Source organism: Nicotiana tomentosiformis, chromosome 1, assembly GCF_000390325.3.
Source record: "Nicotiana tomentosiformis chromosome 1, ASM39032v3, whole genome shotgun sequence".
Lineage (NCBI taxonomy): Eukaryota > Viridiplantae > Streptophyta > Magnoliopsida > Solanales > Solanaceae > Nicotiana > Nicotiana tomentosiformis.
The window spans coordinates 26,677,306-26,745,278 of NC_090812.1; the positions used below are offsets into that span (position 1 = coordinate 26,677,306).

Below are 67,973 nucleotides of genomic sequence, written 5' to 3' on the forward strand. Positions count from 1 at the left end.
GTTGTGATATCAACACGGGCTAGACGTGTAGATCAATTTCAAAAATTAATTTCAGTTGATACAAAAGGAGATTCGTGCTGATTTTTTGATATATTTCAGTCCTATGAGTCTACTTTCGGTAGAAATAAGCAGCTCATAATTTAAAGTCGCCTACAGAAAAATATGAATTCTTTTTCACAAGGGTGCAAAGTTGGCTGACTGGTACTGTAATTTTCTTACCCTGCCAGAGACTCTCGTCTAGAAGTTTTCTTTTGGTGGTCGAGGATCGCACAGGATTCCTTATATAATGGTTTAAGGCGGCTAATACTTGGACTTGTAGAAGGAGCTAATTAAAGAATTAGTGTTGGAAAAGGAGTTGGACTTTTCATACATAGCTGTGAGTAGCTGTTATTTGGCTAACACTACTTTTTGGTATCCTATTCAAATTAGGATATGTGTATTAATGTTTTCCCAAAAGACAATAGCTAACCCCTTGGTGTTTGAATCTTTGGCTAAAGTCATGTGCTTTTAGAAAATATTATAACTTATCCAAGTAGTCAAATTCTTCATACTGTTAAAAAAAATGTGATTCTCTTCACCCGATACTTCAAGCCACGTCGCTAAGGCTCATCAAGTTTACACTTCGACAAGACTTGACGTAGGGGGCCTCTATAGACATATAAAATTTATTAAGTTTAATCTATATAAAATTTGGATTAAATCTTAATTTTATTTGGGTTAAATAATTAATTTGGACTTTACAAAATAAATCAGTCCATTTTATTATTTTTAAGCCCAATGTCCATTAATTTTTTAAGGCCCAGACTCATGCCATGTGTCAAGTGACATGGCATATCTAGTCAAACTGCAAGCCAAAAAGACGACGCCACGTGTTAAATGATGTGGCAATCCAAGTCAAAAAGCAAGAACCAACCACAGGTCGCCAAGTGACTAAAATGACATGGGTCAATCAGAATCAAACAAGAGAGTTTATATGTAACTGGATTGTCCGTCCTCTACAACTATAAATAGAGGGGTTACATAACTCTTAAGACATGGAGAGTTGGAGAAGAACATTTCGCAATTGGTGAAGGCATCCACAAACAGAGAGATCAATCATCAAGTGTTTAGTTCTTCAACAAATGAGTGATCAACGGAGTTCTTCTCGGAGATCAACCCATAACAACAAAGTGTTGCTCGACGGTCTTGGCGATTAAATACATCACAAGGAGGTATGCATCATCCTACATTCGAGAAAGATGTTTCTCAAGCCCTCGAATCACGGAGAATTTTAGAAAGGATAATCAAGGGATACATAGAATTGTACTCACAAATATTTATCAATAAAATCTCTTTTTCTTCATATTATTTTTGTTGCAGTTTATTTTACGGACTACGAAAATTTGTTGTGAACAGTTACATCGCACTAATAATTTTTTTTAAAAAAACTATTTCCAATACACATAAAATTTAAGAATTTCCAAAATTAATAAATTACACCAACACAAGGAGCGAGACTTTTCTTTTCCATGTACGCAATGCTTTCTTGCACTTAATTAATTATAGTTTATTATTAGTTTTACTTTTATTTAAACTCCAACCATCCACCAAAACAAAACGGCATTAAATATTAATAACAATTTAAGAATCGCATTGGTTACTTTGATTGTTTTTCAAATATAATTTAAATAATCTTAACTACAAAAACCAATTTATATCACTTCTATGAATGTTCCAAAATATGTTTGCTTGAATACGCATATTGCATACATACAAATTAAAGTGAAAATACATATAAATGGAAAAAATTTATTATATGCATACATACATTTTGCATTCATTCTTTGATGATAGCAACGAATTGACAGGTCAAGATTTTTCAAATTCGACCGGATGAGATATGTTTGATCAGTTGCTTTTGTGCTAATTGGGCTACTGATTGAGCAAACGGGTCAGTTTTACCCTTTTTCTTCTTATTTTCTTTTTCGACTTCTACAAGCTAGACATGTATAAAAGTTACAATATTCGATAACAATAATAAAAAAAATAGAAATCTTCCCCGTGTGCCCCTAAATTTTCAGTGCACACGTTACTTAAGTAAATATATACTACTTAAATTCTTAGTTCAACTATTTGAAAAGCCTCAATATATAATAAACTATATTAAAAAGAATAATTTCGGGCAAAACCCGTTTGCTGTGCTGAGTATCTACTGCCACAATCGCAGAGGTTCATATTAGCAAATCCTAGGTTTGCCACTGTTCATGGAATCCTCAGATGTTTTGATTCTTTTAGAAAAAGTAGTTTCAAAGTTTCCTATTCACATTTATTGTGCGTCAATAGTTTACTGGTTTCAATTTAGATGAGGTAATTTGACTCACCTCCGTTTCAATTTAGATGGGTAATTTGACTCGACACAGAGTTTAAGAGAGAAGATAGAAACTTTTGAAACTTGTGATTTTAAAAGTTTAAGGGTAATATCATATTTATGTGATTATAAAAGCTTCTCATTAAGGGTAAAATGGGTAAAATAAAAAGTGTAAAGTTGAATTATTTCTAATTATAGAAATGTGTCTTTTTTTTTTTGAACGGACTAATAAGGAAAGTGTGTCATCTAAATTGAAACGGAGGGAATATTGTTTACAACAACAACAACAATAACCACCTAGTAGAATCCCACTAGTGGGGTCGGGTAGAGTGTACGCAGACCTTACCCCTACCCCGAAGAGATGAGATCCCCGGCTCAGAAACAATAGATCTGTAACAACAGAAACCAGAAAAATAGTACCAGCATCGTAAAATACAGCAAATAAATGGAAAGGCCAAAATATGGCAAAAAAAAAAAATGTGAAACACAATAAAAACCGCTAGCAGTCCTAGACAAAACACTATCAGACTAGCCGGCGCAGCGAGGAGAAATGCTTGACTACCCTCTAACCTACAACCCTAATGCTCGACCTCCACACTATCAAGGGTCATGTCCTCGAAAATCTGAAGTCGCGCCATGTCCTGCCTGATCAACTCACTCCAATACTTTTTAGGTCGCCCTCTACATCTTCTCGTACCTGCTAGAGCCAACCGCTTACACCTCCTAATCGGAACATCTAGGCTCCTCCTCCGCACGTGCCCGAACCATCTAAGTCTCGCTTCCCGCATCTTGTCATCCACGAGAGCCATGCCCGCCCTCTCCCGAATATATTATTGTTTAAGTAATATTTTTTCAACATGAAGCGTTTTGTTATTTCACGAGCTACTTGGTTTGTCCTGTATATGACATTATAGTTCCAAGAAACCAAAAAAGACAATCAACTTTTGACTTTTGTTTGACTAAAAAACAAAGGGAAGCACTTCACTGCGCGCGTGAGAAGAATTTAACAAATATTACTAGTAATATATCAACAAGCTTTCTTTATCCAAACTATTTAGGGCGGGTCAATGTTCCAAATAGTCCAAACTGCAGGACCCATAATCACAGGCCAATGAAAATCCAAAAAAGTTTCTTTTTAATCGCAGGAAATTTCAAGAATGCAACAAAAGTATTCTGATTTGCGGATCATGACTTGGGCACTTATGAAGAGTTCACAAATTCATATTGTGCTTGGAATTGTTGAATGAATGAACCAAAAGTATACATCATCTAAGCTTCAGACATAATGCAATCAATTGCCCGTTTGCAAATGCCAGTCATTGTAGCCTCTGGTCCATAAACCTGCAATAGCAAAATCAACACCAATTATACTCATCTCTTACTTCTACGTTCTATCCTATCTGAAAATTTGAAGTAGGCACATACTGCATTTACAATACAGGTAAAGGCACCTTTGCACATTCATAAATTATACGGATCACAGATCCGATACCATTATCACCACTCTACCAATCAGTTAACATTCCTATATTCAAACTGGAAACCTGTTGTAGCCTAGATATCCGACCCCAAACTTCTGAAAAAACGAGTGGTTGGGAAGATGCTACAAGGAAAATAGAATGCCTAGAATCAAATAAAGGAAAATTCAGATTGAAAGCAGAGATGCAGATTTATATCCCTTTCTTTTGTCTCATATGGTTAATGAGCTTTCAAATTTCATTGACACATAAATTTTTTATCGAACATCCATTTTCAGGACCTTCTGATGGGTCGAAATACTGAGAAACAAGCACCAAAGACTTGATTCTTTAGTCATTTAATTTTTATTACAAGCACTAGAATTTATGTTAAACTTCCACCTTAATGGTTGCAGTGTTCCATTGTTAGTTTTCCATTGGATGACAAGTTTTTGTGATGCGCGTTAAAATTTGTTAAAAGGATTATGTGCTATAATCGAAATTCAGGGACTGTTGTAGCAACCCTATAATAAAGGAGGGAAAAAATATTTTGGCCAACAAAGACTGATTTTATACCTCAAGGGGAACTCCAAGTTCCTCTCCTAGGGCACGCATTTTTGCTAGACCAGTCTGATAATTTGGACCACCTCTTCGTACATAGATATGCATTCTAGCTGCCTTTAGCTTGGCTTCCTGTTCAGTTTAAAAGGATAATGTACTTTTACTGCCTTTTATCTATAGGAAAACTAAACAACCTGCAGTCTAAATGGGTAATGCACAGCCAACCTTCTCCCTGAGAGCCCGAATAATCCCATTGAAAGTAGCAGCAACATCGGTGAAGTTAGCAATACCACCTCCAACAATGAGAGCTCTCTTACGGCCATCAGGATTAGCAGTAGCACACTACAAAAGCATCAAAGTGGACACTGGTTAAGTTAAAATAGGATGAACACCACATGGGCATGTTGACCAGGATAGGGAGATCAGTCAAGTTCATACATCTAGAACCACTCGAGCATATTGCAGAACCTCCTCTTCATTTGGAGCCCCACTATACTCGGCATAGTTACCAAGCTCAGAGGCATAGCCTAAATCCCCTACCTGGTTAAACAGAGTATATAAACAGTGAACTACCAGAATTGATATTGTATGCGAGAGGAATAATGACAAGAGAGAAAATGCTTCCTCGCATCAAGGTGTTGCATCATAAGTTCTGAATATACTTACTGTATCAGCATATATAACGCTTGCACCACCTCCAGCCACCATTGTCCAGATACGGCCTTTTGGGTTCAAAACTGTGAATTTTAAGGAGGCACTAGTCTGCAAGATGTCAAGACAAAACATAACCAAGGGAAAGACTGCAGATATTATGCTCCAATTCCATTAGAATAAATATCATTAGAAAGACAGAGAGCTTAAAAATTACCGAAAAGTATGATAGTCAAGTAGTTCAAATACTGTATAACGGAGATCAAACCATCATTAACATCTAATGCTTTTAATAGCTTTTACAGTCAATGTCCACTTATTGACAAATTTACAGGCGGGCAGGGCTGATAGCCTGCCGCCAAGGTTTAAGGATAAGATCATTTCTACCTTCACAAACATTCAAGACAGAAAATTTTAACACATGATCTCATAAAAGATGACTTCTCAAACCCTACCCCTACCCCCCGCAGCACGCAAGTTCATATAGTACCATACCATGCCGTCAGCACAGAATAAACGTTGAATAATGGATTATAATGGAGTCTTTGCTCCAGTAGTTCAATATCCAGAATAGGTTCATGACAGTAAATCCAAGATAAAGTTTATCTCTAACAAAATCATTTGGACAAGAATAAACAAGTCAATCTGATAACTCTGGCCTCAAAAACACCCTTGGATGAAGACAAATAATTGAACTTACTTTCTCATCCAAAGAGTGAATGAAGCTTTCAGTAGGGCTCAAAACTCTTCCAAAGGGCAGAGGAAACTCAATGCTTCCCCACCTGAAAAGTCATAGAGGGATGAAACAATAGCAAACTGTTTTTTAAATCTGGATTTTTCTTCTTCTCGACACCTTCCTAAGAGGGAAAAAAGTAAAACAAGAATAGGCACTTCAACATCCGGAAAGCTAGTGAAAACACATACTTTTTAAAGTTTTTGAAGGCTGCTGTGTCATCCAACTCTCCCCTCATATCCAATGGGTATGGCTCCCCATTTACAAGCGTAAAAGGGTTCATCTCTATGAAACTAAAATCGAGATCTGAGGAATATCAAAGACAAAGCAACAATGTTGCATAATCAATGAGATAAAATTAGAGAATAATGACGTCAAAGCAACCTGTTTCAACATAATGAAAAAACTAGCTATTAAGAACAGGTCTAGTTTAATATAAATTAAAAGGAACTTTAGTTTCCTCTTCATCTGCTTATACCAATAAACAAAATTATATTTTCCTCATAAAGTCACTGGCACTTATCTAAAATATAGCACCAAAAGATAAAAGAAAGAGAAAATTAGAGCACAAATGCATGTAAGAAACATGTAATCATCGTAAAGCATGACATACCTTGAAACACATTAAAAACACCCATTAGGAAATTGCCAATCGTTCCCCGTACCTGAGTCAACCAGAATCTTAGCTCAAGTATCATGAAGGTTGATGAGATGTTAGTAGTGAAATGTTTTAATCTTTGAAATCAAAATACTTATTAGTACAAAACTGATAGTCCAGCAATAAGTAGACCAATATATAAACAATTTCCCTCACGGAATGAATATCAAAAATGATAGATACACAATAATACAACCTATAATAAATATCTTCAAGAATTACCAACAATAAGGCTAGCCCGGCGCACAAAGCATCTCGCATTCACGCCGGGTTCGGAAAACGGCCACACCCAAAGGGTATGATGTAGATAGCTAACCTAACACAAGCATTAGTGGCTGCTTCCACGGCTCGAACCCGTGACCAAGAATTACCAACAATGCACAATATAATAGCACGCTTTCTAAGGGTTGCTATTGACGACCTCGCATTTTAGAAAACCTTTCTCCTTATTACAACCAGACTCATGTTGGCTTAATCGAGACTAGTGACTAATTCTAAAAGGAAATTAGAAGGATAAAACAAAAGTTAACTAAAATTTTAGATCACCTCCAAGGGCAGAGTAGCAATCAGTGGAGCACACGCCTCAAGGGTCATAGGTTTTTCTGTTGGAAGGAATATTGTCTTGACCTGTATATTATAGAAATAAATAAAATCTGGTTATCACATTAAAGAGAAATAACTTAACTTTCAGGTTATTACCTGAATAAATAAGAGTCAACCAAAATAATAAAAAAAACTAACAAATAGTAGTTGTTAGAGGATCAAAAAGAGTAAATTTTCTATACCAACTAACCTTGTCCCAATTCTCTTCAATCTCAATGCCTCCACATTCTGAAAAGCTAATAGTGCACCCCAACCTTTCAGAGACTATGGAAAGGTAATATTCTTGGTCATGGGGAACAAATGGTTCAACAATAAATGTTGTTATAGGTGCCTTGCAGCCACCCATTTCAACCTAGAAACGAATTAACGTGTGAGATGACTATAACACAATAAGAAGCAGTAAAAGATTTCAAAACACTTAAACCTTCTGCTCACCTCCACACCAAGTCGTGCTTTGACAAACTCGGCAACTGCTGCTAGATCCAGATTCAATGCGACCAAGCCACTCTTTCCACGCTTCCCAAACAGCATGTCTGGTTTTACAACCAACTTTGTCGATGAAAGCCATGGTTCTTTGTTTGTTAACTCAGTAAAATCTGTAGATTCTGTCACCTATCAAAAACCAAATAATTCTACATGAGAACTCTGGCTAGAAAAATGATCTGGGAAATGATGTTAAGAATACATAAGAAAAGAAGCGATGCACATCTAGAGCACTCTTACCTTTTTCGCCTATAATTTCTTTTACAATAAGAAAAAGTAGAACGCAAGAGATTCATTACGAATCTAAAATTTTCTGTTGTTGGGAAGATGATTGGTACAAATGAAAATTGCAAAATCGAATTCACTTAGTATATTATCTTCTACAGTAATGAACTTTCAACTTCTGCAGCTGTATTAGATGTACTTTGGAAGATAAAGAGCTATTTCATTATGAAGGAAAATGCTTTGTTGGAGCAAGTCTAATAGAGTAAGAGTTGGGATAGTAGCAAAGGACAATGACCCAGAAGAGAACTTCACAAACACAATGGTTGATCTTAACGACAAGGAAATAATTCAACTTTTAACAGTCGGATTTACACAAAATAGCAAATAAGAAAGTAATGAGGAATACAAAGGAAGCAGAGACAGCAGATTCGAGCTTAACTGATCAAACAACAAGAACCCACAAAAGAAAAAGACGCACGGATCAAACCTCATTTGCAAAAACCAATAAAGAAACTAATTACCGAAATTTACATTACAATTCGGTAGTAAGGAGATCAATAACATAGTATAGGAATAGTAAAAAAGAAAAAGAGAGTTACTTGAGCAGAGCAGATCTGAAGATCGATGCCAGCAAGGCGTTTCAAATGCTCCTTGAGAAGCCTCTTAGAATCATACTCTCTGATCTTCTTCCTTGCCATGTTCTTTTTCTTTACAATTCAAACGAAGGATTACAACAGAGAGCTCTAGAAAAAGATACAAACACTTGGTGGGTATATAATTGAGTAGAAAAGTAAAAGGATCTGAAATAAATTAGCTTAAGAGACAAGAATGAATTGGGTGGTTTCACCAAATTGACAACAACTGGTGAGTGAAGGCTTAAGCAGAGAGAGAGGAGATGAAGGAAATGAGGTGTGGGGACTAATAAGGGACTGCGGGCGGAGGTAGTTGGGCGTGTTTAACAATGAACAATAATGCTGTTGCCCCCCTCAACTTTGTTTATTCGTTCATGTGTCCTTTGCTGAATGGAAAAAGGTTCCTACTTGTTTTCATATATTGTTTATATTTGTTTTTCGTTATACTTTTCGTCCATATCAATACTTATTATTAATAAACTTGTGAGAATTAGGTAAAATTCTGACAAGTTTGTTAAGTACAGGGTTGATCTGATCGAAAAGTATGACAGATAAGAATACAAACATTATACATAGTTGAAGGTGAATTTGGATTTTTTCCCTTATTGAATCGTATCATCATCTCGTTTAAAATTTTAAAATTTTTATTCAAAATAAATTTATTTTCACCAGCCGTAGCATTAAAAGAATATTTATTTTTACAGCTTGTTTGGATGGTTGTTACATGTTGTATCATATCGTATTGTTACTTTAAATACCATGTTTGTTTTGATTGTTCATTAAATTTTATTATATCGTATCGTTAATTCTGTCATTACGTAACAACGAAATGTACCACTTTATGTAATGACCGATTTGGTGTGGTCGCGTCATTACCTTGTCTCTCAATCTCACCCTTAATTATTATTAAATAATTTTATTTTATCATTTATCCTACCTTTTTATATAATATTCTTTTACCATGTATCATAATTTCTCTTTATAATATTGTAATTTTATTATTCATATTCCTGGTGCGTGATATCATAAAACGACGGCAAACGCCACAATCTATCCAAACATTATATTCGTCAAACGATACAATACGATACGATACATTATAAAACGATATGTAACAACCATCCAAACAAGTTGTTAATGAGTATGAGCATGAAAATATTACCTCCTTATGACTTATAGCAAAAAACCTCTTGCCTTTTTTATGTAACTAGTCTTTTGTTATGCGCTTTGCGCGTGTACTTAATCTCCATAAAAAATCATATAACTATTATATTAAAAATTATATTTGAGTTATATATAAATTAAAAGTTAAAGTATAATTCTCGAGAATAATGATTGTTGATCCTATTTAACTAACTCAATAAAGGAAAAGATTATGTTCCATAGAGGTTCTCGATTATCTCAGTAGATACATTCAATTTAAAAGCATTGACATGGATAAAAACTTTTAATAATTTTTAGATACTTCTCCGATTTATATTTAAAAAAAATAGGAGGTTTGATTTATACAACAACAAATTCTTTATACACACATATATATATATATATATATATATATATATATATATATATATATTTGACTTTATCGAGATAGTAGAAGGAGAATTAATATATACAAAGTTGTAAACATAAATCAACAAGGGAACATTAAAAGAGAGAAAAACATACAAACAATATATAGTTTGAAAGTGTTGCATGTTGGTTTTAGTCTCAAATTATTTGGTATAGTAACATGATTTTGAAGTCCTAAGTAATAGGACTTGATTCATATACTATTAAATAAAGAAATATTTAATAATTAAGATTTTAGTTAATTTTAAACTCTTAAATATTAAAAAATAATTAATTAATTATTTTGTCTAATATAAAATTAACTTTAGAGGATGAAAAAGAGTTTTGTACTTTTAATATAGTATAATTAAATGTGTATTTCGACGTCACAACTCACTAGAAAAAAATAATTAAACACACAAGTGATTTTAATACATGCTCCGTCTTCACATAAACAATTATCACTTAACTATAGCTGATTATTATATATTCTTACCTCGATTCTATCACTAATTATGTAAACTAATTTAATTTGGTGTACATATGCAAAAAATGAATAAATTTGTCATATGACATAATGGTTCTTGAAATACATGGACGTCACGGACATTGTTCGAAATCACAATTGTGTGTTTCTGGACATATCTATCTATATCTATCTATAGTTCTATACTATATTAAAATCATAAACTCCCTAACTTAAAGTTAAATTACCTAAATATCTTTCTGAATATTTTAATTATTATTTTTAGTTAAAAGAAAAAAAAAGGAAAAAAATGTCGTGCAAAACACCCCAAAATGAATGGATGTGTCCTTTGATATTTATTAATTGGTTTGATATTAATCTTTTGCCTAAAAATTGCTTGGTTGTAAATAAAACCATTCCCTGTAAAGAAATATTTATGTGAACCTCAAACGTAAAAAGAATTTGAAGAGAAAAAAAAACATTGCACATTACTTGTCTGTCTCATATAGTAAGTTTGCTTTTCATGTTCTCAAATTTCCACCCGATCGTATATTTTAACTGTTTAATTAATTTGGTACTATATATTTGCATTACACTTTCTATGAAACTTTTTAAAAATTAAAATTTCCTTTGACAAATATTATTTTTTGGTATCTTCGTTTACTTTTACTTCATAGCAATTTTTGGTCGTGGGAGTTTTATTTTTTTCGCACTATTTTAGTTATTTTTAATATTTTTTTATTTTAATTTATGTGAAGATGTTTAACTGAGCAATGATTTTAATAAAAAAAGAAACACTTTTGATACTTATGGTCTAATATAAGATATAGGAATTGTTGTGGCTTGTAAATTAATCATCTCACTAACGATAATAGAAAGTTTAAAGTTAAATCGTTACTAAATATAAAAAGATTCATTTCCTGAGATTGACTAAAAAAAAGAGTATCACATAAATTCGAAAAAAATACTTTTTGATTATTTTTCTTTCGTGAACCTCTGAAATATTAGATTTCTTTTAACAACAGTTTTCTTGTTGGAAACTTGACTTCACAATTATTTAATTTGTATAACTTAATAAATCTTTCGTCTTCGATGTACCCTTATTTTACTTTTTTCCATTACGTTTCATGCCTTTTATGGTTGATATAATTTTTATCTCTACCGTTTGTAGTTACTAATAGATTCTATAGATCAGTAAATATTTCTTTTTTGGGTTATTTTGTTACCCTTAATTTTGTTACTTGATGTGTTTTCGAGCTTTTACTTAATATATTTGTCACGAAATGTTGATGTTAGCGTCTTTTTCGGACATATTATATGTAAAAAAGGTTCATCGTGATTTTTACTCTTGTTGCTATCAGTATTTTGAATATTGTGCCACTTGTGATAGTAATACATCAAATCATGAGATAATTTACTCTTCTATGTCCTACAACTATATTAAGGTAGATGGTGTTAATTTCAATATGATGTCGTCTTGCAGAGATGCCATCTCTTTGGATTAAAAAGAACTAATAATTTGTACTTAATTATCTCTAACTAAACCATTTTATGTAATTAATAAAAAGAAACCGAGCAGATAAATATGTTTACATGCTTTTATAACTCAAACAAGAATTTTTAAAATATTCATATAATTAAAATTCAACGCATTACAACATGATTTTTTTAATAATAAAGTAAGATAAACGTGGAACGCATGATTAGTTAATAATTAAATTACTTCTATTATTAAAATCTTTCGAAGTTCAGTGATTCCTAATTACTCAAAGAGAAAATCAAAATATTTTGCACCAACACTAAACGAAACAGAAATGAACCACTATCTCATGTCAAGATTCACACTCAAAATAGATCTCATATATGTTGGTTTGTCTACCGATTCATTTACTTAGAGTTAGAAGGAGAGGTGAATCATACTGAAGGTGATTTTACTTTACGTTTCTGATTAAATTTATCTATTTTTTAATTTGGAGTAAATTAATATTTTTCCACGAATAATTATATCAAAGCATATCAAATAAAAAGCATAACCAACCTAATCCTTGATATAAAGAAATTCATTGAAAATTCAATTGCAAAAGGACAAATTATGACTTGAATTTTCTTTTTTAGTCAGAGGTGATATTATATGACATGGGTGACCACCCAAGCCTTTCACGAGTTTAAGTGTTTTAACAATTATCATAAAGAGCACAATTAATGCTATAATGTGACAAGAATAAGTTTTCATCATACTAATAAGTTGAAATGACTTCCAAAAGAGCGTTGTATACGGTCGAAATAGATTTCGCCCTCAGCACGTCCGATCGAGTTCGAACAATGATCTATCGAAGTAAGATCCCGAAGGTGGAACAAACTAACCTCGAACCCGGGGAAGCCGATCGTGTCGAGTTCGATATCATTATCAAGCTCGAATCAAAATCGAACCATGAGGCAGAGTAGATCTATCATGCTAATAATCCAGAGACCAACCAACATTGACCTCGTATCAATTCGAGGGCTCGAGCCAGGATCGGACTCGAACCAAGATCAAGAGCTCGAGTCGAAATCAAGCTCAAACCAAAATCGAGAGTTCTAAGCAAGATCGAGCTCGCAGACAAAAGTCGTTGCAATCCCACTAGAGAGAATCTTGGCAGAAATTGTGGAAAAGTTGACTTATCGTGGGTCTCCTACTGAATGTTTATTTTATTATGCTTAGAGCCAAATCCCTCCACTATAAAAGGGCTTGGTTACCATTTCTGTAAAACAAGTTTTTCTCAGGGCTTACATTGTAATAAAAACGCTATATTCTTCTATAGTAAAATATCGTTCTTTCAGATTTCTTAGATTGATTCTATTTGTTGAATCCTAAGATTCATTGTTCCTCACAACCTTATCTATTTTGCATTCTCTTCAATCTATATTTACAGTTTTATTTATCCTTATATTTTGTGTTAAGTTACGCTACATATCCTCGGAACTACGTATAAATTCAACTCTGTCCATTTTTCGGGTAAACAGTTTGGCGCCCACCTTGGGGCCGAGGATAACAGTGGTTATTTGATACAAATCTGAAAAAACACGCCATTGTGCTTTGCGCTTATTTTCGAATAACATCTTGAATTTCGGATCAGCTATGAATAACCACCAATCAAATGGCTTCACCGATCGATAACGAAGCCGGCCTTCAAGATGAAACCAACAACTTGGCACCTAGGGTCGGAAGGCCAATTAACGATGACACCGAGGCTCGAATCGAAGTACCCGAAATTTGAGCCGAAATACCATTGGATGTCAATTCACAAATAGCTTTGGAGGCGAATCAGCGTTCTGAACCGGAAAGAAGCATTTAGGGCGGTACTCGATCCGTAGCCCGAGACACCCAAAACGCAGGAGAAATCGGGGCCAGCTTACGTATGATCTTCGAGATGCTACAAGCCCAACAAGTAGTGATAGCTCAGCTACAGAGCCAAACTCGCGCACAAAGCAGGCCGGATTCCAATCCACTTCGAGAAGTCACCCCCAGAATAGAGCCCGTCATAGTGAAATTTTAACGAGCAAGAATCGGGGACTACTCCCGAAATTACTAAATTGCTCGAAAAATTCACAAAACGAGTCGAAGACAACGACAAGAGGATGGAAAAGTACGATTCCAGGGTCGATCAAATCCCGAGGGCTCCACCAATGATAAAGGGGCTTGATTCGAAAAAACTCATACAAAAGCCTTTTACGTCGAGTGCGGCGCCGAAGCCAATCCCCAAAATTTCTGTATGCCCGAAATTCCCAAGTATAACGGTACGATCGATCCTAACGAACATGTCACCTCTTACACATGTGCCATAAAAGGCAACAATTTGGAGGATGATGAGATCGAATCCGTATTTTTGAAAAAGTTCGGGGAGACCCTCTCGAAGGGAACGATGATCTGGTACCACAATTTACCGCTGAATTCTATCGATTCTTTTGCCATGTTAGCAGATTCATTCGTAAAGGCACATGCAGGTGCCATAAAGGTTGGAACAAGGAAATCCGACCTCTTCAAAGTAAAGGAAAGGGAGAACGAAATGCTGAGGGAATTCGTATCCCGATTTCAAATGGAACGCATGGAATTACCCCCAGTCACAGACGATTGGGTCGTACAAGCTTTCACCCAAGGGTTGAACGAGCTAAGTTCGACAGCATCACATCAGCTGAAACAAAATTTGATCGAGTATCCAGCGATAACTTGGGCAGATGTACACAACCGATACCAATCAAAAATTAGGGTCGAGGATGATCAGTTGGGAGCTCCGTACGGACCCGTTCATCAGAACAGGACAGTTATTAAAAACCAAAAGGAGATCGACAGAGAACAAAGGTCGAACAGAGACCGATATCGATCGTACGTCGCAGATCGGATGAACAACGATTTAGCACGTAATGCAGTTCGGAACAATCGAAGAATTGATCGAGGGCATAATTCCCGGGGGCTTATGAGTAAGAGCGACTTCGATAAATATGCCAATCCTATAGAAGCACCTCGATTATCATAATATAACTTCAGCGTTGGTGCGTCCGCTATCGTGTCAGCCATCGGACGCATCAAAGACACTAAATGGCCTCGACCCATGCAGACCGATCCTGCCCGAAGAAATCCCAATCAAACGTGCGAATATCATGGTACCCATAGCCATAGAACGGATGATTGCAAGAAACTAAGAGAGGAAATAGCTCGCATATTTAACACGGTCGGGCTATCGAACACGGGGTCAGAAGTGAATTACGAGTCGGACCAATCTGCGAATCGAGCGAGCTCCCCTTGCATGCAATGATGAAGGGCACCTTCGGGAATTTCTAAGTGATAGGGCGAAGAACCATTTTAAAAATAGGGATTTCAGCAAGCAAAACGAGCAAGAAGAACCGTAGCACGTCATCCACATGATCATCGGCGACATCGATACCCCTCATGGACCAGTGCTTAAACGCACTAAAATATCGATGGTGAGGGAAAAGTGATATCAGACTCAAGATTACGCACCCATGGGGACTTTGTCCTTTGATGATGAAGATACAAAAGGGGTAATCCAACCTCATAACGATGCACTGGTAATATCCGTACTCATGAATAAAACTAAAATTAAGCGTGTGTTAATCGATCCAGGTAGCTCGGCCAACATCATCCGATTGAAGGTAGTAGAGCAGCTCGGCCTACAGGATCAGATCGTACCCGCAACTCTGGTTCTAAACGGGTTCAATATGGCATGTGAAACCACCAAAGGTGAGATAATCCTACCAATAAACGTGGCCGGAACCATCCAAGAAACAAAGCTTCACGTGATCGAAGGCGATATGGGATACAACGCCCTTTTCGGAAGGCCATGGATCCACGGCATGAGAACTGTACCTTCGACCCTACACCAGGCCCTCAAACTCCCGACATCGAGAGGTGTCAAAATGGTGTACGGAGAACAACTAGCCACAAAGGAAATGTTCGTCGTCGATGAAGCTAAACCAATATCCTCACTTTCGCCGATAAAAGGATCGGCCCCGGAAGGAGAACGGGACACCAAATAGCAATCACATACATCGGCTTCAACCCAGCCAGACAACCAGAAAATTGAAGAGGATGATGATCAAAGGGTCCCTCGATCTTTCATGATTCCCGATGACTCTGTCGCCACTAAATCAACAATCGAGGAGCTAGAGCAAGTCACATTAATCGAGCACTGGCTCGAGCGAAAGATATACTTGGGAATGGGGTTGAGCCCCGAACTCAGGAAGAAACTCGTTCAATTTCTTATCGATAACATCGATTGTTTTGCCTGGTCCCATTTGGATATAACAGGGATCCCGCCAGACATAACGACGCATCGGCTAAGTTTGGACCCCAAGTTCAGACCGGTGAAGCAAAAGAGAAGACCCCAGTCTGAGAGAAAGCACGCATTCATAAAGGACGAGGTAACCAAGCTTCTCAAAGTAGGGTCCATTCGGGAGGTAAAATATCCCGAATGGCTAGCCAACGTAGTTGTAGTCCCTAAAAAGGGAACAAGCTTAAAATGTGTGTGGACTATAAGAATTTGAACAAAGCATGCCCCAAAGATTCCTTTCCGTTGTCCAACATCGATCACATGATCGATGCTACGGCCGGCCACGAGATCCTCACTTTTCTCGATGCCTATTCCGGGTATTATCAAATCCAGATGAACCCGGAGGACCAGGAAAATACTTCATTTGTCGCCAAATATGGAACGTATTGTTATAATGTGATGCCCTTCGGGCTAAAAAATGCAGGGGCTACTTACCAACGCCTAGTAAATAAAATATTTGAAGAACAAATATGAAAATCAATGGAAGTTTATATTGATGACATGCTAGTTAAATCCCTGCTCCAGAGGACCATTTGACCCATTTGCAGGAAACGTTCGAAATTTTGAGGAAATACAACATGAAGCTCAATCCCGAAAAATGTGCTTTCGGGGTCGGTTCGGGCAAGTTCCTCTGCTTCATGGTGTCACATCAGGGAATAGAGATTAACCCCGATAAAATCAAGACCATCGAAGACATTGTCGTTGTGGACAGCGTGAAGGCCGTACAAAGGCTAACGGGTCGGATTGCAGCCTTAGGCCGGTTCATTTCAAGATCATCTGACCGAAGTCACAAATTTTTCTCTCTACTCAAAAAGAAGAACGATTTTGCTTAGACCCCGGAGTGCCAACAAGCATTAGAGGAACTAAAGCGATATCTATCAAGCCCACTACTACTTCACACTCCAAAAATAGACAAAAAACTTTGTTTGTACTTGGCAGTATCGGAAGTCGTCGTAAGCGGTGTCCTAGTTCGAGAAGAGCAAGGTACGCAATTCCCCGTTTATTATACGAGTCGAACCTAAGGAGAAGCGGAAACTAGATATCCGTTCTTAGAAAAATTGGTACTTGCACTGATAAGCGCCTCAAGAAAGTTAAGGTCGTACTTTCAATGTCATCCCATATGTGTGTTAACCACTTACCCGCTTCGTAATATTTTGCACAGACCCGAGTTATCAGGTCGACTGGCCAAATAGGCCGTCGAACGTAGTGGGTACGATATCGAATATCAACCCCGTACGGCCATCAAGTTTCAAATTTTAGCGGACTTCGTGGCCGATTTCACGCCAACCCTCGTACCCGAAGTCAAAAAAGAACTCCTGTTGAAATCAGGTACATCATCGGGGGTATGGATCCTTTTTACGGACGGGGCTTTGAATATGAAAGGGTCCGGGCTGGGCATAGTTTTGAAACCACCGACGGTAACACTATTAGGCAATCTATTAAAACTATCAGGTTGACTAACAACGAGATCGAGTATCAAGCCATAATTGCAGGTCTCGAGCTAGCTAGAAACTTAGGAGCAGAAATCATTGAAGCTAATTGCAACTCCTTGATGGTGGTGAGTCAAGTAAACAAAACCTTCGAAGTTCGAGAAGGTAGAATGCAAAGGTATTTAGATAAACTGCTTGTCACTTTGCACCATTTCAAACAATGGACTTTACGATATGTACCACGGGAACAGAATAATGAGGCCGATGCGTTTGGGAATTTAGGGTCGTCGGTCGAGGTAGATGACTTGGGTTCGGGGAATGTTCTTCAACTTTTGAGATCGGTAATCGAAGAAGGTCACGCCGAAATAAATTCTACAAGCTTAACCTGGGATTGGAGAAACAAGTATATTGAATACTTGAAGAGCGGAAAACTCCCATCGGACCCTAAAGATTCCAGAACCCTACGGACTAAAGCTGCTCGATTCACATTGGCTTCGGACCGAACGTTGTACCGAAGAACATTCGATGGACCGTTGGCAGTATGCTTGGGTCTGGGAGATACCGATTACATCCTACGGGAAGTGCACGAGGGTACTTGCAGGAATCACTCTGGAGCCGATACATTAATTCGAAAAATAATCAGAGCAGGGTATTATTGGATCGATATAGGCAAAGATGCGAAGGAATTTGTTCGTAAATGTGACAAATGTCAAAAGTTTGCACCGATGATCCACCAACTCGGAGAGCAACTCCACTTAGTCCTATCCCCATGGCCGTTCATGAAGTGGGGAATGAATATCGTCGGCCCTCTGCCATCGACCCCAGGTAAAGCCAAATTCATTTTATTTATGACTGATTATTTTTCTAAATGGGTTGAAGCGCAGACGTTCGAGAAAATAAGAGAGAAAGAAGTTATAGACTTTATTTGGGATCATATCATATGTCGATTCGGGATACCCACCGAAATGGTATGTGACAATGGAAAATAATTCGTTGGCAGCAAAGTAACAAGATTCCTCGAAGACCACATGATAAGAAGGATATTATCGACGCCATACCACCCCAGTGGAAATGGACAGGGTGAATCAACGAACAAAACTGTCATTCAAAACTTAAAGAAGAGGTTGAACGACGCTAAAGGGAAATGGAGATAAATCTTGCTCGAAGTCCTTTGGGCATATCGGACGACGTCAAAATTCAGTACGGAGGCGACCCTATTCTCCTTAGTATATGGGTTTGAAGCATTGATACCAGTCGAATTTGGTGAACCCAGTACCATATTTCGATTCGCGATGGAAGAATCAAATAACGAGGCTATGAATACCAGCCTTGAACTATCGGACAAAAGACGAGAAACTGCTCTCGTCCAATTGGCCGCCCAAAAGCAGCGAATCGAAAGATATTATAATCAAATAACCAAGCACCGCCATTTCAAGCCTGGGGACTTAGTGTTAAGAAAAATTACCATCAATACCCGAAATCCGAACGAAGGAAAACTAGGACCGAATTGGGAAGGACCATATCAGGTGCTCGAGAGCATCAGAAAGGGATCGTACATGCTCGGCATTATAAACAACAAACAACTATCAAGCAGCTAGAATGTATCACATCTAAAACAGTACTACTGTTACCCCCCCGCAGAAATCCGAACAAGGGCTAAGATGGATCTCTCGCTTGAAAGCACGCGTTGCACTTTTTTTTCCTTAGACCGGTTTTATCCCAAATGAGTTTTTCGGCAAGGTTTTTAATGAGGCAACCATTGATCGTGCAATATTTATAACAATATCCGAGGCCTCGCAAGAGAGTTATTTCACAACAACAGGGTTCCAATAGGAAAAATTGTAAGAGCCAAATGGTCGAAGCGAACCATGCTCATATAGATTGGCCCGAAACCAGGCGTGTAATAACGTGCGAAGAAAGTTCTCTTCTTTATCGGCATCTTATATCCAAGGAAAATTCCTCTATTTTGAGATTTATTATGCAATCAGAATTAAGATAAACTCGACCACTAAGCCTACGGGCTACTTTTATTTCGAGTTCGAGCAAACACTAACTCGACCATTACACCTACGGGCTACATTACTTTGAGTTCGAATCATTCACTCGATTGAGCCTACGGGCTACTTTTATTTTGAGTTCGAGCAAACACTCACTCGGCCATTACGCCTACGGGCTACATTAATTCGAGTTTGAATCATTCACTTGACTGAGCCTACGAGCTACTTTTATTTCGAGTTCGAGCAAACACTCACTCGACCATTACGCCTACGGGCTACATTACTTCGAGTTCGAATCATTCACTTGACTACGCCTACGAGTTACTTTTATTTCGAGTACGAGCAAACACCCACTCGACTATTACGCCTACGGGCTACATTACTTCGAGTTCAAATCATTCATTCGACTAAGCCTGCGGGCTACTTTTATTTCGAGTTCGAGCAAACACTAACTCGACCATTACGCCTAGGGGCTACATTACTTCGAGTTCGAATCATTCACTCGACTACTAAGCCTACGGGCTACTTTTATTTCGAGTTCGAGCAAGCACTCGACCATTACACCTACGGGCTATATTTTTTCAAGCTCGAATCATTGACTCAAATAATAAGCCTAAGGGCTACATCGCTCCAAGTTTGAGTAAGCGCTCGCTCGGTTACAGAGGCTACGAAGTCCAAATTTGATTAAGTTGTTTAAATCATTGTGAAAACATTCGTAAGGCATGAATAAAGTCCTCACAAGATAGGAAACAAAAACAGAAGCAAGTCGGCAAAAAAGGGATATATCTATATACAAATTTATCTGCATGGGTGATTACAACGTAAAAACTAAGAACTAAACTTCTCGGTCAGGAGCGGTCTCTTCTTTATCAGCCACCCCCCTCCCCCCCGTTCTCGGATCCGCTCTTGCTCCCATCATCATCATCATCGTCATCATCATCATCTCCATTAGAAACCAGAGCTTCAGCATTAGCTTCAAGTTCTTTGGCCCTTTTTATCTCTTCAGCGAGATCGAAACCACGAGCATGAATCTCCTCGAGAGTTTCCCTTCGGGATCGGCACTTAGCAAGTTTGGCGAGCCAATGTGCTCGAGTATCGGTGGACTCGGCTGCCTCTCTTGCCTGGACTTGGACAGCTTCAGCATCGGCCCGATAGATGGCCACGAGCGCATCCGCATCGGCCTTTGCCTTTTTAGCATCAGATTAAGCCTTGACAAGTACAGAGGCCAACCGAGCCTCAAGCTTCTCAATTTTTCTTGCTTGAACCAGACCTTTTTCCTTCATTTTCTGAAGTTGAGTTTCGGACGATGATAACTGGGCTCGAGCAGTCTCTTTTTCTGCAACAAAGTGGTCCATATCTTTTTTCCACCGCAAAGACTCCGTTCTTATCACGTCGACCTCCTCACGAAGCTTCCCGATCATCTCGATTTTTTGCTGCAGTTGTGAGACCGAAATGTTAGCTATCGTTCCGGTATCTAGCCCATAGGCTTTTAAAAGCATCATTACCTGCTCAGACAAATCGGTCTGATCTCGATAAGCCTTGGCCAGCTCAGCTCGGAGGTCTTTTATTTCCTTTTCTCTCTGCCCTAAGGAAAGTCTAAGGGAGTTCCTCTCGTCAATAGCCCGTTGTAGGTCGGCCTCGTATCGATGCAGCTCATTCTGGGATCGAGAACATTGTTCTCGATGAACTGTCGCTGCCTACAAAGAAACAAGAAGCGAAGTTAACGAAAAATGAACATAAAGATAGTACCGACAAAATAATTTTAACATCTCACCTGATTCAAAGCCTGGCACAATCCGTGAAAAAGATCCGATTCATCACCAGCACCGGCAACGTCCTCAACGCCGGTAAACAGGTCACGAAAAGGATTTTTTTCATCGTGAGGCCTGTCTAGATCGAGGGCTCCCAAAGCTTGAGCTTCCCGAATCACCCCTACAGAAAAGCAGGAAAGGTAGGCGAATCCTCGATTGCTGCTGCCCCAAATGAATCGCCTAGAGCATTCTCCTCGGTTCGAAGGGGTTCGAGGGCCCCTTCGATCATATCCCCTGCCCGTTGACTCCGATGAGATGCGTCTTCAATATCTGATAGTTCGTGGACTCTACCCAAATCTTTCTCCGGTATATCCTCAGTTCGAGGTGGAGCCTCATGGAGCATCATCGATCCAGCCGCCGATGAGGCATCGGTGGTTCTCTTCATTCGAACCGCCAGCGCGGACTCATAGTTTTCTTCTTCTCCTTCTTCTTCTTCTTCTTCTTCATCTTTATCCCTTAGACGCATAACAGATTCCACGGTCAAAGAAATGACATTCTTGTTCGGCTTATGAACCATCCTCTTCTTCAGTTTTGGATCTTTGGGAACGGAGGCTCTTTTCCTTTTATTTTCCTTCATCGGCTTTGGGACAGAGGCCGAAATTTCCTCCTCATTGGACAAGGGCCTCAAAATTGCGTCTTTACCCAAACCTGCATATGGAGAACCTTAATAAAATATTTTGAAAACCACTTCGTTCGGATCATCAAAGAGTAAGAGAAATGAGCTTACCGTGATTTTTGGCCTCCCACCCACCCTTTGACAAATCACGCCATGAGCACTCGGCGTATGTGGAGGTCAAAACAAGGGCTCGTACCCAGTTCTTGAGATCGGGAACTGCTCCGGGCATCCAGTGAATCGCTACATCATAAAAGGAATAGTGTCGATGAGAGAATAAATGAAAGAACAAAGAAGAAGTAACAGCAAGATCACACTTACGTTTCATATTCCACTCCTCGGGAAAGGGCATCTTTTTAGTCGGAATCAGGTCTGAAGTCCTTACTCAAACGAACCTGCCCATTCAACCCCGGTCCCTGTCCTCGTCAATACTCGAGAATAGAGCCTTGGTAGCCCGACGCTGAAGTTTTACTAACCCTCCTCGAAAAAGTCGAGGACGGTATAATCAGATAAGATGGTCGAGGGTGAACGACATCCCCTCGATTTTGCTTACGAAATATCGGATCAGGATAACGATCCGCCAAAAAGAAGGGTGGACCTGGCCTAGGGTTATTTGGTATTGACGACAGAAATCAATGATAACGGAATCGAGGGGACCCAACATGAAAGGATAAGAATACACATTCAAAAACCCTTTCACGTGCGAAGTGATATCTTCGTCAGAAAAAGGAATCATTATTTCTTTTTTATCCCAATTGCCAATCTTTCTTTAGCTATTGGAGGTGCTTCTCGGTTATCGAACATATATACCTCGATACCGGTTCACATCGACCAGGCACCGATGATCCTTTATCGACCTTGAAATCAGAAGTAAGGACGCACGCCCCAGGAACGCACTCCTCAAGCCGTGGTTCTGCCGGTGTATCATCGGCGGTACACTGTGAAGATGAAGTTTTCTCTTTCGGAGGGATGGTTTGTGACGTTTTCGCCATTTTCGAGTTCAGAAGCAAGAAATAGAGACAAATGATAAAGATTTGGTAAAATTGAGGAGGGGCTTTTGCAGAAAGAAATCACAGATTTACTGGTAAGTTGGAGAGTACGAAGAAGAACTTGGGAAATTTGGAAGATAGAAGATGTCAAAGTGGTAAAAGATAAAAGAAAGGGTTATTTATAGGTTCAAGCAATGGCGGTTCAGTATCAGCGGTGGCCGACCACCGCCTGACATGCATTAAATGCCTTAAAAAATTAAACAGACAGGATATCTACCAGATGCGTCATGATCGAACCCGATGGAAACGTCAGGTTATAATCCGATCGAGCCGTTAAAAAATCATATCGTTTCTCGCCATATTCTTTATGAGAAACGAGAGGATTATCTGTATACGGTCCAAATAAATTTTGGCCTTAGCACGTCCGATCGAGTTCGAACGATGATCTATCGAAGTAAGATCCCGAAGGTGGAACAAACTAACCTCGAACCCGGGGAGGCCGATTCGTGTCGAGATCGATATCATTATCAAGCTCGAATCGAAATCGAACCATGAGGCAGAGTAGATCTATCATGCTGATAATCCAGAGACCAACCAACATTGACCTCGTATCAATTCGAGGGCTCGAGCCAGGATCGGGCTCGAACCAAGATCAAGAGCTCGAGCCGAAATCAAGCTCAAACTAAAAATCGAGGGTTCTAAGCAAGATCGAGCTCGCAGACAAAAGCCGTTGCAATCCCACTAGAGAGAATCTTGGCAGAAATTGTAAAAAAGCTGACTTATCATGGGTCTCCCACTGAATGTTTATTTTATTATGCTTAGAGCCAAATCCATCCACTATAAAAAGGGCTTGGTTACCATTTCTGTAAAACAAGTTTTTCTCAGGGCTTACATTGTAATAAAAGCGCTATATTCTTCTACAGTAAAGAAACGTTTTTTCAGATTGATTCTATTTGTTGAATCCTAAGATTCATTGTTCCTGACAACCTTATCTATTTCGCATTCTCTGCAATTTATATTTACATTTCTATTTATCCTTACATTTTGTGTTAAGTTACGCTACATATCCTCGAAACTACGTATAAATTCAACTATGTCCATTTTTCGGGTAAACAAGCGCGATAAATTTAATTTCATCATTCAATTTTAAAGGTATTCCGTTTCGCTAATAGTTTATGGTACTTCTCCGTTATCGTAGTTTAAAAGCAATATTTTAAAATGCGAAGTTGAAATAGGGAGTCTACTCACAGAGCTGACAATTAATCACTTTGATAATCACGGATAACTTAAATTTTATAAGGCTAATGTCTCGATAAGTAAGACACGTACCTCATTCACACTTTATATCTTGCAATATTCACTTGAATATGCTTTAATGATTAATGATTAAAGTTAGCTCTAATAAAGAGTTTTACTATAATATATGATATTAAGATTTTATAATAGGACGGTTTTGACTAAGAAAATATAAATGTTGAAGAAAATACCGATCCTTGTATAACACATTGGTCTTTATTGTGAGAGAATATGTAAGCGTCGTTTTTTTTTTTTTTTAATGTGCAACATTCTAATGTTTATTTAATGAGAGAGTATCAAATCAACTTTCATCTTAAATTGAATGTCATAGTTTGATTTTATATCAATGACTAAGAAAAATTTTTATACTCGAGTTGTTCAATAGCAAACCTTTCGCAAGTAGTGATCACGAGTTTAATTAGCTTTTATGGATTGTATATTGAGAAAATAAAGTTAAGACTTAAGAGATTCAAATCACGTTATCTGATTATAATAGAATTTACTCCTTCCATTTCAATTTATGTGAGCCTATTTCCTTTTTAGTCCGTGCCAAAAAGAATGACCTCTTTCCTTATTTGGAAATAATTTACCGTTATGCAATGATATATAGCCACACAAAATATATGTGACTCATTTTACACCACAAGTTCAAAAGTTTTTATCTCTTTTCTTAAACTCCGTGCCCAGTCAAATGAATTCACATAAATTGAAACGGAGGGAGTATGATTTTACCGTCAAATATATAAAAATTAACAAGTTGTTCAACTTAAAAAGAAAAAATAAATTTTGAAAATTAATCATCATAACTATTATCAATCTAAGTGTAACCTGGAAAAGAATTAGAGAATGTATTATTTGAAAGACCTAATAACCAAGAAAAAGGACACAAAGTGTAGCTTTGCTGGCTATTCGGATAGTGAGATGATTTTGGTGGGAAACAAGCTCTTATATTCCCGCCATTTGTAAAACGCATGAACCGAAACGACGTCGCAATTTATATCCACGCAGCAGCACTTCAATTGACAGCTCACTGCTCCTCCCTGACACATGTAAAAGTACCAATATACCCTTAACCGTTACATAATTCCAACTGGCAATCAGTGTAATTTCTTATAAATCCGAGACTCTTTTCATATCAGTGATGAATATAAATATCAAATTCCCAAAACCCCGTCGATTTTCAAATCAGTCATTCGCTCCCATTCTCTAAACCCCTTTCTTTCACTCAATTCTTCCTTAGAAATTCGCAGTTTTCATTTTTGGTTCATCAATTTTTTTCATTATTTTCCAATCGTTTCCTCGTGCTTAGATTTTCAACGTGTTTTTCACTGTTCCATCCGTTTTTCAGTGCTCATTTGAACACTTTTCGTGTTTATGAAATATAGTACTATTTCGAAACCCTTAATCTGCTCATTGCGCCGCGCACTACCCTCAGCTGTCGAGTTTTGAAACCCTAATATGGTTTTGTCTTCTTTGCTCTACCCGTAAGAGCTAACTATGTGAGATTTCCCCTCTTTATTTGCCTCTTTAATTTGAGCACGTTTCCTCTTTGCATGTGACTTCAGAAGTCCTAATTTGTTGTTAGAATCCCAGTTTTGTTACCGCGTCGGGCTTTTTCAGGGTTTGTGCTTTATCAAATGGAATATATCTGGAATCATTTGTCACCTTTTTAGTAGATTCGCCAACCCTAGTTTTGAGGTTGGAGTCTAAGTTTTTGAATATGATGTATTGTGTTTGAGTCGAGGGGAGCATTGGAGCAACTGTAAAGTTATCTCAGTGTTACTTATAGGTTACGGATCATCAGGCTAGGCTGCCGGCTAGGCTGCCTACATTATACCCCTCTGGGTGTGGCCCTTCTCTAGACCTAAATGTGGGATGCCTGCGGGGTGCCTTTTAGTCTAAATTTATGAATATTGGCGTTTTCTAGCGTTTGTTGATGTGTGAAATATGATGTATTGCGTGGGGCATTATTCTACTTTGTTTTTGAAGCTTGTGTTATAGAACCCTAAATTGGTTCTTGAATTGGAGGTTGTGTTTTTTGGGGTAGTCTTTTGTGTGAAATATAGTACTATATTGGTTAGACTTTTGTTATCTTTGTTTTTGAGAGCTTGTTATTTATTATGCAGTAGCTTTAGTGAACCTTATTTTGTCATACTTGGAGAATTTGGTGTTATTTTGCTTCTTTGAGTTTAAAGTGTCAGCTCTTGACCATTCAATGTTGCATTGTTTTACTTTGCGGGTACAGAATGCCCCAAGTTTATCGGAATAAGATAAAGCTTTTGTTCTTGTCCACGACATACCATGTTCAATTAAAGTTGGTAAATTTGTATAATGTGGAAATCTTCTGTAGGCTCTTAATATATTCGGTGTTTTTTTCAAGTTTTGCTATAATTCTGTTGAAAGTCCAATAATTTTCATGAGAACATGTATATTGAGTATCAACTTCACACACAAAAAAAAGTGTAAATTGTGTCTCAATAGTGTTATGAGTTGTTCATTGATTGTGGTGGGTCCTGTATTGTTTTAATCAGGAAGATGCATCAATCAGTTAAAATATGCTTTCTTGGAAATTAAATTTTTCTGAAAATCATGGATTATGGTGGCTATCATAGTAATTTCACGTTTTCCTTTCCCTATTTTAAATTTATTTCCAAGTTATTGTATATCCTTAAAGAGTCTCTTCATGTCTTGCCTTTTGAATTTCCCATAGCTCGAAGGGCTGTGCTTGGCAATTCATTAATTGACCTCATTTGTTGCACACCAAGAAATTTCATTAAATAATTTGTGCTTGGGTAAAAGAATCATCCTTAACAATGTAGAGGAGTGCATATTTTGTGAATTCTTTTGCACATTGGGGAGTATTATTTACTTGTTCTCTTTTATCTACAAAAAACTAAATGCTTTTTTTAATGGGCAACTCCGCAACTTATAACTGATTCAGTACTTATTGACAAAAATGGCGAGACACTGGGTTCTGGTGAGTGATACGTCTCATAGATATAACTATGAAAACAGTGTGAGATTGTCCATATGAGTTTCAAGTTTTTTGAAATTCTAAAGGAATGATGATTTAACAATGCTTATTCAGCAAACATATTTTAGATTTTTGAAACTGGAGTTGTTGGAATTTGTAGAGAGGATCTCTTAAGATTGCATTTGTTATATTCTCCTTCTTTCAGTAACTTGTGCACTTTTTGTGTTTTCTTTTCCAGATTAGTCTAGGAGTCATAGCCATACAATGGCAGAACAAAGACAAGGAAATGGTCCCCCTGCTAATGGGAATGCGGCAGGTGGAAATGCTTATACAATTGACTTGAACACTTTTAGTAGGCGACTGCAGGACTTATATTCACACTGGCGTGAACATAAAAATGAGTTTTGGGGCTCTTCTGATGTCCTTGCTATAGCTACTCCACCACCTTCAGAGGACTTGAGATACTTGAAATCCTCAGCTGTAAATATTTGGTTACTTGGATATGAGTTCCCTGAGACTATAATGGTCTTCGGAAACAAGCAGATACATTTTCTCTGTAGCCAAAAGAAAGCTTCATTGCTGAATGTTGTGAAATCGACTGCTAAAGAAGCTGTAGGCGTGGAAGTTGTCATGCATGTGAAGGCCAAAAGCGAGGATGGATCTACTCAAATGGACAACGTGCTCCATGCTATCCGTCAGCAGTCAATATCAGATGCTTATGATGCCCCTGTTATTGGATATATTGCACGAGAAGGCCCTGAAGGAAAGCTCTTGGAGACGTGGACTAAGAAGATAAAAGATTCTGGCCTTCAGCTTATTGATGTGTCGAATGGACTTTCTGACCTTTTCGCTGTGAAGGACCAAAATGAGCTAACAAACGTGAAGAAAGCTGCACATCTGACTGCTTCTGCTATGAAGAACTTTGTTGTTCCGAAGCTTGAGAAAGTAATTGATGAGGAGAAGAAAGTAACACATTCCTCATTAATGGATGACACAGAAAAGGCTATTCTGGACCCTGTTAAAGTCAAAGTGAAGCTGAAAGCTGAGAATGTTGATATTTGTTACCCTCCAATCTTTCAGAGTGGTGGTATTTTTGATCTTAGACCCAGTGCTACAAGCAATGATGATGGTTTGTATTATGATTCTGCCAGTGTCATCATATGTGCAATTGGTTCACGATACAGCAGCTATTGTTCGAATCTTGCTAGAACGTTTCTAATTGATTCCACTCAGATGCAGACTAAAGCTTATGAAGTACTTCTTAAAGCCCAGGAGGCAGCAATTGGTGCATTGAAAGCTGGTAACAAGGTTAGTGCTGTTTATCAAGCAGCTCTTGCTGTGGTTGACAGGGACACTCCTGAATTGGTGAACAACCTGACAAAATCTGCTGGGACAGGGATCGGTCTTGAGTTTCGGGAGTCGGGGTTGATCCTTAATGCTAAGAATGATAAACTGTTGAGACCGGGAATGGTTTTCAATGTGTCACTTGGTTTCCATAATTTGCAGAATGAGACCAAAAGTGAAAAGAGTCGGAATTTTTCACTTTTGCTAGCAGATACAGTGATTGTCACAAAGGATGGCCATGATGTGATCACCCATTTGAGCTCCAAAGCTTTGAAGGATGTGGCCTATTCCTTCAATGAAGATGAAGAAGAAGAGGAGCCGCAAGTGAAAGCCAAGTCCAATGGTAGGGAGACCATGCATGCCAAGGCAACACTTAGGTCTGACAACCATGAGATATCAAAAGAAGAGAAGAGGAGGCTGCACCAGGAAGAACTTGCCCGTCAGAAGAATGAAGAGACTGCTCGACGTCTTGCCGGTGCAGAAAACTTAACTGGGAATAGCAGGGGCACTGCTAGGACTTCAACTGATGTTGTTGCCTATAAGAGTATCAATGACCTGCCACCACCCAGAGAGATGGTTATTCAGGTTGACCAGAAGAATGAAGCCATCCTTCTACCAATATACGGTAATATGGTTCCTTTCCATGTGGCTACTGTTAAGACTGTTTCAAGCCAACAGGACACCAACCGTAACTGCTACATCCGAATCATATTTAATGTTCCTGGTGCCCCTTTCTCACCTACTGATGCGAATGCATCAAAGAATCAAGGTGCCATTTACCTAAAGGAAGTTTCATTTCGTTCCAAGGATCCTAGGCACATAAGTGAGGTGGTCCAGGTGATTAAAACACTTCGACGTAATGTTATGGCAAGGGAGTCAGAGAGAGCTGAAAGAGCAACTTTAGTGACTCAGGAAAAGCTTGTCCTTGCAGGGAATAAATTCAAGCCAGTTAGGCTGCCTGACTTATGGATTCGTCCCTCATTTGGTGGTCGTGCACGAAAGCTTACTGGTACACTGGAAGCTCATGCCAATGGTTTCCGGTATTCAACCACAAGACAAGATGAACGTGTTGACATCATGTATGGTAATATCAAGCATACCTTCTTCCAGCCAGCAGAGAAGGAGATGATTACCCTTCTTCACTTTCATCTGCACAACCACATCATGGTGGGGAACAAGAAGACCAAGGATGTTCAGTTCTATGTTGAGGTAATGGATGTGGTCCAAACGCTTGGAGGTGGAAAGAGGTCTGCATATGATCCAGATGAGATTGAGGAAGAACAGAGGGAAAGAGATCGGAAGAACAAAATCAACATGGACTTCCAGAATTTTGTGAACCGAGTGAATGATATTTGGAGCCAGCCTCAGTTTAAGGGACTCGACCTGGAATTTGATCAACCTCTGAGAGAACTTGGGTTCCATGGGGTGCCCTATAAATCATCCGCTTTCATTGTACCAGCCTCCAGCTGTTTGGTTGAGCTGGTAGAGACCCCATTCCTTGTGATAACCCTAAGTGAGATTGAGATTGTTAACTTGGAAAGAGTTGGATTTGGTCAGAAGAACTGTGATATGGCTATTGTTTTTAAGGACTTCAAGCGTGACGTCATGCGGATAGATTCAATCCCTATTTCATCCCTTGATGGCATCAAGGAATGGCTCGACACAACTGACATCAAGTATTATGAGAGCAAGGTGAATCTGAATTGGCGTCAAGTGTTGAAGACCATAACTGATGAGCCACAGAGGTTTATTGATGATGGTGGCTGGGAATTTTTAAACTTGGAAGGTACTGACTCATCATCTGGAGATTCAGAATCAGACCAAGGTTATGAACCTTCAGATGCTGAACCTGAGTCAGATTCTGATGATGATGAGTCTGATAGTGAATCTCTGGTGGAGTCTGAAGATGATGAGGAGGAAGATGAAGATGAAGAGTCAGAGGAGGAAAAAGGTAAAACATGGGAAGAGCTGGAGAAAGAAGCAAGCTATGCAGATAGGGAGAATGGGAATGAATCAGATAGCGAGGATGAGAAGAGGAAGAGGAAGAAGAATTTTGGCAAGTCACGAGTTGGTCCCAGTTCTGCTGCCAGCAAGCGAATGAAGTTCAGGTAGATGTGTTAGAATGCCGTTTCTTTATTAGGTTCCTTCAGGATGCGCAGAATCAAGCTGCCTAGAAATAGTTGTCTTAACGTATTCTGGATCTTAGAATTGCTTTCATTTTGTTTCTTCTTTCGCTGTTTTTGGTTCCAAGTAGGTGGTAATTTTGATCTTGTAAAATAGTAGCGTCAAATCTGTGGAAACATATTTCTAATGCTTTTATCTGTTGTCTTTGAGAAACCTGCAGATTGTTTGTCTGAAAGTTGCATATATTTGGCAAATTGTCTTGGGACGAATTTTAAACATGTCAGATTAGAAATGCTAGCTGTATATGCCTTAGCTTGGCCTTTTCATTTTATTCTTTTTAGTATGCGATTCTACTGATTTTGTTAATATTTTTGTAGCAATAAGACAATCTGCTAGATCATACGCTCCACATCCGAGCACAGAAAATTGCTCCCAAGAGACACGGCAGGCATATTGATCATGAGTAGAATCTTATAAATAAATAACAATGGGATAAGTGATGATTTTCATTCCATTGTTAACATTGACAGGCATGCCTCTGTTCAAGGTACTTCCTATAATTCTACAGGATTTCAACATCAAAGCTGCATCAAATGTTGGTTCTCATAACGTGTTCCAGCCTAAGTTGTCTGAAAATCAGAAGTCGCCTCTCTCAATTGGTTATCCACGGGAAAGGAAAAAAAGCAAAAAACAAAAAAAGATGCATATGATTTCGAATACATCTTCCCATTTTTGCACTGTTGCCCCTAGTTCTTCAAGTAGCTTAACTGAAAGTAGAACTAAAGGGGCAATAAAACACGTAAGTAAACACCATATTTCTAATTTTGCCTTATGAAATCAAGCGGTAGGATGTTGCGCAACATAGTACTGTGGTGGTAAATTGCGAATGGCTGTTCGAATTCGGACAGACAAATTGCCAAAAGTGTCAGCCACATACATTCATCAACTGGTACCAGTTTCAGATCATTTCACAAAAGATTTAAGCCATGCAGTCACATTCTCACTTCAAGCTGTAGTAGCCTAGTGCCTACCTATGACACATCTGTATCCAAATATTTACAAGCTTCTGGTATATGCGATAATGCTAAATACTCCCAGGTATTTCTGTAACACTAAACGATAGGTAGAACACGACCTTCTGAACTATAAGAGACGAGCATTTATCCTACTTGTCCTTGAAAATGTAGTTGAATAACAACTGCCTAAGTTCTGAAGAATGAGAAGACAACGTCAATAGATGAGCTGAAACTTAACCCAACTTAAGTTGCACAATCTTATGTTACACCAATAAACTACTTAGCAAACACAGAAAAAGAGAGCACCACTATACTACAAGAAAGACCCAAGTCTAAACTCAGTTGTCTCATAAATATTTTACAGCTGCTTATCATGACCTTATGTAGCCTAAACAAATGGCCTAGAACGGAATAGCAGGCTACCACTGTCACTCTTTACCTAAACCTGGGTCTTTTGGATATGTTGCTAGCGAGATTTCTTCTCTCTGGAGGACGACCTTTCCCAAAAGCCTTCATATTCCTTCTCTTCCTATCATCGTCACTGTCTGATTCCGCTCCTTTCTCTCTGTCGGCATTGCTTGCTTCTCTTTCTAATTCTTCCCATGTTTTTCCTTCTTCTTCGGAGTATTCCTCTGAGTCCTCTCCTTCATCATCTTCTGACTCCACTACTGATTCGCTTTCATCATCTTCCTCGTCTGACGAGACAGGCTCTACATCTGAAGGTTCATATCCTTGATCAGACTCCTGTGAGTGGTCGGATTCCGAATCAGTACCTTCTAAATTCAAAAATTCCCATCCACCATTCTCTATGAATTCTTCTGGATCATCAGTAATTGTTTTCAGTATCTGACGCCAGTTCAGATTCAGCCTGCTCTCGTAGTACTTAAGGTCAGTTGTATCAAGCCACTCCTTGATACCATCAAGGGAAGTTGAAGGAATAGAATCAATTCGCATAACATCTCTTTTGAAATCCTTGAATACAATTGTCATGTCAAAATTTTTCTGCCCAAGCCCAACTCTCTCTAGGTTGACTATCTCAATCTCATTGAGAGTGATCACAACAAAAGGTGTCTCTACGAGCTCAACAAGGCAGCTAGATGTTGGGACTATAAAAGCTGTTGACTTGTGGGGTACCCCGTGGAACCCAAGCTCTCTCAACGGCTGATCAAACTCCAAATCAAGCCCTTTAAAGTGAGGCTGGCCCCAGAGGTCATTCACCTTGTTCACAAATGTTTGGAATTCCATGTTGATCTTATTTTTCCGATCCCTTTCACGTTGTTCCTCCTCGATCTCATCAGGATCATAAGCAGATCTTTTTCCACCTCCAATTGTCTGCACAACATCCATCACTTCAACATAGAACTGCACGTCCTTGGTTTTCTTGTTTCCCACCATTATGTGATTACGCAGGTGAAAGTGGAGGACGGTAATCATTTCCTTTTCTGCTGGCTGGAAGAATGCATGTTTGATGTTACCATACATAACATCCACTTTCTCATCTGACCTTGAAGTTCCATAGCGGAATCCATTTGTATGAGCCTCTAGAGTACCAGGAAGCTTTCTCCCACGACCACCAAATACTGGACGAATCCACAGATCTGACAATTTTATTGGCTTAAATTTGGCTCCAGCAACTTGAAGTTTCTCCTGTGTTACTAAAGTTGCTCTCTCAGCTCTCTCTGATTCTCTAGAGACAACCTGCCTGCGAAGGGATCTTATTTGTTGAACCACTTCAGTGATGTGCCTTGGGTCCTTTGAACGAAATGAAACTTCTTTAACATATATTGACCCCTGGAACTTTAGACTATTTGTGTCATGAGGAGTGAATGGAGTGCCAGGAACATTGAACATTATTCGGATATAGCAGGTACGGTTAGTATCTTGTTGACTAGATACACTTTTCACAGTGGAGACATGGAATGGTATCATGGTTCCATGAATAGGTAAAAGAATAGCCTCATTCTTCTGGTCAACCTGAATCATCAAATCTCTTGGAGGTGGCAGATCATTAACGTTCTTATATGCAACCAGTTCACCAGTGGCTTTCACAGCTCCACGGCTATCTGACCCCCCAGAACTTCCTCCTGTGAGCCTCCGTGCAGTTTCTTCGTTCTTTTGGCGGGCCAATTCTGCCTGGTGTTGCCGCCTTAGTTCCTCCCTTGATGTCTCATGGTTAACTGACCTAAGCATAGCCTTGGATGAGAGTCCATCGGCGGCTACAGGCTTAGCTTTGACCTTCGCCTGCACCTCCTCTTCTTCATCCTCCTCATTGAATGAGTAAGCCACATCCTTTACAGCTTTAGAACTCATAGAAGTCACCACTTCTGGAGCATTTTGACCAATAACAACTGTATCAGCAAGCAAGACACAAAATTTTTCAGTTTTTGGGTTTTTAGACTCTGTTTGCAAATTTTGAAACCCAAGAGACACGTTAAAAACCATGCCAGATTTCAGCATTCTATCATTCTTGCCGTTAAGGTTTAACCCTGATTCACGGAACTCAAGCCCAATTCCAGTTCCTGCAGATTTCGTCAAGTTTGCAACCAATTCAGGTGCCTCCTTTTCGACTACACTGAGTGCTGCTAGGTAGGAATCACCAGCCTTGTTTCCTGGTTTCAGAGCTCCAATTGCAGCATCATGGGCCTTCAGGAGGACTTCATAAGCCTTGCTTTGCAATGGATTGGCATCAATTAGAAAGGTCCGAGCAACATTGGAGCAGTAACTATTATATCGAGAACCAATTGCGCAGATAATCACACTAGTCGAATCATAGTAAAGATTCTGCTCATTGCTTGACGCACTTGGTCTCAGATCAAACTCTCCTCCACTCTGAAAAATCGGAGGGTAACAGATGTCAACATTATCTGCCTTTAACTTCACTTTAATTTTTGCAGGTTCAAGTATGACCTTTTCAGTGTCATCCATTAGTGAAGAATGTGTCACCTTCTTCTCCTCATCGATAACCCTTTCCAACTTTGGGACTACAAAGTGCTTCATCACGGATGAAGTCAGATAAGCAGCTTTCTTCACATTCATAATTTCAGCAGTGTCCTTGACAGCAAACAGATCAGAGAATCCATTAGTTACATCACTGAGCTGAAATTGTGTATTCTTTAGCTTCTCAGTCCAGGTTTCTAAAAGAATCCCTTCAGGAGCTTCTCTTGCAATGTGTCCAACAACAGGCATATCATCACCATTTAACACTGACTGATCTTGTATAGCTTGAAATATTGCATCCATTGCACCAGTTCCGTCATCTTTTTTAGCCCTTACGTGCATAACAACATCCACTCCTACAACGTCCTTAGAGGTTTTCTTGACAGCTTCAAGTAAGGAGGCCTTCTTTTGGCTACAAAGGAAATGGATCTGCTTCTTCATGAAAACCATGATAGTATCAGGAAATTCATACCCGACCAACCACATATTCAAAGCTGATGACTTCAGATACCGCAGATCCTCAGATGGAGGAGGAGTTCCTATGGCAAGAACTTCAGAAGCTCCCCAAAGTTCATCATTGTGTTCAGTCCAGTGGGAGTATAACATTTTCAATCTTTTACCGAAGTTCTCCAGATTGATGGCATAAGCATTGGCTGATCCGGATGCTTTGTCATTAGAAACCTTGACATTACCATTCCGGCTATCAGCCATCGAATAGGATGAATATAGGTCCTTAAACCCTCAATAAAGTGCAGAGCCAAGCAAGATGATCAGGAGAACCTGTGAAAAAGCTATCAGAAAGTTATACTTGTATCCCACCAGAGAATGCGAAGAATTTAAGATAAACAATTGTATGAAGTTAAAAAATTAGCGGGATAACTGTATGCTAAAAAAGCAAGAAGAAACTGGACACAGTTTATGGATTTGCTGGCCAGGAAAGGGAAATCACTTGCTTCACATGTGTCCTTTCAGTTGAATCAATTTAACTACTCCAACAGATATGAACTTAGGAAAGTAAAAAAGGAAGCTACTGCATTTGAAAATCCTAATGATTCCACCCAAAACTTTCTGACCATTTTCTCAGTCATAAAAACAAGTAGATTTCATCCTCTCGTTCTTGTTTTCCTATGGCTATGGTTCAGTTCAAACCCAATACTAACATATTCTGAGATAAAAATTGACAAACGCCAACTTTTACAGCGACACCACCTGAACTAAGCCTTAACAACATTTTCAAGATTCACAAAAAAAGGTGTACAAGATTACGCTAGAGTTCTTTTTTCTCTCCCAAGCAAACACTTTAATTTTCATAGATAGGATTTCTAATAAATCTAATAAAAAATATAGTTGTAAATAAAAAGAACAATCTCCGAGCTGAAAAACGTTAAAACTAACTAACATGAGTCTTCAAAAGTTGAACTTCCAAAATCCAAAAGAGCTAAAGGTGTTCAATTTATCAGAAATTAACTCACATACAGTAACTATCTGAAATTTATAAATTAAAAATAAAAAAAAAATCAATAAAGAGAAATTAGCACCAGAAAGTAGAAACTCACATAGCGAGTGATTGAGTCTGCGTTTCAGGAATGAAGGTTTCTCCGATCCCCTAATTTCCTGATCGTATAACAAACAGCTCAAAATTTCAGAAACTATTTTCAAATTCTACGTTTGAATCACAAAACAACAAAAAATCAATTAAAAACAAAAAAGGAAGGGAAAATGATGAATTAGCTTACATGATTAAAGCTTTTGCGATGATCAGTATAGATCTGATGCGTTTATAATGGATAAAGAAGATCATCAATGGAGCTCCGAAGGAAGAAGATATAGTAAATACTCCTATGTTTTGTCTGATTTAAGATGGGGACTCAGCTCAGGGTTCGTTGCGTTTATATACGCTGTGCATAATGACTTCCCTTATCCTTCCACTTTCAACATATTACGCAGTTATACGGATCCCTATTAACCCATATACCCGTCGTCTTGTCATTTCATATCTACCCAATTTGTATTTGTTTGGTTTCCATTCAGTGTCTCATTCTAGTATTGGACCTGACTAATTTCGAATTCGTAAATATACCCATATATTTTCGAAAATGATCTAAAAATACCATTCGTTATACTATTGGACTATATATACTTTTCCCGTCATATTTTGAAACAAATATAACCTTATTTTGGATAGAGTGCCACGTGTCACCACCAGATGAAAACGACCCATTTCTTTTTTTTGTACCCGATCCATTTTAAAAAACCCACCACCCGACCCGTTTTTAAAAACTATTTTTTTTTTGTAAAAACTAAAAAAAAAAGAATTTACAAAATATATATTTTTAAGTCTTATCAGTTTTTTTAAAGTATTCTTTTTGTAAAAATTGAAAGAAAAAAAAATTAAAAATCTGAAGAAAAAAAAAAAGACTCTCCTAAAGCAGTGGACTACATATGCATTAGTTTTTAAAAAATAAAAATATTTTGCAAAATCTTTTTTTTTTTCCAGTTTTTACAAAAAAAAAAATACTTTAAAATTGAAAAAACTAAAAAATATATATTTTGAAAATTCCTTTTTTTCAGTTTTTACAGAATATATATTTTTCAGTTCTTAAAGCATTTTTTTTTTAAAAAAAATCCAGTTTTTACAAAAAACATACTTTAAAAAAAATTGAAAAGACTTAAAAATGTATATTTTGCAAATTCCTTTTTTTTTCCAGTTTTTACAACAAAAAAAAATCTGTTTTCACAAAATATATGCTTTAAAAAAACTAAATTTTAAAACGGGTCGGGTGATGGGTTTTTTTAAAACGAATTGGGTAAAAAAAATGGTCGTTTTCGTCTGGTGCTGACACGTGGCACTACATCCAAAATAAGGGTATATTTGTTCCAAAGTATGACGGGAAGGGTATATATAGCCCAATAGTATAGCGAGAGGTATTTTTAGATAATTTTCGAAAGTACAGAGGTATATTTGGCCCTTTGCCGATTCGGATTTGTGCCGAAAAGTTTCATTTAAGGGATAAAGCGCTATATGAGTTCATGATAAAGGCGACTTCGTACCCAACAACTTGAATTCGGGAACTGATTAAGGACGAAGGAATCGTCGCAACCCTTGTTGGTTACTACTTTCACTTCGTAGTAGGATGTGGTTTGGTTATTGTAGGATACTCATTTCGATATTAAATTATTTATTTATTGTTTGGTTATTGGTATTAGTTATATTAATATTAACTAGTGAATCTATGATGAAAAATATCATTAAAATCATATTTTAGTTACATACGTATTCCATATCATCTAAATTTCTAAAAATATTAAACCCCAATTCAAGAATGATATAAAAAATAAAATATACAAAAGTTTATAAAAAATAAAATATATATAAAAGTTCATATGATCGCATGTCTCAAGACCTCCAATTGGTGATGTCAAGGTGGTATTCTTTGACCAACTTTATTGTTGGTATATTTTTCGATAAGCTTTGAAATAAATAATTCTCAAAGTTGACTGTTCTTTCTCAAATATTTAAATGCATAATATCTAGCACAAAATCTTCATAATCATATAATACACGTGTACGTAATATGCATTTCTTATGCTTTTCAAAAGACATGTCCAACCTCACAAAATTGCTCGTTAAACTTGAGTAACTCATCGAATTTGAAGTCATTTTATTCGACTTGGTATATCTTGCAACACAACTAATGCCTAGTAGTATAATTAATTTGTTTCCAATATCATTCTCATAATCTTATTTTAACAATTACTGTTAGTACTTTCTGTCAGCACATATATCGGGACTTAAACTAAATTAGTTAATTTTCTTTTCAAGAATAACAATTGTAAAATAATAAAAAAATATAGTAATTCCCAAAGTAAAAATGAGTATACGTTCCGTTGAAATATAGCCAATACAAAAGACTCAATATATTCTTAATGAAAGCGAGAATTGAAGAAGCAATATGAATGGCTAGATGATAAGGGAAGAAACTTGCACGTAGAGCTATTGCAATTGTAAGAATTTTTTATTCTTTATAAATATGGATTATCATGAACGATTGTAACGGTCCAAAAATACGGAATATGAAAGGTTGAAACCATAACAACCATTCTATTTACATTTATAGATAATCAAGTAAAAAATATTTGCTTACGGATTTTTTATATATAATATTTACATCTATAAATAATCAGCTAAAGAATTTTAAAGAAATGTGAATTCTTTAGTTTTACTACTTTTCACTAAAATAGGCACTTACAAAACTTCAGAAACCGATTGCACCGGATAGAAAAAGTAAAAAAGCACATGTAATTACTCTTTTACGTTACTACACAATTACAATTCTTTTTTGCTACTCCCTTCCCATAGAGATATTCAAAAGGAATTACCGAATTATTTACCACAAACTATAAAGTCAATTATTTGATGCTGCTCCATTTCTCATCTAAAGGTTTTATATTGACAAAATTTTCATCCAAGCAATCTGCAGATCGTATCATTGTCCAATTATGTAGTAATTTTCTTGCAATATAACAATCAAAAATTAATCAACAGAAAGAAAGATAAAAATAAAGTGTTGTTGAAGCTCTTAATTCTTTCAATAAACTTCAAGGAATATGTGGGGAAAAAAAAAACTTGTGAGAAGTGAGAATCAAAAATCAGAGTAGAAGAATAGTAAAGAAGTCGATTTAACGGTGTATATTTATGAATCTATTTCAATATGGTCCATGAAACTGATATATTTTAAAAAACAAATAGTGACATACCTGGTATTCTTCTACCAATTTCTGGCTAGCCATAATCCCTATTTCTCCATTTTTATTTTCACTCACAGGGAGGGCAGTAAAACAAAGAAAGCGTGAAGCTACTACTTTCAAATTCAAATTCAATTGAGGAAATCAAACATGAATAAAAACTTTGCACAATCTATAATCTCATACGATATCAAGTAAAGCAAACAAAGTTACAAAATATTATAGGATTAGAATTGGATATCTGGAGAGCAAAATACCTCTATTGGAACACTCCTCGAGCATTGGAATTATTTTTGAGTTATGGGTAAAAAAACTAAAGCATAGAAAGAAAACAGGGAGATTTAAAGGAAATAAATAAATAGCAATAATGATGATGTTTAAGTGGAGGAAAAATTGTAACGGAAAAAAGGAATAGAAAACGATCTAGGAAAGAGATGAATAGTATATTAATGATGAAATAAATAAACAAGGCATGCTTAATTGTTAGCAAAATTTAAATGCAAAAATAAGGAAATAGGTATAAAATCTAAGAAAAAAGATAAATGTGATATTTGGCCAAAGAAACATGCCACGTCATCTTTTATTATTCCAACTTTATTATATATATAGATATAGATATAGATTTTATACCAAACAATTGATATTATCTCATATAAGAGATGAAATTCCAAAATTATATTGTCCTGGAATGATCTTATTTTGAACCAAAAGATCTTAATAGTTCTCCGTATGACACATTTACTGCACCTAATTGAGCTCACTTTGTTAGTCTTAAATGCGGATAAAGGAAAAAGGTTGACAACTTAGGTAAAATTAGTCAATTCTAGAGGCGATTAAATGAAGCCACGTGGATAGTAAATTTTTTAATTGAACTTCAACTTGCTTTGACATATTAAGTATCTTTATTTCTTTTAACAATAAAGTTACATAATTAAAAACCACATGAAATGACAAGAAAATATTTGCCAAACAATGTCGTTAAATTTTGTTTAACTTCCTGAATAGCACTAACAATGTAATATAAAATGGACCTATTGTCTGGAATTCTGTTGTCAACTTGAAGACCTTTTCCATTCCATTAATAGACTAATATAATTATTGATTATTCTATTTGTTAGATATGCATGATAATGCCGGCGACAACACATAGGGAGTTAGTACGTTATTGTAACAAAAACAAATTTAAAAGCAGTTATCGTAATAAATAGCCAAGTTTTAGAGTTTATTAGTAAGTCTTAACTTAACTTATGTGCTAGTTTGGATGCATTCACGATCCTCACTATATCTTAATTTCGATAAGATATTATAAAACTTGACAGGGTTTTTTAATCTTAATATTTTTACTAAGATCTAACGCATCCACATATACACTAATATTGTTTGCACTTCCTAGTGATATGGTACTTAAATTTAAAAATAAATCTCTGTTTTTTTTTTTCCACCAAAATTCTTGGACTATTATTCTCGTAAAATATATGCATAGTATGATCTAAATTAAAGATGATGCGGGAATAATAAACGGCGTCTATAGTTTCTAAAGAATCAATATACTAATAAAAGAAATAGTTTCATTTGAATTGGTTTAAGTACTTTCAGGTTTCTTTTTGAAAAAAAAATTAATGAGTAATAATCTTTCTGAAACGAACATTTTATTCGACATGAAAAAAAATACTTATAAATGTTTTAACACAATCTCTTTCGCTTTCAACTTTTTTCAAGATATAAATTGATCTTCCCCTCCCTCCCTCCCCCAAAAAAGATAACATAATGGTTATATAATTAATCGACTTGCAACAGTTCCAGTTGGCATCGACATCCATTTGTAATTTTTAGTACCATGATATTTGTATTGTCCCTTTAGAGTAAATGAGGTTTGTCTCAAAATCTAACACTAACCTTTTCCCGGGGAAATAAGGAGATTAGTTAAGTAAGGATAAACATAAAGGAAAAAAATTAGAAAAAAAGGAAACAATAAATAGGGTGCGGAAGTGTAAATTTCAATTCCAAAAAACGCAGCGTTAAGCTTCTCACTTTAATACCGAGGTTATATATTACAATTTCAACACTTTGCACCAATCTGAAAAACTCCACCGTCTTCAAATTCCAGTTTCCACCTTTTCGCTCCTCGCGCTTCCTGTTCTTATCTTTACACTTTGGTGAATTTTCCCCTTTGGACCGTTGTTTCTTGTGAGTTTTCTTCTTCTCATCTTGTGTTTCTCTATTAATCTTTGCTGGCATGCTAGGGCTTTGCTCCACATAAAGTTTAATATGTCCACCGTCTTTGTTTTTTTTAGGTGTTTGAGGAAATTCTTGAATGAATCAGGCTTTTTTTCTAGATTTCTACTATTGTTTTGGGTTTAATTTCTTGCTTCGCCGATGGACTGGAATTAATGTGAGTGTTTATTATACTTAAGTGTTAATTTTGCCAATATTGAGCCTTATTCTGCCAAAAACTTTGTTATAATGGAATTAAAATGATAAATCCAGCATTACCGGTCGTGGAATAGTTGGGGAAACCTATGAGGAGTAAGTAGTGTGCTGCTGTCAACTTATGAGATTTTTCTTAGTAGACTCCATAATTACCTTGATGTGAAGAAACATACCATTAGTGACGACTTCTATTCAGACTTGGGTTGTATATTGTTAATGACCAATCCTTAGCTATTCAGGTAACCTATGTGCTCATTATTCCCTTATTTTCTCTTGAATTACCTGCTTTCTTCTACTGTGACTGCTGAATCGAAACATATTCTGTCACATATGAAAATATTAGTTTGACTCACTTATGTAACCTACGTGCTGATAGAACCCTTGGTTGGCAGTAGCTTAATTAACATTAAAGTACAAGAACTTGTGATCCAAATATTTAGACAAGAGCTTTAAGTAGGTTTTATTTAATAGAGCCAAAGGCTGATTAGAACTTTAGGCAGGATTTGTCTAATAGAGAAAGGAAAATTTAGGAAAAGTGTGAATGATGACTTTTTTTCATAATGCCAGTAGGGAAAAGAAAAGAAGAAAAAGTTTCCACCAATGCAATAACCAGCAAGGCCCTCATTATAGAACGTACACCATTTTCTCTCAACACTCCATCAACATGATTTCTACAATCTTACCTTACCAGTAATGTTTCAAATGTGTTCATGCTTCGCCACTGCACTTAATTTTTTGATTTTTACACAGTATTTTTGTTGCATTCTGCATATTTTTAGCACTCTCCATTTGTTTTTCGGTTTCTGCATTATATTTTTTGATGGGTCTTGAAAAGCTGGCTGCAATAGTGAAGACAATATACGCTTCCTTGGAAATGTGCTGCAACAGAAGAGCACCAAATTTGCAAGAATATTGACGTCAAGTTGTCTGACTAGCTCATTTGAGGTTCTATTAGTGGATCTGTAGATTGAGACATCTTGCTCTTCCAGTAAAGGAATAAAGTACACGTAGAATCACTTGGAATCCTAGATTAATATTGAGTGGTTGGCTATTAAATAGGTCCATTGGACGCCAGCTACTATTGTTGTTATGCGCTTACATAATTCATGGCAGCGTGGCTCCAAGCTTGGCACAATCCTAGGAAATGCTCCAATGTTGCTAGTTTTTAGCGTTACTTGTTTTATTATAAAAGCTAAAATAACCTATAAATTTTACTTACAACTCACTTTTACTGTACAACCTCGTCTAATTGACTGTGATCCAGGGAGTTTAATCATGACAAAACTTTTTGCAGCTTTGTTTGGCTGATTTCAATTAAACATGGATGTAAAAACTGAGGTCCTTTACTCTTCCTTTTCGTTTTAAATCTTCTGAAGCATCAAATAAACTCAATCAACTGTGAGTGTTTATCATACTTTAGTGTTAAATTTGCCAATATTGAGCCTTGTTCTACCACAAAACTTTGTTATAATGGAATTTCCCATGATAAATCCATCATTTTCTCGCAACAATGCTAGCTCATTGACTTGGCAACAACCGTTTGTTTTTCCTCCACGCCTTTATTTGAAAAGATATGTAAATACTTCCTACATATCTTCTTAAGAATGATAGGAGCACCTCAAATTCAATGACTCTAAACTCTTTTTTTTGTTTTACTTTGGAGGGCAGGAGATTTTGGAAGCTATTTGTTTGGCATGAGTCAAGTTGTTGCAAAATAGTCTGTTGAAGCTAATAATGCAACTATTATCAAGAACCACTCTTTGCATGGATGATAGAGTTTCTTTTCATTGGTAGCTTTCTTGAACTTTTCTTAGTGGTTCCTTTACGCAAGGTATATTCTTATCTTTGCTGAACTCATTTGCATAACAAATTTTCAGGTGAACTCATTTAAACTTGAATATCTCTCCCTGATCCCATTGTGAAATTAAAGCTCATTGGGCCTGTGTTGGCACGGGCTGCACCCATCTAGTACTAACATAAGCGTTGTCTTGTCATTTCCCAACAATTCAAAGCCTCTGAGGTAAAACAATCGCGCCTCTAACTTGGGCCTGATATTATTTCTAAGGTATATGTCTTTGTTGTTGTTGATCAAATTATTACGAGTAATAAATTCAGATCCTTCATTTCAAACAATTCAATGTTCTTGAGCCGAGGGTCTATCGAAAACCTCTCTTCCTTCATAACGTAGGGGTAAGGTATGCGTACACATTACCCTCCCTAGACTTCACGTGTGGGATTTCACTGGGTTTGTTGTTGCATTTCAAACAAAAAAGGAAAGTTTAGAAATTTGAAGTTTAAAAAGGATGGTTAGCTTTAGGCCATAGTATGGCTTCAACTTTTTGATGCAATATATAATTGCACATGTCGCTAATAGCTTGAACCCGCAACCCGCCCCGTATAAGGTATAACCGCACGCCCTAATTTCCTTATCTCAATCCAATTTCAAGGAACCCTAACTATAATTTATTGGGTTAGAAGAATTTAATGGCTCTTGGATTAGAGTCCTTATACCTTAGTTGTTACCCACTTGAATCCTTCTTGTAATTGTCAATTGTTCTTACCCATATCGGATACAGTTCAATGTCAACACATCCTACTCCACAGCTTGCATATAGTTCCCAAAAGTCCTTGAGTGAAATCCAACAGGTCGAGTTAGATTCTTTTTAGTCCTTCGTTTCGGTGTGTATTTGGTCCTACAATGATGTAGTCCAAGTTCTTAAATATGATGGCGTTAAATATTCATAAATTCAAATGCATACTTTGGTAATGTTTTAGCAAGTCTGTTTATTTTAATTTGTTTATCCCAGTTCTGTTGAAACTAAAAGAAAAGGTTTCAAGTTTCTGTGTTTCACGAGTTACTGAATGATTAAGTTGGAAAAGATCTATGGTTGTTTAAACTGTGGGCAAGTTGGCTTCACATGCTGTTAAATTCTTTGTGGGTTATTGTTGAAATTTCCATGTGGCAATGTGAACTGTAGGCATTTTATTCAAGATGGTAGTTTGATCTTTGACATAGGCACGAGCTTGTTTCCGTAGAAAAATTAGTGCACAAGAAGGATGGTGAAATTGTGGGACACACATGGAATATATGTTCATAACTTGTACTGATAGGAATGATCAAACGATCTAACAAGACGGGATCCCTAATATAATAGTGTATATGATTTGTTATCGATTAAATTAGTGATTTTTCCAAAAACTATATAACCTTAACTATTATTTAACTATATTTCAAGTATTTCGATAGTTCAGAACTTGTACTGATAGGAATGATCAAACGATCTAATAAGATGGGATCCCTAATATAATAGTGTATATGTTTTGATATCGATTAAATTAGTCAGATAAAGGTCATCGTTGCATACAATATTTCGATAACTTTAACTATTATTAATTATATTTCAAGTATTTCGACAGTTCATAAGTACTAACAAGACAGGATCACTAATATAATAGTTAGCTTTTTCTACAATTTAGTTATTAATAATTTCCCTCAATTGGTGGTTACACGTTGGTCACATAGAATATTTTTTTTTTTCGAGATTCAAACTTCCTAATTTTGATTGTACATTTGGACATAGAATCTTTTAATTTGTCGAAATAAAATTTACATATTTGAAAATTATACAATACTACAAAGTTACGATAAATTATGTACAACTAGTAAATAATTTCGTATAAATTAATTTTGCGCGATTAAAATATATAAATTATTTAGCAAAAAATCAACATGCTAATAATTAATTTAGAAATAATTACTATATTGTATGAGAAAGAAACATTTGCAAATAGCAACTTTTCAATTACGTGTCACCGGTATGGAGAATAAAGGGGACAAGAAGCATATAATGGAGAATAAAGGGGTTATCTTATTATATTACTTATATTATTACTATTACAATTACAATTAATAGTGCTTTAGGAAGGAATTGCGTATCGTCTCTTCTAGGTCATCTTCCTCAAAGTTCCCCAACTTTTTTCAAGCTCTTACAGATGCTCAAAATTCCCCTACTTCTTTCAAGCTCTTACAGATCGTCATGCACGCTTCGTTCACGCCCCTTCATTCTTCCCTCATAAGAGAAAAAGAAAGCCATTCAACGCAAAGTTCCATCTACATCGCTGTTGGGTCTATAAGAAGTCCAAACTTAGAACATGACCCCTTGAATTCTTGGTTTCTCTGACACACAAAGCAGCAAATATGAGACAAAAATACTACAATATTGAAGGTATGCCATTTTCCATAACTTAAATCTGTTTAATTTTTTATTTTGAGAAATCAAAATCTCAAATTTTCTCCCAAATTTGTCGTTGGACTCCGGTCAAAGTGTCCGAAGTCGGTTGACCGAATCCGGGACGTATCCCGTCCCCGTCGCGTATCGGGACGGGGACGGCACCAAAATCGTCCGTGCAACTTAGGACTGGAGTCCCACAAGTGGAGTCTGGATATGTTGCAAAGTAAAAATAAATTAAATACATTTTGAGGAAAAAGAACAGAGAGAAGTCTAATTTAAGTCATTCTCATGCGCATATGCAAGTGGAAAACATACCATTTGCCAGCTTGAGGTGTTTACGGGACACAACCGCGCCAAACAGAAGTGTCTATTTGATCATTAGCTAAGTTATCTGGCAAACAAAAGTTTCTACATGATCATTAGCTAAGTTTGTATGTCTAGCTGACAAATTGTGCCACGTTTGAGGGGCTATATAGTAATTTAGCCAAAAAAGAAAAATTGCTGGTAGGGTGTTATTATTTTTAGACCAGATTTTTTTTTGTTTTGAACATTCTAGTAATTTAGCCAAATAAGTTAGCCTTTATTGGTATCAGGTATTAAATGCTATATTAGATGTTCTCTTATATGCTATGGTGTCCATGGACTTTTATGGTTTGTAACTTGCATAATGGGTGAGATTTATTTGCAACATCTATTTCTTGTCATGTGTTTTATGAACTTATGAGCGAAATTTTGCTTGTTATCAGTACTTGGGAAGAGTTCTCTGATGGCAAATGAAGAAGTCATCGCTGTTAAAGATGCTATCCACAAGCTGCAACTCTGTCTTCTTGAAGGCATTAAAGATGAAAACCAACTCTTTGCTGCTGGGTCTTTGCTGTCCCGGAGGGATTATCAGGATGTAGTAACTGAACGCTCAATAGTAAACATGTGCGGTTATCCTCTTTGCAGCAACTCTCTGCCTTCTGAAAGGCCTAGCAAGGGACATTACCGGATATCATTGAAGGAGCATAAAGTTTATGATCTTCACGAAACATACACGTACTGTTCAACAAACTGTGTTGTCAACAGTGGAGCATTTGCTCGTAGCTTGCAAGATGAGAGAAGCACTACTTTAAATACCGCAAAACTTAATGAAGTCCTGAAGCTATTTGTGGGATTGCATTTGCATTCCATAGAGGATGTGAAGGAAAATGGAGATCTAGGATTATCCAAGTTGAAGATTCAGGAAAAACTGGATGTAAAGGGTGGTGAAGTTTCAATGGAAGAGTGGATGGGTCCATCTGACGCAATTGAAGGCTATGTTCCACAGAGAGATCGAAGTGTGAAGCCAGCACTGCTGAACAACATTAAGAAAGGTACGAGAACTTCAATGATCTAAACGTGCATATGTGGTAGTTAACAGAGAAAAGAACCTACAAACTTATGCTTGTTGTAGTCACTACATTTGAAATCTAGAAAAAACTTAAATGATCTGAATGTGCATATGTAGTTAACAGAGAAAAGAACCTGCATGCTTATGCTTGCTGGAGTCACTTCATTTGAAATCTTAGAATAAGAGACTTCATATTCTAGTTAATCAATGTATGCCTTTGTTGATCAAGACAAATACTTGTAATTTGTCAGGATTCAAGAATAAGCAGACCAAACTCCAAAATGAGAAAAACATGATACTAAACGAGATGGACTTTTCCAGCACTATAATAACTCAAGATGGGTATAGCAGTTCAAAGTTACCAGTTTCTGTCAATGTTGTCTCAAGTAAAAAGGTTAAAGAAGCACAAACAAAAACAAGCTATGAAGGTAGGGATGCTGATGTTTCTATATTGGGGAAGCAAGTTGATGCCTTGCAGTTGCATTCTGGAGAAGAAACAGAAAAAACAGATTCGAATGATAGAAGTTATAAGGTCGATAAATTTGACAACGGAGAAGTGTCTTCTGGTCCTTGCCAACATGATGTCAAGAACATAAGTCTTGAGGTACTAGATATGTCTGATGCCGGAAGAGAACATGCATCAGATGGTGCACGTGAAAAACAATCGCTCAGATCTTCTCTAAAATCCTCAAATTACACGAAAATGACTCGTTCAGTTACTTGGGCTGATGAAAATATTGATAATGGCACTGTAAAGAAAATGGAGTGTTCATCCGAAATATCAGAAGAAGCGGATCAAGCTTATAGGGGATCAGGCCCTACAGACATGGAAGAGGTTGATGATTCATATCGATTTGAATCTGCAGAAGCATGTGCAGCAGCACTAAAACAAGCAGCAAAGGCTGTTGCCTCAGGTTCTGATGTCCCTGATGCTGGTATGACAATTTCATTAGACTCTCCATATTTGTAATATTAATAGAGATTGTATGAGTAAGTCATACACTCTTTGGATCTAATAGCTTTTGAGTTCTGCTGTGCATGTGACTTTTAGTGTCCAATGCCGGGATTATAATATTGCCACCTCCACAAGAAGTGGATAAAGCAATACTTCAGGAGAACGATGAGGTGCTTGATACAAAACCAGCTCCTTTAAAATGGCCAAGAAAACAAGGGGTGCCAAATTATGATGTTTTTGAATCAGAGGACTCTTGGTATGATAGTCCACCAGAGGGGTTTAATTTGAATGTAAGTTGCTCATCAAACCTTCTACACTTCTGAAACTTGCTACCAATGTTTATTGTGTTTGTTCTCTCTTCATTCCTTCCCCCTACCCTCACCCCCCACCCACCCCCCCCAAAAAAATCCGTTTTCTCCTTTTTCCCTTTTTAATCTTTTTGGGTTTCTCTGTATGTGTTTCTAATTTTCTTCAGCTGTCACCTTTCGCTACAATGTTTAATTCACTCTTCACATGGATATCATCATCGTCCTTGTCATTTATATATGGCAACGATGAAAGCTCTAATGAGGAGTATTTGTCTATCAATGGAAGAGAATATCCTCGCAAAATTGTGTTATCTGATGGCCGGTCAACTGAGATCAAGCAGACTCTTGCTCGCTGTCTCGCTCGAGCATTACCGGAATTGGTTGCTGACCTTAGGCTGCCTGTACCAATATCAGTTTTAGAGCAAGGAGTGGTATGTTTACACTTTCAGATAGTAACCTTCCCCTTCCCAAGCCATTTTAGCAGAATTATGGAAGTAGTCAATTCAATGACTTTTGCATGCTGTAAGGAGACTTTAAGTGTTCTTTTTTGGGTGAAGTTAGGACCCAATTTAGTTTTTTGATCTGGTTTGGTATTGGGAAGCAATATTAATCTCATTGTTTTGTTTGTTAGGACTTCATTTGTTAGTAGGGGATACTTTACATATGCATTATGTATGTTGACTATTTGCAGTGTGCATTGCATGAAGTTGTAGAATGCAGGAAGCTTTTAAAGGATTGTCTAGGGTACTTGAAAGTTCAAATTTTATGGCTCTCTTTTTCACTCACCCAGACACATCAACATTATGTGACGGGGTTGGGGAGGGAGTCAGTACAAGAATCACCCAGTCATTATGATGGAAAGATTTTCCGGAGCAGTATGTAATTGGCCGGCAATGGTAATGGGACAGAATCTTGTTTCTATGAACAAATTAATGGGAAAGTTGGCTATGGCTTGCTGAAACTAAGCTTGTGTGATTTGGTATTCTCATTAGCGCCATCATACTTTTAATAATGTTTGATGTTTATTTTCAAAGCTATAGGAGGTTCTTTGATGCGTGTAGAGGGTTAGCTACTCACATTTTCCCGTTGGCTGTGAATCTGTGATGGCGTAGTTGGGTAGATGATGGGTATTAGTGGTTTAATAATATCATTGCATGTCACGATTAATGTTTTAATCATCACATGTGAGGATAACTCTTCTTCGTTTGACATGTGCAGGTTCTCTTGATAGATACAATGTCTTTTGTGGATCCACTCCCTGCATTCAGAATAAAGCAGTGGCAACTAATTGTTCTTCTGTTTCTTGATGCTCTTTCCATATGTAGGATACCTGTACTGACTCCATATATGACAGGGAGAAGGACTTTGCTTCCAAAGGTAGAATTCTGGGATTATACCCTTTTATATTCTCATGTTCTGTTTCATATGTAGTATATTTGTTTTGATCGATAATGTTAGTTTGGCATCTTCCAAAGCTGTATTCTGGCTTCTCTCACGCGATTTTGTTCTCCTTTTCGCACTCTTTAACTTTTTTTCTCTGGTATTCCCCTTCCCCAGGTCTAGTTGTTTCTTCCTAATCTTCACTAGGTTTGCCACCTTCCAGAATGGCATAAAAGGACTTAAATGCCTATGTTGTAATGGTGGCAGCTATCACCAAGTTGAACTTGAATATTTCAGAAAATGATCCTGAGTACTGCTTCTGTACTTAGTAGTAGAGTATTTACTTACCTTGTTAGGAGTAAACAATGACTGCTTATGTTGTACGAAAACTAAAATCATAGGAAAGTAGCTTTTCTTGTACATTGTTGCACTCAAGTATTTTCAATCTTTTCAGAGTTTCCGGCATGAGATGTTAGTAGTTTCTTGACTTTGTGAGTACGGGTTGGACTGAGTTTCTTTTGTTCCCTTTGGCTTAAACAGGTGCTTGATGGTGCTCAGATAAGCGCAGTGGAATATGAGATCATGAAAGATCTAATCATTCCACTAGGTCGAGTGCCTCAGTTTTCAATGCAAAGTGGAGGCTAATTTGATAAGTATATAACTGCTTTGCAGACTCCCTCCTCTAAACTTTCATGAGAGAAAGTAGTTCTGGAAAGTGTGCACAAAGGTCATAGGAGTAATTATATTTGGTGGTTGCAACTTCTGTTCTTATCTGTTTATGTTTTATAGAGATGCTATGTCGTCAAGACACTGATGTACTTTGATGATTCATTATTGACGAGATTCTCTTTGATATCATTCTTCTGCGGACTAATAACATTTTTGGTTTGAGGTGTAAAGAGGGGTTGAATGAGTGGAAACACAGAGAGTGGTAAGCGTCATTTTCCTCACGTGGTGAGAAATAAAAGAGGACTGAAGGAGAAGTGACACTGGGTGCCATTCCCCCCAGTTTTTCAAAACCATCTAGAAGCCGAGAAAGTGTTATCAATTTTTCTTCCTTTCTAACTGTATTAAATGATTGGAAGTAAATCTTCTTATACTTTATCTAAGCAAAGTAAGTGAACAATTTTCTCTTTACCTTCTCCTTGTCCTTCCTGTAACCAAACACGCTTACTAGCTGTGGTAAATAATAAATATACATCGGAAGGTGTTTTTTGTTCTGGTTTTGCCGCTGTCATTTAATATTTGGAGTAGTTTCTTTAAATGGTTTTAATACCTTGTGTAGGTTCTCAAGTAGGATTGATGCTTGGTCAGAATACCTAGAAGGGTACAATCCTAATGCCTTAAAGTTGGAGTTCAGTTGTTTCACTGATGTTTCAGTTCTTGAGAAGGTCAGGAATGTGTGAGTGGGAAGGCGAAGGAATAGGTCGAACTTATACGAGATGCAACCAGAAATACTGCTTCACTCCATGTTTACTGCGAATTAGACAATTTAACTTTCATAGTTATAAATTAAAGTATGAATACATTTCATTTAGTTATGGTTAAATAGTAAATGTATATTTGTAAGATACATAATTTGTTGTTTTTCTTTATGAAACCAACTTTACCCTTGTACCGTTTTATTAGGCTGTGAAGCACAATTGAATAGGACTAAATTGCCTGATGGCATGACAAAGTGGACTAGTTGACATATGTCACATACCTAAAATTGTTAATCAATTAACAATTTAGACTGTGTAATCATTTCTTGAACGTGGATAATTCAGACAAGCCAGCTAAGTATTGCTGTTTTGATTAGAGCAGAAATATATTAATGCAATCATGAATTTATTTAGTCAATTAGCTGCTTTTAATACATGGAGATTGGAGACCAATTTGATATGATCAGTCCACCTTACGATCTGTCACACTCTTACTGTTGCACAGTATAATGATGGATTGTCCTTTTATCATCGGTCAACTATTGTTTGGGGGAAAATAAAACGAATTACTCAGATTTTTGTGTTTTAACGTTTAATGATTCAATATAACTGTATCAAGGTATTATCTCAGAAATTATCTTAGGAATATTCTGATCTGGCTCATCGTAGACAAATTCCATGCAGCACCTTCACTCTACAACAACAACAACAACTCAGTATAATCTCAAGCGTGGGGTCTGGGGAGATTAGTGTGTACGCAGATCTTACCCCTACCCCGGAGGGTAGAGAGGATCGTGTTTACGCAAACCTTACCCCTACCCACACCTTCCCTCTAAAAGTTAAGTAAAAAGAGTAACAAATTGAGTATTTCATTTTCCTCTGTCTTTCTATATGACGCTATCATTCTAGGAGAGTAAATAATATTTTTTAGCTATGGTATTTCATTTTTTTAACTGGTGATTTGTAGTATTCTATGTGAAGTTTTTATATTAGAAAACAGGAAACTTTGTCCGAAATTATACCGGCAAAAATAAATGAATTAGTAGTCATCCTTGAACTACGTCATTGGTTTAAGATGCGAGTAGAATAGTAAATACGTTTATTTTTACTGGAAGTGTGGCTACTAGTTTAATAGGTGATGTCATTTCCATCTTATTCCCATTATAATAACTGATGATTAGATTACAACCCCTCTGCTTATCGAATGCTCGTTCAATTATTAGCTAAACTAATTTAAAATACCCTTTTTTCTATGTAAGTTTATAATCCAACATATTTATTGAGGCAATCTGAAGTAATGCCATTAATTGAAGAATTGAAGAAATACTTACTTTCAATGTCAACGAATATAGTATATAATTTAGCCACTCGGATCATCTCTTGTCTTTTTTCTGTATGGAGTGTCTCATAATAATCATATTACAAATACATATACTATTTGATTAATAATTAACTGGATATGACAAATGGAATTCTCTCTTTTAACTTCTAAGCTGATACCAAAATTATCAATGAAATGCTATAAGTTTATCACTTTCAATTTATAATTTTTCATCTTATGTACTTTTGGTTTGTCAAGATTTGTTTTAATTTATCCCCGCTGGGTTTTAGCTTATTAGCTTTTCCTTTTGTGCAAGCAAATTTAAGAATATTTTAATAGTAAATTTAACCAATAAATGCTTATTAGCCCTTTTTATTAAGTATATCACAGCGTATTATCAATTTTAATTAGCGTTTGGTCTTGGTTCAGCTCATATATGGACAATTCATTGGTTAAAATGAAGAAAAGACTAATAAGCGTTCAATAATTGAAGTCATAAATGAAGTTGTTATTTAAATAGTTAGGTAAGTCTTCTTAAATTTAGTCTGTGTTTGGCCAAATTATAAGTACCTCAAATAGTAAATGAGAGAGTTAACCAACCATTTAGTTTTGGGATAAAAGATCTTGGAAAAATAAATGAAGCCTATTCATCTCACCAATTACTAAAAGTCAACAAAGTGATTAAAACTGACGACTTTCCCTAAAGTTTTACTTAATTCAATGAGCACATCATAAGTTCTTAATAATTGAGAAAGCAATTTAGTCCCTTAAATGACATTGATATGTTAAAATAAATTCAAAATCATGTAATTAAATTTTGTTTAAAATATTGGGTCCATGTTGTAAATTTGTAATACAGTCATATATCTTTATAACGACATTCATATGTAACAATCATTCACTATAAAAGTCAAGTTTTTCTTAGAACCGATATTTCACTAGGTATATATTGAAGAAAGCTAATACATTATTAATAAATTCATACTAAACGTACAAAGATTTAAACTCTATGGCACACATTTTAAAGCTACTAGGAAAATAAATCCGTTAAAGATTGATGGAATAACTTTGTAATTGTAGCTGTTTCATATATTTAATTCTCTTACTACCGATATAACGCTTGAATTGGCGAAGATTTGTGTCTAAATTTTCAGCAAAAAGGTATCCAACGTAACATATATTATGTGCAGATCTTTAAATCTCATGTCTTATGCAAGATAGAAACTTTATTCAATGGAAAAGATTGTGTGAATATTTTTAGAATTATAATTAGTAACCTTAAAGATTCTAGATAGTTATTATAGAGGGATAATTTTACAAAGAGTGTTGTGCTGTAAATATGACTGTTGCTGTTATAGGTAAAATATATCTTATGAGAATTTAAATTTGAAGATATTTTTATTTTTTATATGTAACATTAAAAAAAGAGAAATAATTATTTTTCCTGGATAAGTTTTATCTATAACAATCAAAAAATATTTAAATGTCAAATGCTATTATAGGTGTATAACAGTCATTCGCTATAAAAGTCAAAACATATAGGAACAAACGAGACTGTTATAGAGAGGTTTAAGTGTACACCTTTTGGAAAACTTGTACTTTGTACAAATTCTTAGATATGAATAAAACGGGAAGAATGGACTCCCAAAAAAAAAGGAAACATAAAATCTAAAAAAATAAAGATAATTTAAATTTAATAAGAGCGAGCAGTTCCTATTTATTAACTTCAAAAATTTCTTATACCCCATTCAATCTTTGTTATAATTGGGATCCAAATTGTTATTGCAAATACAGTAAAAGTAGTAGTACTTAGGACCCGTTTGTCCTTAATTTTTTTTTCCGAATTTTTATTTCAAAAATGTGTTTGTCTATGAAATTCTGCAAGCTTTTGGAAATTTTTCGAAAATGAGTTATTCAAAAATCAAAATTTTCAAAAAATTATTTTTCCGACTCACAAAACAGTAATAGTTTTTCAAGTGAAATGCATGTCTAAATATAATTTTAAATTTCAAATACTATTTTTTAACTTAACTCCAAATACTATTTTTTAAAAAAATTATAAATTTTATGTCCAAACGCCTACTTAGTTTTGAAAACGGACCAAACAAGAACTTTAAAATGTGTGCCATAGAGTTTAAATCTTTGTACATTTAGTATGAATTTATTAATAATGTATTAGCTTTCTTCAATATATACCAAGTGAAATATGCATATCTTATGAGATTTTAAATTTGAAGAATTTATTTTTTATTTTTTATATGTAACATTAAAAAAAGAGGAATAATTATTTTTCTGGATAAGTTTTATCTATAACAATCAAAAAATATTTAAATGTCAAATGCTATTATAGGTGTATAACAGTCATTTGCTATAAAAGCTAAAAAATATCGGAACAAACGAGACTGTTATAGAGAGGTTTGACTGTACACCTTTTGGAAGACTTGTACTTTGTACAAATTCTTAGATATGAATAAAACGGGAAGAATGGAGTCCCAAAAAAAGAAAGGAAACATAAAATCTAAAAAAATAAAAATAATTTAAATTTAATAAGAGCGAGTAGTTCATATTTATTAACTTCAAAAATTTCTTATACCCCATTCAATCTTTGTTATAATTGGGATCCAAATTGTTATTGCAAATAAAGTAAAAATAATAGTACTTAGGACCCGTTTGTCCTTAGATTTTTTTTTTTTCGAATTTTTATTTCAAAAATGTGTTTGTCTATGAAATTCTGCAAGGAAAATAAGTTCTTCAAAAATCATAATTTTCAAAAAATTATTTTCCCGACTCACAAAACTGTAATAGTTTTTCAACTGAAATGCATGTCCAAACGTAATTTCAAATACTATGTTTTAAGTTAACTCCAAATATTATTTTTTTAAAAAAAAATTATAATTTTTATGTCCAAACGCCTACTTAGTTTTGAAAAAAGGACCAAAAAAGAACTTTAAAATGTGTGCCATAGAGTTTAAATCTTTGTACGTTTAGTATGAATTTATTAATAATGTATCAGCTTTCTTCAATATATACCTAGTGAAATATGAATATCTTATGAGATTTTAAATTTGAAATTTTTTTTATTTTTTATATGTGACATAAAAAAAAGAGAAATAATTATTTTTTTGGATAAGTTTTATCTATAACAATCAAAAAATATTTAAATGTCAAATGCTATTATAGGTGTATAACAGTCATTCGCTATAAAAGCCAAAAAATATCGGAACAAACGAGACTGTTATAGAGAGGTTTGACTATACACCTTTTGGAAGATTTGTACTTTGTACAAATTCTTAGATATGAATAAAACGGAAAGAATGGAGTCTCAAAAAAAGAAAGGAAACATAAAATCTAAAAAAATAAAGATAATTTAAATTTAATAAGAGCGAACAGTTCCTATTTATTAACTTCAAAAATTTCTTATACCCTATTCAATCTTCGTTATAATTGGGATCCAAATTGTTATTGCAAATACAGTAAAAACAGTAGTACTTAGGACCCTTTTGTCCTTGTTTTTTTTTCTTTCGAATTTTTATTTCAAAAATGTGTTTGTTTATGAAATTCTGCAAGCTTTTGGAATTTTTTCGAAAATGAGTTCTTTAAAAATCAAAATTTTCAAAAAATTATTTTCCCGATTCACAAAACTGTAATAGTTTTTTAAGTGAAATGCATGTCCAAACATAATTTCAAATACTATTTTTTAAGTTAACTTCAAATACTATATTTTTAAAAAAAAAATAATTTTTATGTCCAAACGCCTACTTAGTTTTGAAAAAAGGACCCAAGAAGAACTTGAAGAATGAGGAAAAAAAACCTAATCCAAATCCTGACGTGTATTCAGCGTAAGTGAGTGTTCCATGTTCCAACTTTTTTCTAATACTTTTGGATCTCATTTATTAATTCTTTAATTCGAGATATAATGTAAACGAAGTGGACATCCGTTTTTTTTTGTCCGGTATTAAGGAGGAGCTACTTTCTAAGAACAAAAAAGAAAAAAATCATTCACATGAAAAAGGAAAAAGAATAGAAGCTATGCGTTATTTAGGAAATCAAATTTAATTACAATAATTTGGATTAAAATAATAATTAAATAGTTGACAATCATCTATATCATCATTTTTTATTTATTTATACAAAAGGAGTACAATTTACAAGTATTGAATTACAAAGTAAAAAAAACATGAGATGTCTACTCCTTAATTGTTTTTTTGTTGGGTTTTTTGGATTTTTCTCTTCAGCATGAGGTGTGCCCCTATAACAACAGTGTTGTCCAAAACTGCTGCTGGCCGTGGCGCCGAAATCATTGCGCCTTTCTTTTCTTTTTCGTTAAACACTGGAAATTCTAAAAGTTTGCTTTGAACGGTCAAGATACAAGTAATTTATGAAATATGTTTTAATTTTAATATATTTTCTAGTAAAGTCTAATTGCTCTCTCTGTCCAAATCATGTGGCAATTGTCTTGAAATTACACACTACTTCTTACAAATTTTTTTAAGATTAGAATTCATTTGATTACTCATATTCTAAAACTTAGTTTGATAATCAATCTAACTAACTTTTAGGCCACTAAAAATTCCCTAACATGATACTTATATATATAGTACTTGTGTAATTTTGTCAATGTCAAATTATTTCACAATCAATTACGAGTAATTATTTAAACTTCTTTTATTTTTCTTTACTACATAAAATATAACATTAAAGAAGTTCTGTATTAATCCTTGTGCCTATAAAAATCATCAGGAAATTAGACCGACCAAAATGTATTTTATATTGCTTCAGCTTTGACTGTCACACTCTTCGCATTTACCAACCCAAAAGATTTGTGAACAAAAATGTATGAAATTAATAAATAAATAAATGAGATAGAGCAAAAATAAAAACACCTCTCTCTTTCTTTCTCTCTCTCTCAATCAATATCAGGTTCTTCTTTCTCTCTGTATTTTTTCTCTCTCTCATCTCATGGTGATGGTATCATCTCCGCCACAATTTTTGTCGGAGAGCCGCCGGTGATCGGTGTCTTTCTCCATCTCCTCTACATTTTGATTCCGTCGGTAACCACCTTTATCTTGTTCATATTTCTCTCATTTTTCTTGTTTTGGGAAATTAGTTTAGCTCCGTTATTCTTCGCTGTAGATCCGTTTTCCATCTTTCGGTTTAAATTCCTATGGATCGGGTTGTTTATGGATCTGCTTAGATCTTTTTGTAAATTTTGATAATTCGTTATTGTCGGGTTTTTAATTATTAAAACCGGCTGTTGCGTAATTTTGTTTATTGATTTTTACCTATTTTGAAACGGTCTTTTGGATTTGGTATTGTGTTATCTTGTTTAATTTTTTTCCTTCTCTGATATCTGTATTTTCCATTTCTGTCATACCTGAAAAATATTCGCGCCGTTGCTAGTTTTCTTCCCCGATTTTTTCTCTTGTACGGAAAAGGTAGAGTTTGACCTCGTTAGTTTTCAAATCTATGTTAATTTTTCCTAGGTGGATGTTTAGGAATTTTGGTTTTCGTTTTTTTAGAAATATTTGTTGGAATCCAGCTGTGATTTTCAATCGGAGCTATTTCTGCTTTAGTATTTGTTATTGTGCTGTGACATTGATATTGAGCTGAAGTCGTGTATATTTGAACTGTTTGATTGGAGGTTTTGCCCCAAATATTATTTACTTTGATATGATTTATAATAAAGCGAACCTTTGTAGGATATGTGTTTAATGTTCTTGTTTTTGATACCATGTTGCTCAGGTGAATGACCTTTTGAGGTGATAAATAGTGAGCAAGCTTTTCTTGGAAATGGCTTCTGTGGGTTTAGCACCCACGTCGGGTTTGAGAGAATCCAGTGGCCATAATGCTGGGGTAGATAGGTTGCCTGAGGAGATGAATGACATGAGAATCAGGGATGATAAGGTCTGCATATTAAAGAGCATAGACTTTTTGTTTTTTGTTTTTTTCTTTATTAGATCTTTTATTTTTGTGGCGATTGTGTTCTCCTTTTCCAACTTTATTCACCAGATTTAATTGTTTATTTGTAGGAAATGGAAGCAGCAATTGTCGATGGTAACGGGACTGAGACGGGCCACATAATCGTGACAACTATTGGTGGTAGAAATGGCCAGCCAAAACAGGTAATATGCCATGTCTCTCACTTTGATGTTTGTTCCTGTTTGGTTCTGTTGGTTGTGGAGAAGTTTGGTGGTTCCGGCTTTCATCTTCTTGAATTGATGATTAAGACAATTGAATTGATTAGGGGTAGACACATGCTCTTATTACAGGTCAAATTGTAAATTGCATAATTTCAAATGGTCTTTATGGAGTAGTTGCTTTTCTTATTCATGTTCTTTTCTGTGGTGGAAATGATTGCAGACTATTAGTTACATGGCTGAACGTGTTGTTGGACAAGGATCATTTGGAGTGGTGTTTCAGGTATTACTTTATTTTCTTCATTACACGGGTCATCATTCATGTATGCCTATCAAAATACGCTTCCTACACCCATGCGAGAGCTATAATGTGCAGAATTATGTGATTCTCTGATTTGGTTACTCAGGCAAAATGCTTAGAGACTGGTGAAACTGTTGCCATAAAGAAGGTTCTTCAAGACAAGAGATATAAGAACAGGGAGTTGCAGACCATGCGTCTTCTTGACCACCCTAATGTTGTCTCTCTTAAACACTGCTTCTTTTCGACAACTGACAAGGATGAACTATATCTTAACTTGGTACTTGAGTATGTCCCTGAAACTGTTCACCGTGTTATCAAACACTACAATAAGCTGAACCAAAGGATGCCATTGATACTTGTGAAGCTTTATACATATCAGGTAGTGTACTCTTTTTTGTGAGTTGTCTCCTTGTGAGGAACGCCAAATATGAGATCTCAGCAAATTCCGTTGTACAAGAGATTGTTTTTCCTTTTGTTTTATAAAAAAGGGCATGTTCGGGAAGACAGTATTGGTAAATTGCTCCAATATTTTTCTAGTCTTTTGCTTGTTTTGAGGGATGGGCTAAACTTAAAAAAGTTCATCCAACCGCGGTAATTTTAATGAGCAACTATTTTTACACAGTTACCTTGTTGTTTATGTACTTGATAGCTCTTGATTTTCTTGAGGGGGTTGTATTTTGTAATATAGCTGAATTACGAGATGCTGTTTCCGTGTGGCAGATTTTCAGGGCGCTGTCTTACATACACCGCACTATTGGAGTGTGTCACAGGGACATCAAACCTCAGAATCTTTTGGTATACCCATCTATCCCATTCTCTTTTTTGCTTATTTCCCTTTAGCTTTTGGTTAAAAATTGTTGTTGCCCGTAACCCTTTGGCTGCAACAACAACAACAACAACTACCACCCATTGTAATCCCATAAGTGGGGTCTGAGGAGGGTAGGATGTACGCAACCTACCCCTACCCTAGTTCGTAACCCTTTTGCTGCAATTATAATATTTATTATTGTGAATATAATATATATTATTATTGTGAATATCTAATACAAGGGTATGGCGTAGTGGTCGATGAAGTGGGCTAGAACCATGAGGTCTCAGGTTCAATTCCCCGTGGAGACAAAAAACACTAGGTGATTTCTTTCCATCTATCCAAGCCTTGGTGGATAGAGTTATCTGGTACCTGTTGCTGGTGGGAGGTAGCAGATATCTCATGGAATTAGCTAAGTTGCTCGAACTCGGGTGCGGGCATCCGATACGGGCACGGATCCGAGTGTCGGATTCGGCAAAATCTAAATTTTAAGATTCGGGGGTGCGGATCCAAGTATGGATACGGGTGTGGGGATTCAGCTAAAGAAATTCAAAATTAAAAAAAAATAGAGCTACGAAGAGAAAAAGAAAGCCATTCAAGGCCTTCCACCAACTCTCCATCTATATCGCTGCTACTGTCTACCGGAAGTCCGAACTCAGAACACGACTCCTTGAATTCTTGGTTTTTCTGAAACACAAAGCAGCAAATATGAGACAAAAGTACTACAATATTGAAGGTATGCCATTTCCCATGTCTTAAATCTGCTTTATTTTTAATTTTGAGAAATCAAAATCTCAATTTCCCCCCAAATTTGTCGATGGACTTAAAGTATCCGAAGTTAGTTGACCAAATCTAGGACGTATCCCGCTCCCGCACCCGCTCCCGTGTCGAGACGGGTGCGGCACCAAAAACGAAGAGTCCGTGCAACTTATGGAATTAGTTAAGGTGCGAGCAAGCTGGACTGGATATCATAGTTATCAAAAAGAAATTATTGTGAATATCTACTCCAAATATACTGGGGAAAAAAACTGTATCAAAGATACGTGAAAGTTTGTTGATGATTTGGTTTATGGAGAAGAGTAATGCAATTTGGTTGATTATTACTTCTAAAAGAGAGAAGGAGGATTATTTCAATTTCTTATGAATTCTCTTACAAAGATAGTAGTAATATGTGAGATCAGACTGATAGTAACATAGTTGGCGCACTTGTGACTTGTCCAAAAGAAAAGTTTTTGGTGCACCTGTTATGGGCTTATCTAGACAGGCAATTTATTCTGCTTTGCTTACGTATGATTAAAATAATTTGAATCAGCTTGCTAGCTATTGCTTATCCTACTTATGGGCTCCTGAGGGGATTGCAATCTAAACAAGACTAAAAAGAAGCAACGAAAGACGAAATACTTGATGCGACTCGAAAATATAATAGGAGAACCTATATCCCTGCACTTTTAATTGTCACAGAATGATGCAAATTTTCTTCAGAATTTGAAAGGAAAGGTTTTATTTATTTTGCTTGACCTAATTACCTTTCTCTCAAAAAAGTTTGTTTTCCTTGACCTATCGTTTCTTATGACCATTGAACATGTATCAAATGCTATTAAGAATTATTTGTGCTGCCCCTTCCCATCTCACGCTTCTCTCTGGATACTAAGCAGCCATGGCCTGTACTCTTTTTGGCAGGTGAACCCACATACCCACCAGGTCAAGTTATGCGATTTTGGGAGTGCTAAAGTTCTGGTGTGTTTCCATTTTTGCTTGTCTCTCGTCCATCCTAACATTGAGTCTATATGGTGTTTTTCTGATTGTATATTTCACTCTACTTTTTTGGCAGGTTAAAGGAGAACCAAATATTTCTTACATCTGCTCTAGGTATTACAGAGCACCTGAGCTCATATTTGGTGCAACAGAGTACACTACTGCTATTGACATCTGGTCTGCTGGCTGTGTCCTAGCTGAGCTACTTCTTGGTCAGGTAGGTTGTTACTTTCTCCTATTATTAGCCTATTATGACCATGTTCTGTATTCATTGTTTTACATGGACAATTCTCTCATCTCACTCTTTTCTTTCTCCCATTTCAGCCTCTGTTTCCCGGTGAAAGTGGAGTTGACCAGCTTGTTGAGATCATTAAGGTAATCTCCTTTTTATTTGATTTCCTTGTCTGCAGTCCCTTTCACTTTCTTTCCATGAGCTTTCTGTTTTTTTTTGTGCTGATGTTCAGTCATTGTCATTATTTTTTTGATGAAGTAAATGATATCACTAAAGGATGCTAATTAAAAGAGTTACAAAATAGTGTTAGATCCAGTACATGAGTTTCTAAACTAGGTCCAAGGAGCTAACGAAATCCAAAAAGTTAACACTATTTACAGGGGTAAGAGAGTACCAGCTGAACAAATTAACTAAGCACCTAGCTTTCAAAGAGTGAACTGGAGTTGAAATCCCACCAAAGCACCTACCATTCCTTTCATTCCAAACGCACCAAAAAATTGCTGCAGGAATCATTCTCCAGTTATTAACATTCTTGATATTCGAGAAATCCCCGAGGGCCAGTGGGGAATGGTTAAAAACGCCATAGATAATGGGCCTGGCCCTCTATTCTTTTCTACTTAAATATTAGGCTATTGTTTGCAGCAATGTTCAAACCCGTGATGTGCGCCTAACCCGCACATCACGTGCTTTGTTCTTACCACTAGACCAAAACCATGGGGGCCTGATGTGTTCATTTATTTTCTCTTTCTTTTTGGGTTTTCTTCTCATTTATTGCATCCAATCATGCTTCTTATAGGCCTTCTTCCTGCCTTTCTGTTTTGGCATTGTCAATTACTTGTCTTGCAATGTTGTGTTGAAACCTTTGTGTGATTTTTAGTGCCAAATTACTGCCTTCCACAACTGTTTTTTTGCGAATGCATTTTATCAGGGAGATAGTAGCTTTTTCTGGGGGCTGGTTCAGTACATCCCTATCAATTTAATCATTTGAGGGGAATTCCTTAAGATGTAATAAGGGAATTAAAAAAAGAAATTAACAGAAAAGGTAAGGGACTAAAGTCAATATACATACAGATTAACCTGTTTTTCAGTTTGAACACTGCTTCCTAGCTGTTCTTTCCACGGTTTGATATTAAGGTGAAGATCCACCTCTTTCGAACTGCCATTCAACCAAGCTTAAGGTTATTATTCTTATGATTTGTGAATCGAGTAGCCCTGAGGATGGTGGGATGGGCTTTTTGGACCAATTATAGTGTAGATGAGGCCACCCACCAAAAAGTTGGAGTCTGGTTCTGAAATTGGAGACTCTGACCTGAATAGTTTGTAATGCATCTGGTTCTAGAAATATGAGATTTTGACCTGAATAGTCTTTACCTGCCAATGATTTTGGCCTCTACTAGGGTGCGTGTTCTGGAAATAGAGGTTCTTATTCTGTGCTAAGTTCAGTTTGTCTAACAGACATAGATTCTAGATTGTAATTCAAGGAAGGAGCTTTTTCTGGATGTTGAGGAATTAGAACTATGGCGTACATGTAATCTGTTATTCTGCTTGATGTAACAGTTTCAGATATGGAATTGCTGTAACTAAAAAGAAAGTGAAATAGAAGTATCTTTTTTAGTGATAAGGCAGCTTTCTGTATTATTGACATTTCAATTGCTGTCTTTTATAAATATGGCTAAGAAGATACACAACCTTTTGTATGGCCGTGTTATTTCATTTGTTCTCATTTTTGGCCTGATGTTGATATTTCCTCTGCCCAAACTATATATATCTCCCATTATATTTTGCAGGTTTTGGGCACTCCTACAAGAGAAGAAATTAAATGTATGAATCCCAACTACAATGAGTTTAAATTTCCTCAAATTAAAGCTCATCCATGGCACAAGGTACGTGAAATACAACTTATCATAACCAACTCCTTCATCGGACTGTATATATAAAGCAACAAGTCAGTTATAATGTTTGATTTTCAGATATTTCATAAGCGCATGCCTCCAGAAGCTGTTGATCTGGTCTCAAGACTGCTGCAGTACTCTCCTAACTTACGCTGTGCTGCTGTAAGTATACCACAATTGTTTATTTGAGCCAATCTCTTATGCCTCTGTGTACTCACTGATTATACATGGGTCATCTTGCTCTATCTATGTTCAGTGTTGAGCATAGTGTGATATTCTAGACATCTTGTAAATGATTAAACATGAACAATTTTTTCGCTGACAACCATGGCATTCTCCCTTCTCGTCTTTATGCCTTCATATAATTTCTTGAAGTGTACCAATCACAACAAAAAAATAAAAAGGGAATTCTTGAAGAGCAATGTTATGGTTAGTCAAAGCAGAACTTTTTTTGAGACTTCAGGTTCAAAATACCACCATCTGATGAGTAGATGCAGTGCATGCACTATTTGGAAGGATGTGATCACGGATCCTTCCATTGTTGGGACGGGAGTATTTTGTTGATGTGCGTTGTGGCTTGGTTTATTACTTAATATCAGATATCTCGCCAACAGAGTAGAAGTATAAGATGTAGGTGTTTTGGGTTTTGAAGCTGTGTACTTTTAGGCATCACGAGCAATGTTTCTTCCACTCATTTGGATACTTGTTTGTTTAAATGGTATGTACAGAATAACTGGCCTTGCTTAGTTCTCTCAATGAAACTTTATACATTGTTGAAGCTATGGTTTTCATGGTTCAAGCATGGCTATACTGAGTTTTTGTTCTGTTAGATCTTTCAATTTAGTCACACTGTTAAAATGATATGCATGGCTTGGTTCTGGAGTTTGTTCATTGTACAAAGCATATATATCTTTGTTTCTTTGGGTGATCATGTTGTAGTTTATTTTGCAATTTTACAAGAATTCATGTCTCGTTCTAAGTTGTGATAGGTGTATAAATTTTGAATGCAGTTGGATGCCTTGACTCACCCCTTTTTTGATGAGCTTCGTGATCCCAATACACGCCTGCCTAATGGACGTTTCCTTCCTCCCTTGTTTAACTTTAAGGCTCACGGTATGTTGCTGATTAGACTTCTATCAGATTGACTTCATTTCGATAGTTGAAATTGAATTATTGAAACTGTTTTTTCTTGTCACCAGAGTTGAAGAATGTGCATGCAGAGACATTAGTGAAGTTGGTTCCAGAGCACGCCAGAAAACAGTGCCCCTCCCTTGGGTTATGAGTTCCTGCCTAATGATAGAATAATTTAAGTGTACCCTTTGAAGCCGTGTTTCTTCTCTGTATCAATTTGTTTTTTCTTTCCCTTATCCCCCATGTATCTGTTGTCCCTTTGTATTATTATTATTGTTGTTATTATCTTGTTTTGTAAAAGCAGATGTAGGGAATTGATCTTTAACAAATACCCGATCTTCAAATTGTGTTCCTTTTACCCTGTTCCTGTATGTCCTACGCTTGTAACATTATGTGGTTAAGAATTAACAGTCTTGAGTGAACATTATTATTATGGGATTTCAAAGTGATGGTAGGGTGACGGTTGATATGGCCGTTTCTCTCGCTTGTGATATTGGCATATGTCACTCCTGAGATACTTGGTATTTTAACGATTGACCGACATTTGATTTTGTTGTCCCCAGCGAGACATTATTCAGTACAGCCTGCTGACATGATTGTCCGATGAAATAGAATTTAGCTTTTATACATTGGCAGTGTAACACTTTTATACTGTGTATTTTAGTCAGTCATAGCATGTTTACATGCCACAAAATTAGTGTCACTATAGTCAGTTCCATATCTTTGTATGTCATTTAATTTGATGTTGTAAAAACAACTGTGCACTATTAATTAGCAGGAGTTTAACTCTATCATCGACTAACTGCTGTGAAATGGCGGATGTACGGAGTACTTTTTTGTTCTCAATGGGTCAAGTGATTTCTCCAAGTCTTTGTAAGATTTCAGAAAAGCGTTGAGCCACTCAAACGGACCCAAAGATTGGTGACAACTGGTGTTAGTATATTGTAAAATGGTGGTTAATGCTATGTTCTTCAGATTCAGCTGGGCATCGACGTCATTAGACTATGCTATTCGAAATGATTGTGTCCTTTTTGTCATCTTAACAGCATATTAAGAATGGTATTTACAAACTGATCGAGTCAAAGATGATTCGTGCTTTTGTTATGCCAATATTGTACCATCGAAATCACCTAACTGAATAATAATAATTAATAAGTAATAAATACTACAATGTTATAAAATAAAAACTGTAAAGTAAAGACAAGTATAGAGAAAAACTGATATATTATTCAAACTTCAAACTTATGTACATAATGAACTGAAAACTCCTCTGTTTATAGAAGAAAGGAAGCATCTGGGAGGCTTTTCAGGAAGCAGCTGCGAGGCTTTTCTTTAGCTGCTTGTAAGTTGTTTGCATGAGCTGCTTGTAACCTGCCTGTTTAATAAGAAGTTGCTGCAAATCATTTCATTGAGCTGCTTGTAGATAAACTTCAACAGAGTACTAAATGGATAATCTTCTTCAGGAAGATTATCTAGAGCGGAGTAATAAATGGACATCCACAATATAATTATTTTCATAACACTCCCCCTTGGATGTTCATTAAAAGGTATTGTGCCTCGTTAAAACCTTACTAGGAAAAAACCCTGTGGGAAAAAATCCTAGTGAAGGAAAAAGAGTACACATATTTAGTAATACGCATTGCTAGCTGCCTCATTAAAAACCTTATAAGGAAAACCCTGTGGGAAAAAAACCTTAGTAAGGAAAAAAGAGTACATCGCGTATTTTACACCCCCTGATGAAAATCTTGTTTCAAATATTTGAGTCTTCGCATTCCAATCTTGTATACCATCTTCTCAAAAGTTGAAGTTGGTAAAGATTTGGTGAATAAATCTGCCGGATTGTCACTTGAACGGATTTGTTGCACATCAATATCACCATTTTTCTGAAGATCGTGTGTGTAGAATAATTTTGGTGAAATGTGCTTCGTTCTATCTCCTTTTATAAATACTCCTTTCAATTGGGCTATGCATGCATCATTGTCTTCGCATAAAATTGTGGGTATTTTCTCACATTCCAAACCACATTTTTCTCGAATAAAATGAATTATTGATCTCAACCATACGCATTCCCTACTTGCTTCATGAATAGCTATTTTTTCAGCATGATTTGAAGAAGTTGCAACAATAGATTGCTTTGTGCAGCGCCATGATATGATAGTACCTCCACATGTAAACACGTACTCGGTTTGAGATCTAGCTTTATGTGGATCAGATAAATAACCTGCATCTGCATAACCAACAAGATCTACACTATCTTTGTTAGCATAAAATAAACCCATATCAAGAGTTCCCTTTAAATATCACAATATATGCTTAATCCCGTTCCAATGTCTTCGTGTAGGAGAAGAACTATATCTTGCTAGTAAATTAACAGAAAATGCTATGTCAGGCCTTGTAGCATTAGCAAGATACATTAGTGCACCAATTGCACTAAGATATGGTACTTCGGGACCAAGGAGTTCCTCATCCTCTTCTAGAGGTCGGAACAAATCTTTATTCACTTCAAGTGATCGAACAACCATTGGTGTACTCAATGGGTGCACTTTGTCCATGTAAAAGCGTTTTAAAACCCTTTCTGTATAGGCAGATTGATGGATAAAGATCCCGTCTGCTAAATATTCAATTTGCAGACCAAGACAGTTTTGTCTTTCCAAGATCTTTCATCTCAAATTCTTTCTTAAGATATTCAATTGCCTTTTGAAGTTCTTCTGAAGTTCCAACAAGATTTATGTCATCAACATAAACAGCAAGTATAACAAATTCTGAAGCCATTTTCTTTATAAAAATGCATGGACAAATAACATCATTTATGTAACCCTCTTT

The 67,973-nt window shown here is 36.3% G+C and overlaps 5 protein-coding genes across 19 annotated transcripts; 3 read left to right on the forward strand and 2 right to left on the reverse strand.

The window, feature by feature from the left end:
- Positions 1-3,459: 3,459 nt before the first annotated feature.
- On the reverse strand, positions 3,460-8,752 carry LOC104119401 (ATP-citrate synthase alpha chain protein 2). The gene is made up of 12 exons (XM_009630889.4): positions 8,318-8,752; positions 7,446-7,622; positions 7,201-7,362; positions 6,954-7,034; positions 6,363-6,414; positions 5,941-6,055; positions 5,717-5,798; positions 5,032-5,127; positions 4,804-4,905; positions 4,591-4,707; positions 4,381-4,497; positions 3,460-3,688 (listed from the first exon to the last, which is right to left on the reverse strand). The coding sequence occupies exons 1-12, from the start codon at positions 8,414-8,416 to the stop codon at positions 3,617-3,619; spliced, it is 1,272 nt and encodes a 423-aa protein (XP_009629184.1). The 5' UTR covers positions 8,417-8,752; the 3' UTR covers positions 3,460-3,616.
- A 16,754-nt stretch (positions 8,753-25,506) lies between these two features.
- LOC104119402 (FACT complex subunit SPT16-like) lies at positions 25,507-31,085 on the forward strand. The gene is made up of 2 exons (XM_009630890.4): positions 25,507-25,830; positions 27,544-31,085. The coding sequence occupies exon 2, from the start codon at positions 27,570-27,572 to the stop codon at positions 30,759-30,761; it is 3,192 nt and encodes a 1,063-aa protein (XP_009629185.1). The 5' UTR covers positions 25,507-25,830; positions 27,544-27,569; the 3' UTR covers positions 30,762-31,085.
- A 924-nt stretch (positions 31,086-32,009) lies between these two features.
- LOC104119403 (FACT complex subunit SPT16-like) lies at positions 32,010-36,618 on the reverse strand. 2 transcript variants are annotated; one of them, XM_009630891.4, is made up of 3 exons: positions 36,463-36,618; positions 36,283-36,340; positions 32,010-35,506 (listed from the first exon to the last, which is right to left on the reverse strand). In XM_009630891.4, the coding sequence occupies exon 3, from the start codon at positions 35,435-35,437 to the stop codon at positions 32,225-32,227; it is 3,213 nt and encodes a 1,070-aa protein (XP_009629186.1). In that variant the 5' UTR covers positions 35,438-35,506; positions 36,283-36,340; positions 36,463-36,618; the 3' UTR covers positions 32,010-32,224. The 2 variants fall into 2 exon arrangements, with proteins under 2 accessions (XP_009629186.1, XP_009629187.1); XM_009630892.4 differs by having other exon boundaries at positions 32,010-35,517.
- A 4,867-nt stretch (positions 36,619-41,485) lies between these two features.
- On the forward strand, positions 41,486-51,774 carry LOC104119405 (putative RNA polymerase II subunit B1 CTD phosphatase RPAP2 homolog). 13 transcript variants are annotated; one of them, XM_009630898.4, is made up of 12 exons: positions 41,492-41,659; positions 41,767-41,864; positions 43,571-43,692; positions 43,780-43,922; positions 45,934-46,128; positions 46,881-47,489; positions 47,758-48,441; positions 48,558-48,751; positions 48,937-49,200; positions 49,988-50,146; positions 50,690-50,802; positions 51,435-51,774. In XM_009630898.4, the coding sequence occupies exons 5-11, from the start codon at positions 46,101-46,103 to the stop codon at positions 50,792-50,794; spliced, it is 2,043 nt and encodes a 680-aa protein (XP_009629193.1). In that variant the 5' UTR covers positions 41,492-41,659; positions 41,767-41,864; positions 43,571-43,692; positions 43,780-43,922; positions 45,934-46,100; the 3' UTR covers positions 50,795-50,802; positions 51,435-51,774. The 13 variants fall into 13 exon arrangements, with proteins under 13 accessions (XP_033508226.1, XP_009629199.1, XP_009629193.1 ...); XM_009630894.4 differs by lacking the exon at positions 51,435-51,774 and adding an exon at positions 41,960-42,141 and having other exon boundaries at positions 50,690-51,369; XM_009630893.4 differs by lacking the exon at positions 51,435-51,774 and having other exon boundaries at positions 50,690-51,369.
- Positions 51,775-57,753: 5,979 nt separating this feature from the next.
- On the forward strand, positions 57,754-65,572 carry LOC104119406 (shaggy-related protein kinase NtK-1-like). Of its 2 annotated transcripts, none has more exons than XM_009630905.4 (13): positions 57,754-57,945; positions 58,637-58,798; positions 58,924-59,016; positions 59,255-59,314; positions 59,439-59,711; positions 60,053-60,127; positions 61,821-61,877; positions 61,972-62,112; positions 62,220-62,270; positions 63,915-64,010; positions 64,098-64,181; positions 65,030-65,132; positions 65,219-65,572. In XM_009630905.4, the coding sequence occupies exons 2-13, from the start codon at positions 58,685-58,687 to the stop codon at positions 65,299-65,301; spliced, it is 1,230 nt and encodes a 409-aa protein (XP_009629200.1). In that variant the 5' UTR covers positions 57,754-57,945; positions 58,637-58,684; the 3' UTR covers positions 65,302-65,572. The 2 variants fall into 2 exon arrangements, with proteins under 2 accessions (XP_009629200.1, XP_009629201.1); XM_009630906.4 differs by having other exon boundaries at positions 57,800-57,941.
- The last annotated feature ends 2,401 nt before the right edge of the window (positions 65,573-67,973 follow it).

What these genes read in the sequence shown, in the direction of transcription:
- LOC104119405 (XM_009630898.4), top strand. Translation starts at nt 46,101, where the DNA reads ATGAGACAAAAATACTACAATATTGAAG. An exon ending in AAAATACTACAATATTGAAG is followed by an intron (nt 46,129 to 46,880) that starts GTATGCCATTTT and finishes GCTTGTTATCAG; the next exon opens with TACTTGGGAAGAGTTCTCTG. An exon ending in CAGTTTTAGAGCAAGGAGTG is followed by an intron (nt 49,201 to 49,987) that starts GTATGTTTACAC and finishes TGACATGTGCAG; the next exon opens with GTTCTCTTGATAGATACAAT.
- LOC104119406 (XM_009630905.4), top strand. Translation starts at nt 58,685, where the DNA reads ATGGCTTCTGTGGGTTTAGCACCCACGTCGGGTTTGAGAGAATCCAGT. An exon ending in TCAAACCTCAGAATCTTTTG is followed by an intron (nt 60,128 to 61,820) that starts GTATACCCATCT and finishes TCTTTTTGGCAG; the next exon opens with GTGAACCCACATACCCACCA. An exon ending in CTGAGCTACTTCTTGGTCAG is followed by an intron (nt 62,113 to 62,219) that starts GTAGGTTGTTAC and finishes CTCCCATTTCAG; the next exon opens with CCTCTGTTTCCCGGTGAAAG.
- LOC104119402 (XM_009630890.4), top strand. Translation starts at nt 27,570, where the DNA reads ATGGCAGAACAAAGACAAGGAAATGGTCCCCCTGCTAATGGGAATGCG.
- LOC104119403 (XM_009630891.4), bottom strand. Translation starts at nt 35,437, where the DNA reads ATGGCTGATAGCCGGAATGGTAATGTCAAGGTTTCTAATGACAAAGCA.
- LOC104119401 (XM_009630889.4), bottom strand. Translation starts at nt 8,416, where the DNA reads ATGGCAAGGAAGAAGATCAGAGAGTATGATTCTAAGAGGCTTCTCAAG. An exon ending in AAGCACGACTTGGTGTGGAG is followed by an intron (nt 7,363 to 7,445) that starts GTGAGCAGAAGG and finishes ATTCGTTTCTAG; the next exon opens with GTTGAAATGGGTGGCTGCAA. An exon ending in ATGCTCGAGTGGTTCTAGAT is followed by an intron (nt 4,708 to 4,803) that starts GTATGAACTTGA and finishes ATGCTTTTGTAG; the next exon opens with TGTGCTACTGCTAATCCTGA.